The 72,089-nt window shown below is 38.6% G+C and overlaps 1 pseudogene; it reads right to left on the bottom strand.

Moving 5' to 3' along the window:
* Positions 1-22,302: 22,302 nt before the first annotated feature.
* Positions 22,303-69,885, bottom strand: LOC103290387 (disintegrin and metalloproteinase domain-containing protein 20-like; annotated as a pseudogene).
* Between the last annotated feature and the right edge of the window lie 2,204 nt (positions 69,886-72,089).

Below are 72,089 nucleotides of genomic sequence, written 5' to 3'. Positions count from 1 at the left end.
AAGGACACGTTATCTTCATGTATCTCTCAGGCTAATAGTGAAACCAAACAAAGAAACAATACCAATACAGTGTGATGTGCACCGTTATTACCTAATTTGTAATGATACTTAGTGGAGTAAAATGTTGGAAGATGATACAGAAGAGATGAAGAGAGAACAGGCAAGTACATTAAGTTGAGAGGAAGTATGAAAACAAAAAAGGGTTGATAATTTTCCCAGGAGAGAGGACACAAATTGAAAAGGCTCTAAGTGACAGTAATATGAAATATTGAAGAAGAGATTCAATAATGTCTATAGCAAAATAGGGCTATTTGAAGGTTGGTGGTTGGGTGTGAGATGAAGATTTTAAGTAACAAAAGGCATTATTTAGGTAGAGTTTAGTTCATGAAAAGCCATATAAAGCTAGAATACAAAGTTTGGGCTTGATCTGAAGTGAAAAAGAATACCACTGAAATATTTTTGGGAGAAATATCAGTACCTGCATTTAAGAAATATAATGAGGCTATCATAATGATAATAAACTCAGGAGATCAAAGCTGGAATCAGTGAAACCAATCAAGAGGTTGTTGGAGTCCTAACCGGTTTGGCTCAATGGATAGAGCATCGGCCTGAGAACTGAAGGGTCCCAGGTTCGATTTCAGTCAAGGGCATGTACTTTGGTTGTGGGCACATCCCCAGTAGGAGGTATGCAGGAGGCAGCTGATAGATGTTTCTCTCTCATTGATGTTTCTAACTCTCTATCCCTCTCCCTTCCTCTATGTAAAAAATCAATAAAATATATTTTTTAAAAAAGGTTGTTGGAGAAAAAAATAACAAACAAAAGGCAGTGGGTATTCATTAGGATGTAAAAAACTGGAAGATGTTAGAACCATCCTACCTTATAATAGAGAAACATGCAAATTGACCGCACCTCCGCTATGCCCATGATTGGGCCTGCGAGAGGCTGGGGGCGGGACTCTGGGTGGCCTTTCCAGCTGTTGAGAAGACCAAGATGGCGGCGCCCAATCCTCTTAGTTCCGGGGGTCCCGGACAGCGATCGCCACCCGGGGGGGCGTGGCCGGGCGGAGCCAGGAGCTCCCGGGGGATCCAGGCGGCCATCGCTACCCGGGGGGGCGTGGCCGGGCGGAGCCAGGCGCTCCCGGGGGATCCAGGAGGCCATCGCCACCCGGGGGGGTGTGGCTGGGCGGAGCCAGGCGCTCCCAGGGGATCCAGGCGGCGATCGCCACCCAGGGGGGCGTGGCCGGGCCCAGCCAGGCGCTCCCGGGGGATCCAGGGGCTATCATCATCCGGGGGGGCGTGGCCAGGCCCAGCCAGGTGCTCCGGGGGGCCCGGGCGGCGATCGCCACCCTGGGGGGCGTGGCCGGGCCAAGCCAAGCGCTCCCGGGGGATCCAGGCGGCGATCGCCACCCGGGGGGGCGTGGCCGGGCCCAGCCAGGCGCTCCCGGGGGATCCAGGGGCTATCACCACCCGGGGGGGCGTGGCCGGGCCCAGCCAGGCGCTCCAGGGGGCCCGGGCTGCGATCGCCACCCTGGGGGGCGTGGCCGGGCCAAGCCAGGCGCTCCCGGGGGATCCAGGCGGCGATCGCCACCCGGGGGGGCGTGGCCGGGCCCAGCCAGGCGCTCCCAGGGGATCCAGGCTGCGATCGCCACCCGGGGGGGCGTGGCAGGACTTGCCCAGCCCCTCCCAGGGTCCCTGGGAACATTGGAGGCATGTGGTTGCTGAGACCCAGACCAGGCCTCTGGCCACAGATTCATAGCTTTGTGGAGACCTAGGGCACGGATCTGCCTCATCTGCAGAGAGACAGAGGTTCTGCAGTGCCCCCAAGACGTGGGTGGGCCCAGCCAGGGATCAAGGGGCATGGAAGGACTCCTGGCAGAGGGGCAAGGACCCTCACCCCTGAGGCGGGGGTTGAGGGGTGGAGCCACCTCAGTGAAGGGGTGCTGCACTGCAGGGTACTGGACTGACTGATGTGATTCAGAGAAGCTCCCAGTGCTAATGGGCCTTGCTCAGGCGGCCTTCACACTTCAGAGGCAGTGACGACTGCTCCTGCCTTCACCCAAAAGCAAGCTCGCTACACCCTGCCCCATAGCAGAGCATGCCTAGGCAGTGATGGGAAGCCTTCCACCTGCTTCGGAGAAGGGGGGGCAGTAAAGAATGGGGGGAGAGGAAAGAATGTGGGGCATCCGCAATGAAGAGGTGCTTGAGAAAGAGGCTCGGAAGCCTGACTGGAAGGTTTGTTCTGTTTGCTGGGCTGCTGCCCCTTAGGAAGCGCAAAGAGCATGGCTCTGAGGGCTTCCTGTGTGCTCTGAGGGCTTCCTGAGTCAAGTTCCACAGCCAACTGGAATTGGCCTCAGTTTCCTGGTCTGTAAAATGGATGAAGCGTGTCCCAGTGCCTTCACTGAGCTTTGATGGCCAATTGAGATACTATATAAAGAAAATGAGGGAAGAAGTGAGAAAGAAAAGGAAGGACAAAAAAACACAAAAGAAAGATTGAAAGGAACCTGTAAACCCATTGTCACTTAAATAGGGAATATAGTGAGTAGTGTTGTAATGATGGTATGATGCCAGGTGGGTACTAGAAATATCGGGGAACACTTTGTAAAGTATATGATTGTCTAACCACTATTCTGTAACTAATATAAAACCTGAAACCAATACAAAATAATGTTGAATGTAAAGAAATGAAAATTGGAGTGAAATATTTATAAATTTCAAAGTTTAAATAAAAGCTGTAAAGGAAGGAAGGGGAGAATAAAAAGTGTTTTTCATTTTGCCACTTCATTAAAAAGACAGTTGTCTTTATGTGGTGCTTTTATACTTTTCTAAGTCATTATCTCATTTTAATTTCCGGGCTACTTAAATACAAGATAAGTATTCCCTCCACTATTCAAAGAAAGGAAATCTTGGTGTCTGGTCCTAATGATTCAATCGTCAAGCCCTTATTGTAAAGCAGGGTTAGTAAAATTTTCTGTGCAGGGTCATATCTATACTAATAAAAGCCTTGGGGGTGATCAGGCCAGCAGGGGAGGGTATTTTGGGGCAATCAGGCCTGCAGAGGAGCAGTTAGGGGTCAATCAGGCCAGCAAGGAAGCAGTTAGGGGGCAATCAGGCAGGTAGGTGAGCTGTTAGGAGCCAGCAGTCCCGGATTGTGAGAAGGATGTCCAACTGCAGGATTAGGCCCGATTCCACAGGAATCGGGCCTAATCGGGCCTAATCCTGCAGTTGGACATCCCCCGAGGGGTCCCATATTAGAGAGGGTGCAAGCTGGGCTGAGGGACACCCTCCTCAGTGCACGATTTTCGTGCACCGGGCCTCTAGTTTAGAGTAAAATTAAAATGCCTTTGTGACAATTTGACTGTCTGGGTTGGTTGAGCTGGTGGGAGAGAAGACAGAAACTTCCAATAAATGTACTCCATGGTTTCTGAGGTCCACTCTGTGAGAAAGATGTGGATGTGATTTCTAGTGGATTGATTTAGTAGGGAGAAATAACATGAAACCAAAGTATATTAAACACCTTAAGTGTACCTTCTTTACACACATCATATGGAGGACCATGACTTAGGCAGAATCAGACCTAATGGACTATAAAACAACACTCTTTCAGCATTCCAACCCTGGATTCTACCAAATACTGACTGGCTATGTTTCAATGTATGTGTCAGAAAAGGGTTTTCCTTCATATAGAAAAAAAAAAAATTATTAGCAAAAAATTATTAGGAAGTTCACCAAAAGAAGAAAAAATGTCAAGGAAATAAAAGAACAATTGACTACTGATAAGAACAAAAGGTGAGTTCTAAAATGTAGTTTTGAGTATTTAGGATAATTATGCAAATCATAAAGAGTTCACAAAAGCCGATTACATTTAACTGCAAAATAAATTAAAGAATGCTAAATAGGCCAGCATTATTAATCTATCATCTTTTCAACTTCAGGAAGTGACAAAGGTGAAAAGCCCAGGCTAAATCATTAAGTTCTAAATCTTAAAAGAGGAATTAATTAACAATATGAAGATTACTGTTGCTAAACTGACTACAATGAAAGCAGTAAGAGGCCATTTTTTCAAATTTATCCATTAATGCACTAAAACATAATACAAGATTGAGCATATAAAATCATTTTTTAAAATATATTTTTATTGATTTCAGAGGAAAGGAAGGGGGGATGCAGAAAGAAGACTCAGCAGATTTAGTTTCTTACTTTTCCTGGATATTTGTGTGCTTAGGCCTCTGATTTAAGCCCAAATATATGGACATGGGAACTTAGAAAACAAGTGTTGACACAAAGAATTAATGGAAGCAAATCATCTAGAAAGCACAGAAAAGTTGTATAAGACCTTCAGAGCAAACAGAAGAAATTGCCTAAAACAGCAGTCACCAACCAGTGGTCCGTGGACCACTGGTGGTCCGTGAGGTCTGAAAGGTTGGCAACTGCTGGCCTAAAATGTATACCTTTTGGTGGAATCAGCAAAATCAAACCCTGCTGGAGGTAATCCCAGAGAAATGGCATGCTTAAACTGCAAGATGCAGTAAGTACACCATAAATCATATTAAATTTTTTTTCCAGTTCAAATAGGTGGTGGAAAAACTAGAGGATGGTAAGATATAGTCAGTGTCCTCAGAAAGTTTGGAGATGAGATACTAGTATATATTTAGAGTAAGGTATTTAGATGTGCTTTTATGAGAAGACTAGAGGCCCGGTGCACAAAATCATGCATGGATAGGGTCCCTAGGCCTCGCTTGCAATCAGGGCTGATCAGGGCCTTCTGGCTGCCAGCCAGGAACCTCCTTCCAGCTGCCGGCTGAGGCCTCCCTTCCCTGGCTGCTGGCTGCTGGCCAGGGCCTTCCTTCGTTCTGCAGCACCCCCTGGTGGTCAGCGCATGTCATAGTGAGTGATCGAATTCCTGGTCTCCCGGTTGAACTCCCAAGGGGACACTTTGCATATTAGCCTTCCTTTATAAAGCTAATATACAAATTGTCCCCTCAACCAGGAGTTCCACTGGGAGTTCAACAAGGGGGTGGGATTTGCTGGCCAGCTGCCCATGGCTCCTCCCCCTGGCCTGCCCGGCCTGATCGGCCCACAGTGGGGCGGGCCTGCTGGACCCACCTGTGCATGAATTCATGCACTGGGCCTCTAGTTTATATATAAAGATGAGAAGCAACAATGGATGGGATTTGGAATCATTTAATTTAGTTTCTTCTTTATCCTTGACATATGCTTGCAGCTCCTCTGGAGAGGTTACTTACGAAGCTTTGCCTAAAGCTTGACTTCTCTTGGCAAAGAAGACCTCTTGCTTTCAGTTAGCAGCTGGCCCAGAGTTCTGCTTCTTACACATTGCTGACACATTTACTACATGATAGTGATGCAGATGAAATCAAGGTTAGGATCTGAAGTAATGTCCTGTTTTATCTATTAGTAATACTGACGTATGGATCTAGATACTATTTTGTATGTTTTTATAATCATCATGCATTTGGAAACACACAGAATGTACCAACATAATTGTAACGGTATGGCAAGATTTAGTTGATATTTTTTCACCTCAAGATTCATACACAAATGTATTGAAGTGAATTATCTACAGTGTCCTCAATTAGTTTTGCAAGGTCAATTACTTTCCCCATCAAAAATTACCCTTGATCAACTTATTCACTTTTTTTCAGTGTAACTGAGATTTCTGCTATGGCTTCAGTAAATTCTGTGCAAATAGTTTTCTAAATTCCAAAATTTCCCTATCACTCATGAAATGCAGTAAGCTGCAAATAGACTATCAAAGCTCACTTTTCTCTTCTTCTGGGAGAAATGAGAAGAGACAACTAATGAAACTGAATATACTAGTACAGTGGTCGGCAAACTGCGGCTCGCGAGCCACATGCGGCTCTTTGGCCCCTTGAGTGTGGCTCTTCCACAAAATACCACGTGCGGGCGCGCACATACAGTGCAATTGAAACTTTGTGGCCCATGCGCAGAAGTCTGTTTTCGGCTCTCAAAAGAAATTTCAATCGTTGTACTGTTGATATTTGGCTCTGTTGACTAATGAGTTTGCCAACCACTATACTAGTATATAGTAGCTTTGTCTACATTGTGAATATCAGCAACTAATTTTATATTACATTACATAATTTCCTCTCTGACTAAGTAGTTACATACAAAATTAGAGTTACTACCTAGTGACACCTTACTATATAGTCTTAACAGTGGCCATTTAATTTGGGTATAAAACTCTCATAATTCATACATAGGACAATATTATTTTACTGAGTTGCAAAGTGCAAAGATAATATTTTTCCACTTCAAGAAATTATTAAATGTAAGAACCTCTTATGTTTTTAATAAAATTAATGTGATGTTAAATTTGGAATGGGAATTTTTATCTATTTGAGAAAACTAATTAACTATATAGTTAATTATAAAATCACAGTAGTTTGATTAACTGCTGTTTGAGACTTTTAGTCATCTATTGGATTGATATCAAAAAAATTATCATGCCCTAACCGGTTTGGCTCAGGGGCTAGAGCATCAGCCTGTGGACTGAAGGGTTCCAGGTTCGATTCTGCATGTATCTTGGTTGCAGGCACATCCCCAGTAGCGTTTTGCAGGAGGCAGCTGACTGATGTTTCTCTCTTATCAATGTTTTTAACTCTCAATCCCTCTCCCTTCCTCTGTAAAAAGTCAATAAAATATGTTTTAAAAATTATCATCTTTGTCACCTTGGTATTTTATGGGGTTACTTGTCTTTATTGATTTTTGAGAATTCTTAATATATTTTAAATTAATTGTCAGGAATATTCATTGGAAATATTTTCTCCAAATGTTAGGCTTGACTTTTTATTTGATTCACCTTTTGATAAACAGATGTTCTTAATCTTAACATAGTCAAGTTGATCAAATTTCCTTTACACTGTATTTTTGTATGCCTTAAGAAATCCTTCCCTATAGCAAGATCAGAAAGGTAGTTTTTTAACTTCTCTTCAAAGTTTTACAGTTTACCTCTCATAATTAAATATGAAATTGATTTTAGGTATGTGACAGTCTGTGATGAGCTAGCATTTTTAATCATAGAATTAATAATCATGTCTCCATGATTCATTTAATGATTCCTCCTTTTCCCACTGATGTGAAATGTCCACTCTGATAGAAACTGTGTCCATTTATTGACTTCTACACTATTTTCTTTGATTGATTCATTTAGCCTGTTCTTTAGTAAATAAACTAATCTTTCAACTATCATCACTTTATAATTAGTCACTCTTTGCTTTATATGGTTTGAACAAGTCCATATAATCCTCAACTCTTTTCTTATCAATATTGTTCAGATAAAAGCAAGAGAAAGGAGTATAGAAGACAGTTATCAGAAAGTGTGATTTTTTTCCTACTGTAAACCCAACAGTAGAGAAAGCTCTAGAACCATGTTTCTAGAAACACCTTTCCTGGTCCACACTCCCTTTTAAAAGTACAGGTCCATCTATGCTGTTGCAAATGGTAAGAATTCCTTCTTTTTCACCACAGCATAGTATTCCATTGTGTAGATGTACCACAGTTTTTTTAATCCACTCATCTGCTGATGGGCACTTAGACTGTTTCCAAATCTTAGCTATGGTGAATTGTGCTGCTATGAATATAGGGGTGCATATATCCTTTCTGATTGGTGTTTCTACTTTATTGGGATATATTCCTAGAAGTGCAATCACTGAGTCAAATGGCAGTTCCATCTTTAATTTTTTGAGGAAACTCCATACTGTTCTCCACAGTGGCTGCACCAGTCTGCATTCTCACCAGCAGTGCACTAGGGTTCCTTTTTTTCCACATCCTCGCCAGCACTTGTTGTTTGTTGATTTGTTGATGATAGCCATCTGACAGGTGTGAGATGGTACTGCATTGTCGTTTTGATTTGCATCTCTCGGATGATTAGTGACTTTGAGCATTTTTTTTCATATGTCTCTTGCCTTCCTTCTGTCTTCTTTTGAAAAGTATCTATTTAGGTCCATTGTCCACTTTTTGATTGGGTTGTTTATCTTCCTTTTGTTAAGTTGTATGAGTTCCCTGTAAATGTTGGAGATTAAACCCTTATCAGTGATAACATTGGAAAATATGTTCTCCCATGCAGTGGGCTTTCTTGTTGTTTTGTTGATGGTTTCTTTTGCTGTACAGAAACTTTTTATTTTGATGTAGTCCAATTTGTTTATTATTCTCTTTCTTTTCCATTGCCCTAGGAGCTGTATCGGTGAAGAAATTGCTTCGGCATATGTCTGAGATTTTGCTGCCTATGGATTCCTCTAGAATTTTTATGGTTTCCCGTCTTATGTTTAAGTCCTTTATCCATTTTGAGTTCATTTTGTGTATGGTGCACGTTGGTGGTCTAGTATCACATGATCTCACTCATTTGTGGAATATAATGAACAACATAAACTGATGAACAAAAACAGATCCAGAGACAGAGAAGCATCGATCAGACCATCAAACCTAAGAGGGAAGGTAGGGGAGGGGAGGGATAAGGAGGAGAGATCAACTAAAGGACTTGTATGCATGCATATAAGCCTAACCAATGGACACAGACACCAGGGACGTGAGGGCATGAGTGGGGAGTGGGGGTAATGGGGGTTAGGACACATATGTAATACCTTAATCAATAAAGAAAAAAAAGAAAAAAAAAGTACAGGGAAACTTAGTGCTTATAATAAATGAGCAATGGAAAGGGACTGCAATCAACTCACATTAAATAAAAACATTCAAAAATCATTAATCAACTCTACCACACTTTCTGACTTATTGGCCAAAATAAATTCATAGTCGCAAGGAGTTTTATTCATTGATACTGTTGAATACACTAATGAAGAATGTGACATGTTCATTCCTGTTCAGAAAGTGTAAACACTGGAATGTTAGATGACCTTTGGAAGTTCCTGGCAGTTATATGATTTTACATTTACATTTTGTAGAAAAACATACAGAATAGATTTCAAACTGTTTTTGAAGTGGGTTGATAGCTAATTTTGTGGGTTGTTTTGAACAGTGCTCCAGGGGGCAGAATACATTAGCATTCATCTTAGAAAGGAGGTGGCAGCACCCCTATTTCTGTAATTCCAATGCAGGTAATCAGTTCATTTGGGGCAACAACAAGCTGAGGCCTGAAACAAACGTAACTGAACTGCCCAGCCTCATGCTGGGCAGCTGAAAAATTCCCTAACAGTGGCTTGTTGGTTTCTGCTCAGAGATTTTGCTCTGAAAAATGAATGTTTTGCTAATTCTAGTGTTGAGTGCTGTTACTAGTGCATAACCCATCTCAAGGCCAAATTCATAGATGGATCTGCTTAATAGATAAAAAAAAGGTGGAGGTATTTTATTTCCTTTATTCAACCATCCTCTCCATTTGTGAAGAAAGTTACCTGTGTCTATCAGTCATTTTTTGTTTATACAGTTTGGGAGCCTCACCTCACTGGGATCCAAAATTTTTCACCCACACTCATTTTATTCAGAAGCGACTATAGCTCTATTCTTCAGAGACCTGGACCCCAATCAGTTACTGTAAAAGCCTATTTGTATTGCTCCCTTACTCACTTACAGGCATTAACTAATCTGATGTATTCTTTTTAACCCAGGGGCAAACATTTTCAGCATGTGCAGTTTGATTAATATCAGATTCTGACTGAGCAATCTGTTGACTAGGGTACCACATATTCAGATCTCTCTTGTTCAAATTCAATAATGAAAATATTTATATTATTTTCAGTATGATTCTGGAAACTTTTATGTTTTTTTACCAGCTCAAAGAGCCATGCTCTTAAGTATGAAATGTGTAAATCCCCATTCTGATTATTAAGTTCACTGCAGATAGTGTAAAAGGGAAGATTTACCAAAAAATAAAAATAAAAAAAAATCAGGTGATAATTAGCCTATGAAAGATAATATATTAAATTATTTCACCATCTATTAAAAAACAAAAGTAATTTAAATGTGTTATTTCCAGCACTTAATTACTTTTGTAATAGAAATACCGCACACACACACAAAAAAAGTAGATGGGTGCTTATTTAGAGTTGTATTTATCCATTCTCTTAGATATTCACTATCATAAATGTAGGGAGCAAATCTCTATGCAATATATTTTTTTTAAAAATGTTAATGAAGTCAAGCAGATGAAATTTAACAGTTGTTAATAGTTAATAGTTTTTTTTTTAAGATTATCAATAGTCTCTCTTAACTTTCCAGTAAAATATCAATACATGGAATTTTAATTTATTGGTAATAACAAACAGAACCTTACTAGGGTAACAATAAGAGTACCTTTGTCTTTAGGAAGAACAAGTGATTAATGAAAGATGCATCTGAGGAGCATATGCTATAAAACTCTTAAAGTTCTTAACTTGAAAAAATTGAGTCTCTCATTTAAGAACTAGTGGCCAAGTGCATGAATCCATGCATATTGAAAGGAAATTAATTAGAAGAAATATTTTAATATCACTATTTGCCCTTTCTCTATAATAGAAGTGTCAACCAAATTCACTATCGACAATGACAGATCGAAACACACACGTGCGATTGGTGCCAGCAAGAGCTTTATACGTATTGTGCATGCAAGAATAATGGATCTGCTTTTTGAAAAATATAAAAACGAGATGGCGGTCTTAAGTCATTCTCAGTGGACATTTAGTAAGCATCAATAAGTGCTCCACTCTATTTAAATTCACAAGTACTATGGGCATATGCTATTTCAATGTATACAGTCCTACACTATGATGAAGTTAAAAGCATCAATAAATTGAGGAAGAGAAAAACAAATGAAAAGATCAGGTGGACGAAGGAGCAACGAAATTGAAAAATCTGCAGCCAAGACAATGAACATCTGTGTAATCAGGACTGTCTGTACTTTGCTTAACTTCAAACAAGAACTCTTGCTTCTTGCATGATTAATTTGAAGATTCAGCACCAATTTCTTGATCTTACTGCTGCAATGTAAAATATATAACTTTTAAATTCATTGACATAATATCATAGAAAAGAATCAGTAAAACAATATCTATATATATAAAAACCTAAGCAACTGGAAGGACCTGAATGAGTGGTCAACCAATCGCTATCATGCACACTGACCACCAGGGTCAGATGCTCAATGCAGGAGGTGCCCCCTGGTGGTCAGTGCACTCCCACAGCCAACCTCCCATGGCCAGCAAACCTCCCGGGGTCTCTCCCCTACCCCTCCCTCCATCCGGCAGGCCCTATACGGCAGCCGGCAGGCCCCAGCCAGCAGGCTCCAGGCCTCAGCCAGCCCAGCCCCACCCCAATCAGGACCTGATTGCTGACCAGGCCTAGCGACCCCACCCATGCACGGATTTCATGCACCTGGCCTCTAGTTAAATAAATAAAAATGCTTACACAGAAATAAAATCATAGTGTCCTTTGAACTTTCAGGTATCTTGGAATCCAAATACATTGCTAAAGAATGTTTGTTATAAATAAAGTTATTGATTGTTATGCTGAGATCATAAATTGAGTAAAAATTATGTATGCATGTGTGAATTACCCAGTACTGACTCTTTTCCTCAGATATTCATATGCCTTTTGCTCACATTGCTATTATATTAACAATGCTTATGATATTTCATGAATTAAATGAGCTTTCAAAGAGCCTGATATATAATATACCACTCATAGTTTGGCTATAGATTTTAAATAGTTGGGATTTCTCATTAAAACCCAAAACTCCTCAATAAAAAAAAAAATGCTTCAATACATTTGATTAACATGTATATACATACATATATGTCTGTGTGCATATATACATTAAAACACATTTACTAGTATTTATATCCATCCAATATAAAATGGATCTAAATTACTGATTAAGCTGTCAAATTGCTTAATATGTCATTTCTGGACAATATAAATCTTTTATTTTAAAAATATTATTTTATAATCTATGAGTGATTTTTATTGTAGATATGGCATCTGTTCTACTTAGACCAAAGGCAAACCTAATAAGTACTATGGGTAATAACTTCCTTCTGCTAAAAATTGCAGGACAATTGCACCTCCAAATTAGGGCTGCATTTGCTAGTAAACTCCATGTTGTATACTCGGCTGCTTAGATGTCAGATTTGGGTTAAAATTCCCATGAACATTATGTAATTGAATTTTAGTCAAAGTGGTTGATAGAATACCATAAAGGACTAAGGCAATCACATACTTAAACTTTATAAAGTATTTATTAATAAAAAAAATATTTGCATAGATGAATGAGTTTACAAATATCTTGATTCTTTATGTTAAGAAATGTAGTGTCTCACCTCAGTTTTAAATATACAAGCCTTTTTGAGTATACCACCTGTCCAAGGTCAGGTAGGCAAAAGTACAGGTATGATTTTTAAGTCACAGAACTTCCCATTATTGGCAAATAACTCAGTAGAAAGTATGTAAAAACCACCTGAAGTTAATATCTAACTGGACAAAGTTTAGAAAAGAAGGAAGAGTGCTTCAGTTTATAGAAATTTTCACATATCTGAGACCAGACTTCCCAAAGGTTCTGAAATAAAATAAAATGATTAGGTGGGAATACACACCACCTTTGAGACTCTCCTCACCAACTAAAAGCCATAAGTGAATCAATTTTCAAGCTCCTACTTGAAATGTGTGCCTAAGTTCCAAGACATAAATATATACATATATGTCTGTAAGTCTATATGTATATATGTGTATATATTTACACATTGATACAAATAAAAATAAACCTCAAAATAACTTTCATGTTTGCACTAAATGCTCTTGTTTAGAAACTTCAACTCCTACCCGGTATCTATCTCTTTACCCACAACTAGAATATCAAATAACTCTACCAATTAATACATGTCTTACAGTTTTAAGAACTGGAACTCTAAAAAATATACTTTACTAATTATGGAAAATATATCTAATGTTTACATTAACATCACAGAAATAGCTACAATACATGTTTCTCCTTTCCTTCTGAGAGCTCAAAAGAAGAACCTTTGATATCCATGTTCCCATCAACAGTCTCTTCAAGGCAACCTAGACTTTTTCTATCATAAACTTCAATATTTTCTGTCTCTCCTCATTACCCAATTCCAAAACACTTATGTATTAAAATATTTGATTGTAGGAAGCGGTTATAGGGTTAAGCCTCAGACTGACCTACTGGCAAAGTCACAAATAAGTCCCAAGCTTGGAAGGGCACAGTCCTCTAAGCATAATTAAGCATGATCCTGTAACTGATCCCTAGATTTTTCCTGGGTAGCTAGTGGGCTGTGGGAGGGGCAGCAAGTGCTGCCAAAACAAGTGAAACTTGCAAGAACATTGTCAATTGCCTTGTTTGTCCCTGATGATAAATGAAGCCTCAGCTTTGCAGTCTGGATCTGTTCTATGGCCTCAGCCAGGCACAGAAAGATCCACCCAGGCTCCCAGCTTCATGAATTTATTTCTGTGTCTTGTTTTCTTTATTTCTATTATTTTCTCAATCCCTGGCCGCCTCCATTTAGAACCGGTTCGTTCATCTCTCTTTCCGCGCGGGACGCAGAAAAGGGAGATCCCCGCCATTTCTGGCCCCCGCCACATCAGGCCTCCACATTTGATACATACATAAGCACCCCACTTTTGAGCACTGAATTCTGTATTAGTTTTCTAGGGCTGCCAAAACAAAAGGATGGCCTAAAACAACAGAAATTTATTTTCTCATAGTTCTGTAGGATAAAAGTCTTAAATCCAGGTGTCAGGAAGACAATGTTCCCTTTGAAGACTCTAGAAAAGAATCCTTCCTTGCATCTTCCAACTTCAGGTAGTTCCAGATAATCTGTGGTAGAAGTCAGGTTCACTCAATTATTTCATATGTGGCACCATAATTGGCACATAGTAAAGATTCAATAAATATCTGATGAAAAAATGAATGGTGCTGTGAATAACGCAAATACAATTGAGATAAAGTAGCAAATGTCATAGATCAAAAGCTTTCAAAGTAGTGAATGAGGGGGCTATACCCATAGATAAATATGAAATAGAACATAATTAATACTCCACCATCTTAATGGTATTTGTACAATATTATGGGAGCACAGGAATAAGACAGATCACCTTCATTCATTTATATTTGTGTTTCTGTTTCCAATTAGATCTAAAACAGTTCTTTTGTAATGTGGTTGCTTGTATTATCTCATTATGTGGATACCTGCTTTCTGAAGAGAACATGGGGCAAAATGACTGTCATCTTACCTAATAATAGAGAAACATGTAAATTGACTGTACCTTCGCTATGCCCACAGCCAATCAGAGTGAGTATGCAAATTAACCCACCAAAATGGAGGTCAATTTGCATACGTGGCGGGGCAGGCACCGCCATGGCCAGTTCCTGGGGGTTCAGTCCATCTGGGCGAGGATGGCCGGCGCCAGACACCGCCCACAAGGTACCAGTCCATCGGGCCAGGGAGGGAGGGTGGGGTGGGCAGCACCAGACGCCACCTGAGGGGTCCGGGTCCATGGCAGGTGGTGGGAGGGGCAGTGGCCTGCCTAGCCACACCTGCAGGGCCCTGGGAACATCACAGCCCCCGGAAGGAATGGCTGGGCCTGCTTAGCCACTCCCGTAGGGCTCCGGGAACAACACAGCCCAGGGGAGGCATGGCTGGTGGCCTAACCACTCCCGTGGGGCTCCGGGAACAACACAGCCCAGGGGAGGCATGGCTGGCGGCCTAACCACTCCCGTGGGGCTCCGGGAACAACACAGCCCAAGGGAGGCATGGCTGGCGGCCTAGCCACTCCCGTGGGGCTCTGGGAACATCGCAGCCCAGGGGAGGCATGGCTGGTGGCCTAGCCACTCCCGTGAGGCTCCGGAACATCGCAGCCCAGGGGAGGCATGGCCGGCCAGTCTAGCCACTCCCGTGGGGCCCTGGGAAAATCACAGGCATGGGGTTGCTGAGACCCAGACCGGGCCTCTGGCTACAGATTCACAGCTTTGCGGAGACCAAGGGCAGGGATCTGCCTCATTGCAGAGAGAGAGAGGTTCTGCAGTGGCCCCAAGACGTGGGTGGGCCAGGCCAGGGATCAAGGGGCATGGAAGGAAGCCAAGGGGAAGGGGAAAGGACCAGCAGCTCTGAGGCGGGGGTTGAGGGGCGGTGCCACCTCAGTGAAGGGGTGCCACACTGCCGTGTACTGGACTGACTTGATTCAGAGAAGCTCCCAGTGCTAACTGGCCTCGCCCAGGCTGCCTTCGCATTTCAGAGGCGGTGACTCTTGCTCACGCCTTGACCCAAAAGCAAGCCCATGCTGCCCTGCCCCATGGCAGAGCATGCCTAGGCGGTGAGTGCTATGCCTTCCACCTGCTCCGGAGACTGGGGTGGGTGGAGTGGGGGGGGGCAGTAAAGAATGGGGGTAGGGGACCCAGGAGAGGAAAGAATATGGAGCATCTGCAATGAAAAGGTGCTTGAGAAAGAGGCTCAGATGCCTGACAGGAAGGTTTGTTCTGTTTGCATGGCTCTGAGGGTTCCCTGTGCACTGAGTCAAGTTCCACAGCCAATTGGAATTGGCCTCAGTGTCCTGGTCTGTAAAATGGATTAAGCATGTCCCAGTGCCTTCACTGAGCTTTGATGGCCAATTGAGATACTATATAAAGAAAATGAGGGAAGAAGTGAGAAAGAAAAGGAAGGACAAGCAACACAAAAGAAAGACTGAAAGGAACCTGTAAACCCATTGTCACTTAAATAGGGAATATAGTCAATAGTGTTGTAATGATGGTATGATGCCAGGTGGGTACTCGAAATATCGGGGAACACTTTGTAAAGTATATGATTGTCTAACCACTATTCTGTAACTAATATAAAACCTGAAACCAATACAAAATAATATTGAATGCAAAGAAATGACAATTGGAGTGAAATTTTTATAAATTTTAAAGTTTAAATAAAGGCTGTAAAGGAAGGAAGGGGGAGAGTAAAAAAATAGTGTTTTTCATTTTACCACTTTGTCTTTTCAGTACATGAAAAAGACAGTTGTCTTTATATGATGCTTTTATACTTTTCTAAGTCATTATCTCATTTTAATTTCAGGGCAACTTAAAGACAAGATAATTATTCCATCCACTATTCAAAGAAAGGAAATCTTGGTGTCTGGTCCCAATGATTCAATTGTCAAGCCCTTATTGTAAAGCAGGGTTAGTAAAATTTTCTGTGAAGGGTCATATATATACTAATAAAAGCCTTGTGGGTGATCAGGCCAGCAGGGGAGAGTAGTTGGGGACAATCAGGCCAGCAGAGGAGCAGTTAGGGGGCAATCAGGTAGGCAGGTGAGCAGTTAGAAGCCAGTGGTCCCGGATTGTGAGAGGGATGTCCAACCTGAAGTTGGACATTCCCCGAGGGGTCCCAGATTGGAGAGGGTGCAGGCTGGGCTGAGGGACACCCTCCCCAGTGCACAAATTTTGTGCACTGGGCCTCTAGTTATAATATATTTTTAGTACTGATATCAGGATTATCTCAGACATAGGACTGGCCTTTTCCAAAATAATTGTTTTTTTCATACTTATCCTACCATTAATGTTTACTTTATACTATGATAATATTATGTCTTTCTGGTATAATGGTCTGCATTATTCTTATTCCAAACTTTAATCTCTTCTACCTGAATACTACATAATCACACAAGAACTAATCTCACCATTTCCCCTAAAGCAGAGACACCATATAAATTTGATGTTCCTCTTAGGCCCATGCAACTTTAATGAACTAGATTTACTTTCTGTTAAACAATGAGTAGATATAAAAGTAATTAAAGAGACAGCTTTTGAACAATTAAGAGTATATACCTATATATGAACTCTTCAATGAAAGAAAATTAACTCCTGACTAATGTGGTTAATGTCTCTAATGTTCTCCAATTTGGATATGTCTTTGGTTCTTATGTGAGGTTACTTTTTTCTGGTCTTTACACAACTGAATTACCAGTTTGTGTTAAAATCCTAACATCTTCTAATCTCATATACTTTATGTATTTTAATATGAGGTTTAATGCTACAGAAATAGATATGTGTATTAGTATATATGAGTACACAACATTAAAAAATGGGAAATACATTAATTTAGATTAAATAGCATATAATACAATTTAATTTTATATGCATCTAAGCAGACTTATTTTCCTTAATGGGTGACATGCCTTTTTAAAGATGAATCATTCTTATAATATATCATTCATTTTTTAGAAATTTATACATGACTCTTAAAATATTCTCAAGCAAAATAAGTCTCTCAAAAATCTAAGGTAGAAAAATTAGCAAATGTTTTGTTTCTGGTTACTATAGAAAGAGGAAAACAAACCTTATTATATTTAATATAGTCATAGCAAAGCAACAAGCAGCAGCTGCAATTACAGGAAGTGCTTTTAAGCGCTTTGCTTAGAACTTTTTAAAATTTTTATCAAAGATGCTGGTCAATACTTTATAGCTTTTCTGAGTTTATGCATTCTGATCAAAATTCGGAATATAAAAGATTAAACTTCTCAACTAATTACATGCCTGAAGGCACATTAACAATGCAAGTGTCAATGTGCTGTTAAAAATTCATTTTGCATTTTTAACACAGTCCTGATAGCAAAACTTTGAAGGCAACAAAGTGGAAAGAGTTATATTCTTATTTTAAAAGATAGCCTAGGAACCTTGAGAAATTGGGACTTCATTATTTCATATTATGGAAAATATCAGAGGTAGTATGAAATCAAAATGAATTTTTACATACTTAAAAATTTCATGGATCATTGAACTTCAGCAAGAAGGACCTTAAGAATCTTTTGGTCCCACCTTTTCATTCCATTACTGAAGTTATTAAAGTACTGCATAGAAAAATATGAACATGTACAAGAGCAGACAGAGAGAGAAAGAGTGAGATCTAAGACTCAGAACTATTAAATCTTAACCACAGAGCTTTCCACAGTATCGTTGCCTTTTAACACTGCAGACCTATTTTTAATATGTTTGAAATAGATACTGCCTGTTACATGGGGTAAGTTGTGTCCCCTGAAATATTTAAAAGTTGAAGCTTTAACCCACAGTATTTCTAAATGTGACTGGGTTTAGAGATAGGGCATTGAAAGAAGTGACTAAACTAAATTGAGGCCTTTAGGTTGGGGTGTAATCAAACTCATTGGTGTTCTTATACGAAATTTAGACTCACAAAGAGATAGCAGGGGTATGCACACACAGGGGGAAGACCTAGTGAGGACATAGGAGAACACAGCCATCCCCAAGAATATCAGTACTATTCATGGAGAAGATAGATAGATGATAGGTAGATAGATGATAGGTAGATAGTTATAGATAGATGATAGATAGATAGATAGATAGATAGATAGATAGATAGATAGATAATAGGTAGATAGATGATAGGTAGATAGATAGATAGATAGATAGATAGATAGATAGATAGATAGATGATAGATAGATAGATATTGTTTCATTTTGCCTTGTGAAAATATATAAATCTTTTAGGATGAGGAATATACACTTGTGGTCTTCTAATGTATTGATCATCAGTGTGCACCAACATATAGACATGCATTATGAAAATGAATTGTTCTCTCTGAAAATTCATTTTACTCTATTGTGTGAATCAATATAGATACAAGTATTGTATCTTCTTGCTAATATATGGATTGTAGACATATTTAATTATGTGTTCTTTCTGTTTTGAAGTAAATATGTTAATATATTCACAAAATGTGTTATAATGTAGTTTCCTTTTATTTGACCATGAGAGTAAGCAAATTTTACATTAGGACACTAATAAGGCTTCTTTAGTAGATGCATCATTTATATATTATTGTCAAACAACTCCCACAGCTAACCGACTAAAAAACAAACTATCTCAAAAATCCCAATTCTGTGGATTGGGAATTTGGGCAGAAGTCAGCTGACATGGCTTGTCTCTTCTCCAGGCAATGTGGGGAAAGCTTACTCATGTGTTTGCTGTCCGAGATAACATTTACTATATCATACATAAAACACAATGAATCTATTACTTCCAAACTAAAATGACCTTATGAGAATCACCTGTGTATATGAAGATTTTTATAAAATCACTTTCCTTCTTCCTTTTAGCTATCTGCATTTAAAACATAAACTAGTTTTAAAACAAAACAACAATATATAAGTCATCCAGTAATAGTATATAGAAATTTTATAAATTAAATGTTAGTTTTCCATTAATAGATTTAATCAGTAGAGGTTTCTCAAAGGAACGTGAAATCCCAATTGTTGCCATTTGAAATACAACATTAATATGTTCAATAAGAATAAATAGTAAGCTTCATCCTTTACCTGAGAAGAAGGAATGGCTTGATGAGGAGGGAGGGTATGTGCCAGGATTCAGTTTTAATTGTGTGAGCCTTTGCTATAAGTGACCACAGTGAGGATCACACTTGACTCCTGCTAACTTCAGCCATGGTGGGCTCATTATATTTCTTTCATACATGGCTGTTGGCAGAAGCAGACATAACATTTTAACATGCATTGAGCCTGCTTCAAGCATTTTAATTGGCTTAAAATAGTTGGTAGCATCTTTTACTGTATTAATTTATTGCTTCAGCTTCACTCAACTGAAACCTTTGCCAGATGGTAGTGCAACCACTGCATACAGAACAGGAGATTGAACGTGTTTATATGATGCAAATGCCTCTTTTTTATTAAGAATTCATGAACTTTCTCTTAATGATTATATTGAGAAAGTACCTTGAAGGTTGAGATTCATGCCTTGTGAAAATTAGTAATCTAATTTTGCAAAAAGATAGTTTTGTTTGAAAGTGATAGAAAACATGGGTTTGGAGCAGATACTAACCATCATAAAGAAAAAATATCCCTTCGATGGTTTTCTTTTGTTCAAATTCAATGAAATTCAAAAGCAGTAACCTTAAAATTAAACACCCCTCATAGCATGGAATAAGAGAGCATAATGTTTGTTTTTGTCTTAACATTAAAGCATTACATGTTTATTCATTTAGTTCTGGAAAACACACCATGTAGTAGTTATATAATAACTAGAGGCCCAGTGCACGAAATTCATGCAAGGGGCTCGGCCCTTGCAGCCATGGCTTCATCCGGAAGGTTGTTTGGCTGTCTGGTCTAATTAGCATATTATGTCTTTATTATTATAGATAGTGTGATCCACTGTAGCATTAGCTTCAATCTTATATAATAAAAGGCAAATATGCAAATTGTCTCCTCTACCAGGAGTTTGACCAGAAGTTCGACCAGGGGGTGAGGCTGGCCGGCCAACTGCCCGTGGCCCCTCCCCCAGCCGGCCCTACCCCTAATGCCCCCCACCCCGATCAGGAGTGGGTCCAGCCGGACCCCACCCATGCACGAATTCGTGCATCGGGGCCTCTAGTTGTTCATATAAAAATAGTAAGTTCTTCTCAAGTAAAATTTGACACTCCAAAATCTATTTCTCTCTCTCTCTCTCTCTCTCTCTCTCTCTCTCTCTCTCTCTCTCTCTCTAACATGAAGGGCACAAGAATAGCATTGAAGCTATTTTCAATTTCAATCAATCAAAATTTTGTAGCTTTTAGAATCTATTGCTCAATGCTACACATAAGCAAATTAAATGCAAATTCTATTGGCAGTGCTTAAGGGAAGCAAACTGTGTACTCTTGAATACCTTTATTGCTGAAAACATATCTACCTATCATCACATGGGCAAAATATGGATTCAAAAATGATGTCTATACATATTTATAAGCTGTACCCAGATGGCCAGGGTCAAAACACTCCCAGCTGAAATGCTACCTAACCACTGCAAACATTTGTGTACTGTCTAACAATATGTGTCTTTATGATATGGTCCATTAACCGTACATCGGGCATCACTGCTGGGATCTCTGCCTAGAGGCAGAAAGTTATCTCAAGATATTTGCTTACAGGTATTTCACCTGCAAGCCTTGCCTTGTCAGGGAAAAAAATAGGACACATTCTAGTAACAGAAATTAACTTCCAGGGGTCCAAAGAAACAAGAGAAGTTAAAGTTTATAAAAATGAATCATTTTCATTTAAGAATAATAGTGTGTTATTACATATAAGTTACACTTAAACAAAAGCATAGATTTATTAATAGAGAGGGAACATGAGGAAGATAGAGAGAGAAAGAGGGCATTTATATATCTGAGAGAAGGTGTTTTGCAAATTCGTAATTGTCACAGGGTCATGATTTCAAACTAAACTTGATCTCTTTACTAGAGAGTTCACTTATTCTTGGTCAAGCATGACATGTTTTGAAGTAAAAAGCTTGTCAGACTTTGTCTTAATACTAAAAAAATCTTGTCATTCTTCTAATTAATATCACTTCTATGTTTTCAAATCCAAAGTGATTTATAAAGCAGAAAAAAAATGCACCCAATTAAACTATGCATTTTCCTTTTTCTTTCTGTTTCTGCTATCTGCCAATAATGCTATCCTCCAAGTCTCAAGATTCTGAAATTCTTCCATCAAAGTATTTGAAAATAATTTTAAAAGTGTATACATGTGTATACATTCTTTTGTTTTTCTACTAACACATATTGTTTTCAAGCTTCCCAATTTGTTTAGGTTTTGTAATATCCTGTTGGGCTACTAAGTGACAAAGAATTATGGCCCTATAATTCACAAAGTCTAGGTTTCACAAAATCAGTTTTGGGTGTGTGTGTGTGTGTGAAATCAAAAGCAGGATTTATTTTTCCTCCAAATCCAAAATACATGTTCCAACCAATGGATGAAGGGTAAATCAGGCCCCAATACTCTTGGTTAAATCAATTATAACTTTCTGCAAGGAAAAAAAAAAGTTTTGCTTTTTTTTTAAGGTTCCTAGGCATTTAGGAACAGATGAAAAATTCCATATATTGAATGGTCTGTGCTTTTTTCCTGTGTTCAGATGTTCCCTCCATGTTGCCTCTTCTGTGCAGATGAGGTCTTGGTAATAGTTGTGCAGCTGCACCAACAGTCCCACCTCCATGTCACTCAGTGGTTTTATAATCTAGTACATCTGTATGCTTTCAATTTATAATGCTACAAGAAGAGCTGAAAAGATCTGAATTAAATTCTTCAAACCTTGAGTGCCTACTATTTGCTGGGCTTAGATTGGGTACTGGGCAATGATTCTGCTGGTTCGGAAAAACATAAATGGTGTGACAGAGGCGAGTTTTACTCCCAAGTGGCAGGAGGGTGTTTGCTGGGAATGAAGGGAACCAGTTTCTCCTCTACTTCTACCACCTGGGGTAGCTATGGAACTCAGGCCCTGGGAACAGATGCTGTGTCTCTTCTGACAGGTCCTGCCATGGAAGAACCAAAACCAGTTTCTAAACAGCTGAGGAATTTGTTCCACAATCCACATAGTGATATGTCTCCAAGGAGCTCTGGGTCAAGGGGTCAAATGTATGAAATCTCTACTGGAGTTCTCATGAAGATCACTATGTTGTGCAGAAGAAGTACACAGAGAAAAATGGTCCTCCCCTTTCCGCCTGCACCTTGAAAATGCACCAGTGGCTCCCTCCAAGGTGGAATTAGGGAGCTGTTAGTTGTCACACATGACCCAACCATTGTGTTCATATAATGAACTTGACTGGAAAGGCTGGTAACTGCCACAGAGTAGAAGTTGGATTCCTAATTTTCAGGGTGGCCTTGAGGAAGAGGATTATAAGGGAGCCTATCTAGCTTATTAATGTGACTTTCTTTTTTTAAGAAAAGTTATCTTTATTGTTGAAACTGCTACAGATGTCCCCTTTGTTTATGTGTTCTTCCCCATTTGATCTCCTCTACCCATATCCACTCCTCCCAGGCCTTCACCACACTATTATCTGTGTCTAATGGTTATGCAAATAAGTTCCTCAGTTAATCACTCCTCTCCTACCCCCAGATCTCATCTTTCCTCTGAAATTAGTCAGTCTGTTCCATGCTTCTATGTCTCTGGATCTATTTTGTTTGTCAGTTTATTTTGTTCATTAGATTCCACAAATGAGTGAGATCTTGTGATACTTATCTTTCTCTGACTGGCTTATTTTGCTTAGAATAGTACTCTCCAGGTCCATCCATGTTGTTGCAAATGGCGAGTTCTTTCTTTTTTACAGCTGTGTAGTATTCCCTTGTGTAAAAGTATCACAGCCTTTATATCCACTCATCTGCTGATGGGCACTTGAGCTGCTTCCAAATCTTAGCTGTTAATATAACTCATCACTCTGATACCATCATCATCCACAAGGACTGAATGTGGAAATAAGAAGAAAACCACCAAACCAAATGCCAGGAGACAGAGCAGGGCAGGCAGGAGGACATACTGTTTAGTTGTATGAGGGCACAATCTCTGATCACTTGTAGGATCAAAGCCACCAACTCATTTACTTGTTCTACTGGAATGTAGCCTGTACTCTGGCACATGAGACAGGTGATGCTTTGCCGCCCCCACCAGGGCACATATGGGCACTGGGCAATGGCTTCTCCCTGTTTTGTTCATCCAGTATATCCTGTCATCTTTCTTTCACTTGTAGGGTGAGCAGAGGCCAAATACTGGGACACTATGCTCAGGATGTGCTATCTGTGTCATGTCCTGCCTCTTGGGTGCTCGGATCCTCCTGCACACAGTGCATAAGTGCTGAATGGCAAGTTGGCCGAGACTGTGTGTTTTCTTATAATCAATTCATTGAGCTATAATTTTTATAAAATAACGTGCACAGATTTGAAATTTATAGATCAACGTGTATTGACAAATATATGTCTTTATTTAAGTATCACCTTAATGAAGACACAGAAATTTTCCATTATCTGATTTTTTTTATATACACTGAGTCTATTTTTATCTGCTCCTCAACCCCAGGCAACTACTAATTTGATATTTTTCATTAAATTTTAGCTCTGCCTGTTCAAAATTTAATGTTACCTGGAAACATACAATGTACATTTTGTTGTGTCTCAGCTTCTTTTACTCAACCAAATTATATTCGTCATGCATTAGAAAAGCAGTAGTTTACTCCTTTTAATTGCTTGGTGGTATTCCATTGTATAAATTTATCCATTTACCTGAAGAGAAACAATTAGTCTTTCGACAATTTTTGGTTATATGATTAAAGCTTATGTGAACATTTCTGTACATGTATTTTCATTCCATTGGGGAAGATACTAAGAAATTAAATTATTGGGTCATTTCTAGGTGTTTACCTTTATGAGGAAATGTCAAGCTGTTTTTCAAATTTTTATTATTTTATACTCTTACATCCTCTGATACATTTGATATTAACCATCTCTTTAATTTTAGACATTCTTGGGAGGCTCTGAAATTGCATCTCATTTCAATTTTAATTTCCCTAGAGATTAATCATGTCAAGTGTCTCTTCATTGGCCATTTATTCCTTTTTTAAAAAGTCTTTAAGTAATTCGATGTGGTTATTGGATTATTTGCCATTTCGTTGATGATTTAAAGATATATATGCACCTATGTATCTATGTATATCTTGATATGTTATTCTGGATACAAGTTTTTATCACATATTTATAGGGCAGATATTGTACTGTTGTATCCTTCTACTGTATAGGGCTCTTCTTTCCTTTTTATTAACAGTGTCTTTTAAAGAACAGTTTTTAATTTTGATAAGGTCAGATGCATTATTTCTGTTTCTTTCATTGTTAGTGTTTTGTGTTCTACCTACTATATTCCTATTGTATATTTTTTCTTTCTTTATTAATTAAGGTATTACATATGTGTCCTTATCCTCCCATTGCTCCCCCACACCCGCCCATGCCCTCACCCTCCTGGTGTCTGTGTCCATTGGTTAGGATTATGCATGCATACAAGTCCTTTGGTTGATTTCTCCCCTTACCCCCACCCTCCCCTACCTTCCCTCTGAGGTTTGATGGTCTGATTGATGCTTCTCTGTCTTTGGATTAAAGGAACTCCTACCATTTGCAATAGCATGGATGATCCTGGAGAGCATTATGCTAAGCAAAATAAGTCAGAGAAAGACAAATATCACATGATCTCACCCATTATATTTTTTTTTTCTGGAACCTCTATAATTAATATGTGTTCCATCTAGACTTAATTTTTTTAATGATATAAGATCCTGGGCCAGATTTATTTATACTTGTTTACATTGAGTGGATATGCAGTTTGCTCATTACCATTTGATAAAGTCTAGCTTTTGCACATTAAATTAGCTTTGCACATTTGTTTAAAATATAACTATGCATGTATGAGTTTATTCTGGATACCATTCTGTCCCATTAGTATATCTGTCTGTCCTTTCACCATTAGTACACTGTGGCTTTATTGAAAGTCTTCAAATCCAGTAGCAAATCCTTCAACTGTATTCTTTTTCAAAAAATTTCAGCTATGTTTTAGAATGAAAATGTCAATTAAACACACACACACACACACACACACACACACACACACACACACACACTCAGCTGTTGAGGACTTTGAGTGGAAGATGGAAGGAAATAAACCTGTTCCTAGGGCAAACTAGCTCGAAAATCCAAAAAGGCTCAATTGCACATGCTCAGTCCATTTAAAATGTACATATATATCTCACAGATGTCACTCCTTTCATGATGCCTTTCAACGAAACTTGTCAAAAACAAATCATATGTCTGGAACATCTCTAGGTCAGACCTCTCTGTTGCTTATTGGTTGCTTTGAGCTCTCAGGCTCCTTTAGACTCTCCTCCCTCCTGTGTCCCACACATTCATTCTCATTTCATCTTTATGCCAAAAATTAATGACTCATTTCTGGACTTACAAAACCTCAGCCCCAATTTAGATCATGATCCTAATCCTATCTAATAAAAGAGTAATATGCTAATTAACCATCACTCTGCTACACCCACAAGCCATGCACACCAGCCAATCAAGAGCGAATATGCAAATAAACCCAACCAAAATAGCTACTGCCACAGAAAGCAGGAGGGAGGCTTGGGTTTCCCCAGCAATGGAGGAAGCCAAGCTTTCCGCCTGCCCTTGCCAGCCTAGGCCTCCACACAAGGCTACAAAGTTTCAATGATAGAAGATACAAAAATCCAAACAGAAATGACAGCAGCCATGGAGCTGGAAAGAGCAGGAGGCTAGGGTTGCCCCCGACAATGGAGGAAGCCAAGCTTTCCACACACCTTGGCCGGCCCAGGCATCCACTTCAGGCTACAAAGTTTCAATTATAAAAGATACATAAATCCCAACAGAAATGGCTGCCACCACAGAGCAAGCAGAAGGCTTGGTTCCTCTCCAGGCTACAAAGTTTCAATTGAGGAAGATAAATAAACCCCAGATACCAGGGCCTCCGCATGGGTCACCAGGGGGTGTAGCCGGCATGCAAACCACCATAGGCCACTCGCCCAGGAAGCCCCACTCCCCAAGGGAACCCCCACCCTGATCTGGGACAATCTTCAGGGCAAACCAGCCGGCCCCCACCCATGCACCAGGCCTCTATCCTATCTAATAAAAGAGTAATATGCAGATTGACCATCACTCCAACACACAAGATGGCTTCCCCCATGTGGTCAAAGATGGCTGCCCCCATGTGGACACAAGATGGCCAGCAGGGGAGGGCAGTTGGGAGGGACCAGGCCTGCAAGGGAGGGCAGTTGTGGGAGATCAGGCCAGCAGGGTAGGGCAGTTAGGGGTGACCAAGCTGGCAGAGGAGGGAAGTTGGGGGTGACCAGGCCTGCAGGGAAGGACAGTTGGGAGGGACCCAGGCCTGCAGGGGAGGGCAGTTAGGGGCAAACAGGCTGGCAGGGAGCAGTTAGGCATAAATCAGGCTGGGAGGGGAGTGGTTAGGGGTGATCAGGCTAGCAGGCAGAAGCGGTTAGGGGCAATCAGGAAGGCAGGCAGGCGAGCAGTTGGAAGCCAGCAGTATTGGATTGTGAGAGGGATGTCTGACTGCCCTGAAGGGGTCCCAGATTGGAGAGGGTGCAGGCTGGACTGAGGGACACCCCCGCCCCATGCACGAATTTCATGCACCGGGCCATACATATATATATATATATATATGTATACACACACACATACATACATATACATATATATGTATGTGTGTGTGTGTGTGTGTGTGTGTGTGTGTATATATATATATATATACACACAGATGTAGGAAAGAAATGTTCAATTCAGTTCTTAAACTCTGTTCTAGCTCCTTGATACTTTATAATGAAACATTTAAATATTTAATACTGGGCATCATAAAACCATTTCTATTTCTGTATCTGGCCAAAATATGTATCCTTAGTATTTTTATTGCAACTTTTTTTTAACCTAAATATCTTAGTCGGGGGATAGAGGGAGTCAGGAGAGACTATCATATAAGATATTTTTGAGATGTGTATGGCTTATTTTTAAAGCCCAAATGACTTGAGCATTTTCTTTTTACACTTTGTGCTAGGTCCACTTTTCATCTGCTCTACAAGTCTCAGCTACTGTCAGTGTTTCATATAAAGTATCAAATATTTATAAACAAAAATAACATGTTTTTCAAAAATTTCTGACAGCATCAATAACTGAGATAAATGGTATTTTCAGTCTTATCATTTTTTTCTTTTTCATCTATTTATTCTAAACTCCTCACAGAGACAACCAGATACTCAAGGATTTTAGCTACAACACTGCAACCAAATCTCACCAATAATCTGTCCCAATTTTATGGCTCACCTGTTGTTATTATTATTGTTGTTGTTGTTATTGTTGTTTTTGCCTGTGGCTATCCAATTGCTCCAGTACCACTTGTTTTAAAGACTTTCTTTTCTGAGTTGAATTGCTTTTGCAATGTTGCCAAAACTAAGTTGGGCAGAACACATGATTTTTAGTCCAGTAAAACTATTCTGTAGTCTACTAAAATGGTAGATATATGTCATTATACATTTATCAAAACCCATAGAATATACAATATCAACAGTGAACCTTAATGTAAACTATTTTAGAATGATTATTATGTGTCAATGTAGATTTATTGATTGTAACAAAACTGCTGCTCTCATGAAAGATGTAGAGAGTGTGAAGGTTGTGCATATGTGGGACCAGGGGGTGTATGGCAATTCTGTACTTTCTACTTAATTTTCCTGGGTACCTAATACTGCTCTAAAAATAGTCTATTAAAAAAATAAGGTGAGTATATTTGTGTGGCTTTATTTTACAGTTCTCTAGCTCTGTTCCGTTGATCTATATATTTATCTCCATGGCAAAATGCAATTATCTAAATTATGTTAGGTATAGAACAAATTTTAAAATCTTAAATCATGATTGATATATAACTAATACTTTAAACAGAATGTTTAATAGACATTATGTACATCAACCTGATAATTATTGGAGGTGATATACATAAACAGTGCATATATATTAAAAAAAACTAGTAATTTCTTGGCCTAATATTAGTCAATATTATCAGCATACTCTCATATTATACCATTTGACATTATCCACAAGTAATAAAATGTCCAGATTGTAAGTTTATCTTTTCATATCTTAATAAGAAAAATTATGTCAGTGGTCAACACAATCAAAGACAACATGGAAGTAAATGTCCAGATAGTTCATATGTTTTTACCAACCTTTGGGATTACATAAGTCTTAATAATATTTACCTCAAAAAAAAGAACCAAGTGATTTTATAATTATAAAAAATAATATAAATGTTCTTCAATTATATCTTGAATAACCAAATCTCATTGAAACATGATTTTTTGAATCATCATAAAACTCTATTTCCTCTATAAGAAAAAACTGCCAATCCAGATATTTACCCAATATTCTCCTGATTGCCAACTTCCCACGTTTTCTTTATTTTTATTGCTCTGAGTGTCCTGCCATTTTTACTCTACATCATCCAATATATATTTTTAATTTCCTTTGGTCAATTTTTGCAATATTACTGATCCATGCCATCGTTTATAAAATAAATATAGCTGAATTAATATGGGAAATATTTTTTAAAATATGTTTTTATTGATTTCAGAGAGAGGAAGGTATAGGGATGGAGAGGTAGAAACATCAATGAGAGGGGAACCATCGATTGGCTATCTCCTGCAGCCCCACTTCCAGGGATTGAGCCCACAACAATGCAGGCCAGAATGGAGTGGCAAGAAATATACAAGTGATGAGTAGCAAGTACCTACAACCAAGATTACTCTACCCAGCAAAGCTATCATTTAGAATTGAAGGTCAGATAAAGAGCTTCACAGATAAGAAAAAGCTAAATGAGTTCATCACTACCAAACCAGTATTTTATGAAATGCTGAAGGGTATTCTTTAAGAAGCTGAAGAAGAAGAATAAGAAAAAGTTAAAAAAAATATGAACAACAAAGTAACAACAAATACATATCTATCAACAGTTGAATCTAAAAGTCAAGTGAATAAAAAATCTGATGAACAGAATAAACTAGTGAATGGAATATAATCAGGGGCATGGAAATGGAACAGACTGAAGATTCTCAGAGGGAAGGGAGTATGGGGGGGGCTGTGGGAAGAGATTAGACAAAGATCTTATATGCATGTATGTATTACCTATGGACACAGACAATAGGGTGGCGAGGGCCTGGAATGGGTTGAGAACTGAGTGGAGGGGAGCTATGGGGGAAAAAAGAGGGACATCTGTAATAATCTCAACAATAAAGATTAATTTAAAAAAAGACACTTCTTTTGTGACTTTGTGAACTTTATTCATTTTTTCAAAATAAATTACTAGATAGCAAATTAATATTCATTAATTTATACAAGATAATATCATAAGAAATGTTTCAAATAATATTTTAAAGATTAAAACCATTTCTGTGGAACCTTTGCACAAGGTACTCCCTTTGATCCTCACTAAGTCGAAACTGCATCCATGATTGGTCTCAGTTTTTACATGACACCTTGCCAACTCTACTAGACATACTGACGTACAAGGCATAACAGCTTTTGTCCTCATCTTTACCAGCTGCTAATACTATGGTCACCAAGAGAATACCATTAATATTTTCCAGGCTTCTGGCTAGTTATGCTACTCTCTCTGGTCTTATCAATATGCTGAAATATGCTGTTTTTCCTTCCTCATATTGGGTTACTGTTAGGCACCTGGACACTAATTAATCACTAATTAATCATTTTTATAAGAATGACACTTCCTTACATCTCTACCTATAGCCATATCTGTTTACAAGAAAAAAAAAAGAGTATTTTTGGGGGCCATATAAATACACTTGGGAACAGATTCCACAAACATCTTTGTCTCTTTTCTATTTCTCTTCTTATAAACAATGTCTTCTTCCCTTGTATTCTATTGACATAAAGGCTGTTTATCCCAAGGAAACTGGGTTACGATGATAAAATATAAAATAATATCCTAGGCTGTAATGTGACACTGCTGTATTTTATTGTAGAATCTTTGTCAGAGTTGGGTTAGGAGCAACTATCAGAAAGATACACATTTTATTATCAAGATGATTTGAGAGGTTGACTGAAGCTTAGTCATTAGTAAATATCACAGGCTTCCCTGCTTATGTTCTCTAGTCTGACTCTAGCACATTACTTAAAATGGGATTACAAGAATAAAACCAAGATAGGCCCCTTAATTTATCCTCTTATTTTTACATCTAATCCTCTTGTTCTTTTTATGACAAAAAGCTCTTTCTAGGCTGAAGAAAATGCATGCATTTTATAATGTTCATAATGTGTTTTTTAAGCAGGACTTCAGTGACAAGCTGAACATTTCCAGGGGCTTTTAAAGAAAATTAAATGGTAACAGAACAAGACATTTCAAACCTGATTTTAAAGCTACTGCAATTGCAAGAAGGTAAGAAGCCTCTCCTAAGATCCCGACCCCCCCCCCCACATTCACTGTTATAAATTTATAACCAATATAACTCTTTAAAAGAAGAGGGGGAATTGAAATTATTATGCTCCTTAACTCTATCAAAATAATTGGGGGAAGTCCACTAGTCACCTACAAAAATCACTATATGTCTGTTTATTTTTGCTCCCTTGTGACTTTTAAACTTAGGCAATTTATGCCTCAAGGTATAAAATAATACTTTTGTTTTTGAGATGGTTTAGTTTCACCTGAAGTTAAGTTTCCCCAATGTGATGACACCATGAGCAGAATTTTCTTTTTCTTTGTGTCATTTCTCTCATACAAATGCACCTTTTATATATAGTGGAGAGCATGGACCCAACAGGAAGGAGACATTCAGAACTCAGAACTGGTTCAGGGAAAATGATTTACTGGTAGCTATATTTCTAAATGCATGTTTGTTAAAGGATAGCCAAGGAAAACAGCTTAGTAGAGGTAAAGGTAACATATTTCAGCTTAATTAGAATCAGAGGAAAAAAGTCCTACTTTTGTTTCCTGAACACATCTGTTATCCATCACATTATGCTAACTAGCATAATTAAATTGCCATATTAGCAGTTCTATGATAAAATAATTATTTACTGATATACTATATTAAAGAGGATATTATTTTATATAACTTTAATAAACCAATTCAATATTTAATTATATTTAGTTTCCTTTTTACAATAATGCTGACTTTCTAAATGGTTCAGAACAATAAATGTAAATGATATAATTAGCATTCTTCTAAATGGGTATTCTGATTGCCATATATACTTGTTGACTTAGCCACTTGCTTGTGCTTCCTTTTGATTACTTGAACTAACTGGTATGTCACCGTACTTTTAATTTTCATTTCCCTAATGAAATATGATGTGGAGCATCTTTTTTCATATGCTTATTTGCCACCTGTGTATCTTTTTTAGTGGGGTGTCTGTTAAGGTATTTGCCCCTATGTAATTGAATCCAATAATAGAATCCAATTAAAAAAAATTACTAGGAAGGCAAAGAAGCAGGCAAATATGCCTCCAATGAGGAAAAACAATCAATCATTTAAAATCAATCTAGAAACAACACCAAAGGTAAAATTAGCAAACAAGTACAGTAAAATTATTATTACAACGAATCCCATGTGCTGATAAATATAGAGCAAAGATTAAATGTACTAAGTAAAGATGAAGAAGACATAAAAAGCATCTCATATCAAACTTTTAGAAATGAAAATTACACTGTCTGCAATAACAATCAGACATTAATGGGAAAATAAAACCCAAAAACTTGTGGACTTAGAGACATAGCAATAGAAACTATGCAAAAATAAACAAAAAGGTGGCGGGCGGGGGAAGGCACCCTCCAAAAGAAATTCAACATAGCTTCAATAAACTGAAATTATATATATATTATATATATTATATTTTATTATATCTTTTAGTGAAATTTCTTTTTTATAGCTAGAAGCAGGTTAGTTACTTCATAAAATATACCTATGTTATATTTTTGTTAAGTACTGCCAAACATTTATTCCAAGTGATAAAGTCAAATTATGTTGTTGCCAACAATGCAGAGTCCTATGTGTTCCATATCCTTTACACAGTTTATAGGATTATTTTAAACTTTTCCAGAAAGAGAGAGAATTTTCTTGAGAGACATGGAGACACAGAGAGAGACAGAAAGTGAGAGAGAAAATATATGACACTAAATTATAATCTATGAATGACACAAAATCTGAAAAGCTTAGACAGATAAAAGAAAACACATTTTTTAGTTTATACCAACTATTTCAGTTATGGTGAGGAATACAGATTTCCTACAAAATAAGGCAATAATTCTACAAACCAATCTTAATGTTTCTTACACGCATTAATCTTTTTCCCACTATTTTTTTAGCATTCTTGAACCCAGCTTCATGCATTTGTTTTCTTCTAATTTTTTTTAGTTTGTCACAAGAACAATCAGATGGGAAATTATCTCTAATTTATTTTCTACCATTTTTATTCCCTATCATAATATTTCACTTATAGACAATAATGTTATTTTTAATGATGAAAAATTATTTTATACTATCAAAAATAGTGTCTTCCTTTAGCAGAATAAAATATTGTACACGGTAGAAAGCAGTTCTCAGTGTGACAAAAGGACATACACAGAAGAAAAGAAAATACTAAGAAAAGTAATTTTGAAAATAACTCTTTGAGGAAAATAGGAGTGGAAAGGTGCATAGATTGATCCAGATTATAGCTGAGTGTTGAAGAATCTGTATAAAAATCAAAAGCTGAATAAATCAAATTCTTGTCCCAAATACATTTAATGAAATGTTTAAGATGGTGTTGTTTAATTTCATTTAACCTCCTCACACTTTCCTCACACATTGTATAAGGAAAATAAATAAGCAATTACCAACTACTACTGCAGGCAAACAATTGAAAGTGAAGTAAGCATAACCTCGTCAATTCTTATCTTTGTTTAGCAAAATAATAACTATACACTGTCTATTTTTGTATCTATATTTGAACTTTGTAAAGAATAAAAAGGGCTTCATTATTTATCATTTCTAAGCAATACTCTTAAAATTACTGGGAATAACAGCGATGCAGTTCCCCACAATTCTAATAATTTTGAGGTTTGTAGATATTAAATTGGAAAGGAGATAAGAAAAATTAATTTTAAATAAACCTTTCTTAGTATGTAGGGTCATGATCTAATAAGAAATTTTTTGAAGCATCTGACTTAAAAGCAAGAGATATTTAAGAAAGAAAAATATATGTCTAGAGTTTATCATGTCTAGTGTTTTAGTTTTTAAAAACAAATATTTATCTATTTACCATCTAATTTTATTGCTTCCATAGTTTGCAAAATGATGTCTTTATTTATCCTCTTTCCATGAAAATATAATTATTTTCTATTGATAAATTAAAATCCATATTTCCATAAATATGTGTACAATATCAAGTTATAAAAAGAAACAAAAAAGAGATACTCTTAACTTCAAAAAAAAAAAAGTATGTCTTCCTATGCTGAAATTGGAATAATGGGCAAGTAAGGAAAATATTAGTTTTAAATAAATTGAGATTTATTTTGTGAAATGCATTAAGCTAAACAATTGCTATCTATTGGTGCCACACAATGCCAAAAATTATTTGCATTAAAATAAGTGTAATGATAGGCAACAAAATAATATTTTATTTTTTTAAGCATATTCTTTTGCACAGCTAGTGTAGCTCAGTGGTTGAGTGTCAATCTATGAACCTAGAGGTCATGGTTTGATTCTGGATCAGGGCACAAGCCCAGGTTTTGGGCTCAATCCCCAGTAGGGGATGTGCAGGAGGTAGTCAATCAATGATTCTCTATCATCATTGATGTTTCTATCTCTTTCTCCCTCTCCTTCCCTCTATGAAATCAATGAAAATATATTTAAAAAAACACTCTTTTAATGTTTAAATTGTTAATGTTCTCATTTTCTATCTTTGAAATTATAACATTTGCTGTTATTTACTTCTACGTAGTAAATAATAAGACATTAACAATTTGTTCAGAAACCCCATATTGGAATATTATTCTTAAGTACATAAGTCATCTATAAATTTTTAATTACTAATTGATTCTTATTATTAGAAAGAACTACAATAAATATGAGTATTACTGAAAATAGTAAAGTTATCAAGAAAATGAAACTATATAGATTCTTTTTAAGTAACGAACTTTTGAGTAGATTAGCAATTTATATATTAATTTAAACTTAAATGCTCTTTGATAATATTAAGCCCAATTAAAATGCTCTATGCTAATATTTCACAATATTTATATATTCATCTTTCAACAGCTATATATGTGTCCCATGAAGGCAGTGGCTAAACCAGTACAATACTTTCCAATTAAAAGAAAATCAATGAAATTATTTTAATGTATGAAGGTGTTAGTGAATAGATAACCAATTATTGTACTTTTAAAATTATACAATTCCCCATTATTACTTTATTTGGATTTATCTTTCCAATATCATTTGATAATGTTAATTACTCTATTGTCTCATGAGGGTTTCTTGACCCCATGCTTTGTCAAAACATGACTAGGTTTAGCCTTTGTCCTTCTACTGACATTTCTTTATAATAAGTCCCTCAGAGAATCTGTGCACTTTGACCAGACACCTATCAAGAGAGTATTACAGGGGGGAGACAAAATGGTGGCGGGATAGATGGACGTGTTCCAAGCATTGTCCCAGAGCAAATAGAATGAGTAGCTGAAACGAATAACATCCAACCTGAATTGGCAAAGGAGACTCAGCTGGTGAGACAATTTGCAGCTGAGAAGGGCAGAGGAGCCCTGGAGAAAGCCACTCCTGCCAGGGACCTGCTACCTTGGCTGTGGTCCCACAGTCACCAAGTCTCCAGCCACCCTGGGCGCAGGCTCCTGTGAGTTCTTAAGCACGCTCCCTCTGACTGGCCCAATGCTTTAGCCCAGGGCACTGCGACCACATGAGCACCAGACATGTGAGCAGCCCACTCCTGTCCAAGGAGCAGCAGCCTTGCGAGCAGCCCGCCCCAGGCCTGAGAGCAGCAGCCTCACATGGCCTGCTCCTGTCAAAGGAGCAGCAGCTGTGTGAGTGGCCCGCTTCCCCGTCCGAGGAGCAGCAGCTTCACGAGCAGCCTGCCCATGACTGAGGAGTGGCAGCCCCGTGCAACCTGCCCCCGTCCGAGGAGCAGCAGCTGTACGCAGCCAGCACCCTGCACCTGTCTGAGGAGCAGCAGCTGTGTGAGAAGCCTGCCCCCATCCTAGGAACAGCAGCTCCGCAAGCAGACCACCCCCCATTCGAGGAGCAGCAGCCGCCTGAGCAGCCTGCCCTGGACCAAGGAATAGCAGCCATCCAAGGAGCAGTAGGCCTGCATAGCCCACACTGGTCTGAGGAGCAGCAGCCACACGCAGCCTGCACCCGTCTGACGAGCAGCAGCTGGGTGAGTGGCCTGCCCCTGTCTGAGAAGCAGCAGCTGCATGTGCAGCTCACTACCACCCGAGGAGCAGCAGCCACGTGAGCAGACCACCCCCATCTGAGGAGCAGCAGCTGTGCGAGCAGTCTGCACCCATACGAGGAGCCTGCAAGCAACCTGCCCCTGTCCAAGGAGCAGCAGCCTCATGAGCAGCCCACCACATCTGAGGAACAGCAGCAGTGCACAGCTAGCCCCCATCCAAGGAGCCGCAGCCACGTGAGCAGCCCGCCCCCATCCAAGGAGAAGCAGCCGTGCGCAGTCTGCCTCCATCCGAGGAGCAGCATCCTCGTGATCAGCCCCGACCAGTCTGAGGAACAGCAGCTGTGCAAGCAGCCTCCCCCAACCAGCCAGAGGAGCCACCACTGCAGCGAACAGCACCCACCAGAGGAGCCACTGCCAAATGAGGAGCAGCCACTATCATGACCACCCAAGGAGCAACCGCAGCCCGAGGAGCCACTGCTACCCAAGGAGCAGCCACTGCACGACTCGACATCTAGATCAGTCGGTGAGATAAAAAAATTGGTAGACAAAGAAACCCTCAAAGGAAAGAAAAGGAGGAATCTCCAGAAAAGCAGCTAAGTAAAACAGAAACATGCAATATGTCAGAAAATGATTTCAGAATAAGGGTCATACAGGTCATTAACCAGACAAATGAAAAAAAATCAACAACTTATATAAGAATCAAGAAGAAATGAAGAGTGATATAGTTTCAATAAAAAACACCACAGAAAGTTTCAACAGTAGACTAGAAGAAGTAGAGGACCGAATTAGCGAATTAGAAGACAGGGAAGCAACACACATGCAAACTGAACTGCAAGTGGAGAAAAAAATTAAAAGACAGGAGAGCCTAAGGGAGCTATGGGACAACATGAAACAAAGCAACATATGAATAATAGATGTACCAGAACAACAGGAAGAGGAACAAGGGTTAGAAAACCTATTTGAAGAAATAATGTCAGAAAACTTCCCTGATATGGGGATGAAAAACATCACAAAAGCACAAGGAGTCCCAAATAAGATGAACCCGAAAAGACCCACACCAAGACACATCATAATTAAAATGGCATATGTTCAGGAGAAAGAGAGAATCTTAAAGGCTGCAAGAGAGAGACAGAGAGTTACCTAAAAGGGATCTCCCATTAGATTATCAAACGATTTCTCAACAGAAACACATCAGGCCAGAAAAGAATGAAAGGAAATTTACAAAGTGATGCAAAACAATGGACTGAATCCAAGAATACTCTATCCAGCAATGTTATCATTCAAAATTTAAGGGGAAATAAGGATTTTCACAGACAAAAGAAGGCTAAGGGAGTTTATCACTACCAAGACAGCAATGTAAGAAATGCTAAAGGGAATGGTGTAAAAAGAAGCAATAAAAAGATAAGAAGGAACACAGGCACAAAAAATAAAAATGACTACAAACAAGTACCTTCCAATAATAACTTTAAATGTAAATGGATTAAATGCTCCAATTAAAAGATATAGGGTAGCTGAATGGATAAGAAATCATGACTCATATATATGCTGTCTACAAGAGACCCAACTCAGAACAATGGACTCACACAGACTGAAAGTGAAGGAATGAAAAAATATCTTTCAGGCAAATGGAAATGTAAAAATAGCTGGGGTAGCAATACTTATATCTGACAAAATAGACCTCAAAGTGAAGCCATAACAAGAGATAAGGAAGGCCACTTCATAATTCTAAAGGGATTGATACAACAAGAGGATATAATCCTGATAAACATATATTCACCCAATGCAGGAGCACCCAAATACATAAAAAAAACTCCTGGAAGATATCAAGGGAGAGATTAACAACAGTACAATCATAGTAGGGGACATTAATACACCACTGACTTCACTGAATAAATCCTCTAGACAAAAAATCAGCAAAGAAACAGCAATCCTAAATGACTCACTAGATCAGATGGACTTAATTGACATATTCAGAATATTTCACCCTGAAGCCACGAAATATACATTCTTCTCAAGTGCACATGGGACATATTCAAAAATAGGCCACATATTGGGTCACAGGCAAAGTCTCCCCAAATTCAAGAAGACTGAAATCATATCAAGCATCTTCTCAGACCACAATGGCATAATATTAGAAAGAAACTACAATAAAAACAATCCAAAAAACTCAAACACTTGGAAGCTGAATAGAATGCTATTAAACAATGATTGGGTTACCAAAGAGACCAAAGAAGAAATTAAAAACATCATGGAAACTAATGACAATAAAAACACAACAATCCAAAAGTTATGGGACACAATGAAAGCAGTCCTGAGAGGGAAGTTTATAGCTCTACAGGCCTACCTCAAAAAACAAGAAAAAATGGTAATAAATCACCTAACTTTAAAGCTGTAACAGGGTCAGTTTTCCCCAGGGAACATGTTTGGCTGCTGTCTGTGGTGTGAGTGGGGAATTGATGCTATGGGCATATATAGTGAGTGGAGGCCATGGAGGGCACATACCATTCCACAATACACAGGAACATTCACCACGAACAAAGATTTATCCACCAAAATATAAATATTGTTGAAATAATTTCTTTAAAGAAGTAAAATGAAAGTGATGTAAATTTGAATACCTGAGAATTATCATCATACTATTGATAGAATGCTATATTCAACATTGCCTTATGAGATCTAAGTGGCAAACAGTCCCATGCATTATCAAAGTTTCTTCCCAATAGATTCTGCTGTTTATTTTTAATAATTCTGTCCTCATTTTGTCTTGTTTCCCCTCTCTTTGATCTTCTATGTAGTATGTCCTAGCCACTGCTTCCTCAGTATGTATTACCATGAAAAACCAAAACATCTCTATACTCTCCCTTCGCTTATGACGTTCTTTTTACTTCAGTCATTTTATAGGTGGAGGTTAATTTTATACCTTCAAAATTGGGTGTGCATGCATTAAACAACTACTTATTAGATATATTTTATGATCCAGAAGTTATCGACATTTTCATATTAACTGAAAAAGAAATAAGAAGCGATTGACATAAAGAAGTTGGCAACTTGGAAAGATTTCAGAGGGAATCAAGGATGAATAAGCCCTGAAGTTGAAGTTATAAAATGGAAATGCAAAGGAAGGCAGATATCAAGTGGGAAGGAAAGGAAAGCAAAGGAGGAGAGTGGCAAATGAGTGAGACACACTTGAGGAAGAGGAATAAATTAGCATGAATAAATAAATATATTTTGCAAAAGAATATGAAAAGATAAGTGTGGATATGCTGATGACAGCCATATTGAAAAAGATCTTCACTTTCGACCTAAGAACTCTGGGTTTTTATTTTTGTTTCCTAAAGTGGAGATGCAGAGATCTTTTAATATGGAGAAGTGTAATGGGAAAAGAAATTTTCTAGAATGGCTTACTGTTGCAATATGTAGAATGGGTTTTGCATGGGGGAAGGGGATAGGAACAAATTAGATACTGAAGAATGAATTTTAACAGGAATAGCAAATCTGGAGGTAAATAAGGGAAATCAAGGCATTAGATTTTAACTCCCTGGAGAAAATACAGATTAATCAAGGAAAAATCTCTAATGACTGAATATTGATGTATACTACACTTAGGAGGAGGAAAGAAGAATAGAGTAGTGAAGAATTATTCAAAGTGGTTACAGAAAAAAAGGGAAAAATACAGTGTAAAATCATTTAAGTAAATCTAAGATCATGCTATTTTAATTATTGTAATGCCATAGTGGTTCTGATTCATAATTGTTTATTTAGAAATCCATTTTCATGCTAATAAGCAAAATTAGTATATGAATTGTATATTAACTGTCTATATAATACTAAAATATAATGAATTGGGAAAATTTGTAACGTTTACTTTTGCATTACCAATTATTAGTGACAAAGAAATAATTTTGTCCCTAATTTTACTTCAACTGTTACAGAAAATCTTCATGCAGATGCCTTTGTGAATTAAAAGACTGGGAGGGCTTGGACATTTTAGGTTTTTTTGTTTTTGTTTTGTTTGTTTTGTTTTGTTTTGTTTTGTTTTTTGCTGTTACATATGTATTGGTTAATTTAGCCTAAGACAATTTCACATATTTACATAATTCATTTATTCCTTCAAAACTCTATTTCATCTAGATTACAAAATTAATATGTATGTAACTAATATGTATGACTTCAAACTGAGTCAAATTTATGCTCATTAATATATTGGCATTCATGAGCCAATCACAGCCTGCCAGTTCTTTTGTTAATGGAAGAGCCATAGATATAGAACATAACAGTTTCATTACAATAGCTGTCTCCTTTGTAATTCTTGTTACAGTCATTTTGCCAAAAGAGCCTATTCAAGTGACTTTATCTTTATGTATCTAGTGTTCCTTTTTCTTTCTCCTCTAATATTCTCACCTGACACTCAGTGGAACATTTTGATCCAAATAAATTCTTAAGATTTTCTTTAACTCAGAGAAGTTGCCCTAGTTTCTATGACAGCCCCCATTTCTCTTGTTTCAATGTTGTATGTTCTTAAATTTCTATTCATTCTCCCCTCAATTTTATCTTATGATTTACATGTTTATGTGTTTGCTCAATGGAACTAAGGGTGAGCAATGAGCACTTGCCAGAGATTGCCAGCATGTCTCTGGGCAGCTCCAGTCTGTAACCGTGATTTGCCTGAATGTGGTCTTTTCCTCAAACTGACTGTGTAAGGCATAGACTGGTAGAATGAGAATAGCTTTAATTGATAAATAAAAATTTATGTTACCATGGTAAAATAATTTAGACCTTTCCTCTACCCAGCGCCTAGAATATATCTTTCCTTCTCTAGATAGTACGATAAGATAGAACTGGCTGAGGTCTTATCTGGCTTTTCTATACCCAAAATACCCATGTTAGGCCTGCAGATGGTAGACACCAATGAACAGAGGAAACTACACCTAATGGTTAGGACTAAAAACAATAGCCACCTCCTCTGAGCACATCACTTAAGCCCTGGCTAGTTCTCGACCTACTACAATCACTCCAGAAAGTACTCTGTAGCTTCCTGAGAGTTTACTTTGCTGGTGGTATCTTTTTATTTTCTTCTTCTTTTTTATGTTCTTCAGGGAAAATCAACCATAAAACCCTCCAACACTTTACCCCTCTCCTCTCATTGTATATTTGCTCTATTTTGTTGAACTTGTTCCAACTGCTTTAAAACTTGCAAATTTGCTTACATTTTAAAATCTTTGTCGCACTTCTTTCTAGTAATGCTATAGATTGATTTATATCTCTTCATTTATCTCATTGATTATATTTGTGGGGAGGACAACATGTGTTAGTTCAAAACTCACCTCTTGCCATGGAAGTCAATGTTTTATCTTCAGTGATATTTTACTTAAAATGCTTACATTCAGAGACATCTCACTTTCTTAACATATCTAAGCTGTCTTCATTAGCACTCCAAGGAAACGGGATGGTATAGCCATTATCTGAGTTAGATGTAAGTGCCCAAGTATTCAAATGCCTAGAGAGCCTGGATGTTGCTGAAACAGTCTGAGTTTCTAATATCTGGCACTGAATCCACCTGTATACAGTTCTATTTTTCTAACCTGATTATTAATTGGGAAAATATGTTCACCAATTAAGTCAGCATCATTCTCTCAAGATTTGGGACACAAGTCACAGGAAGGAAATACACTCTTAGAAGAGCAGGATTTCCATGGGGTCACCCTCCACAAATCTTTATGGTAGTCTAAAATTTTACCTTGAGACATAAACATGTCGCTTTTGAGAATTTGGATTTTACATGTTGCTTTTGTAAAGCATCTGCTAGGAATTAAAACAAAAAGAAGTCATACACCAATTTTGTTTTTGTTTTTTTTTCATCAAGCAGCTATCCATTTAGTGGGAGGAGGGCTTAGAAAAATAAATAATTACTGTTTTTATCCTGAGTTCTAGCTTCAGCCGGCTAGTTACTAAATGATGCCCTTTGATAAGTAACTCAATTTCTCAAAGGCTCAGCTTCTTGTAAATGTAGTGACAGCCTATATTTCCTGTATAGAATAACCAGGAACACCAAAGGAAACAATTACATAAATCAGTTCTAAATACGTGAAGATATTGTGTATATCATCTAAGCAGTTTCTTCTTCTCACCTAGTCTTGCACTGGAGAGTGACAGCTCAGGGGGTAAGCAGCACCTGAGAGAATGCAAACTGTTACCTGGTGACTGGGAGTCAGAGATTCCGAAATAAGTTTTCATATTAATAACACAAGCCCATGAACATGGAAGCATATTTTGGTTTTCCATATTAATAGGCCTGGCATTCTGCCTGTGACAGGGCCTATGCTACTTACCAGTTTTCCCTTGCATTTTGTCTGATTTAGGAAAGCAAAGAGGATGACATTGAGGTAGTGATGGCTTGGATTTTACCTTTGCCTCAAAAGTAGCAAATGCAACTTGGGAGAGTATGGAAAAAAATACTGAAAAGTGCTAGTCTGCTTACTTCTCAAAAGACAAGTTCTTCTCCCAAAACCATCTGCCATGTAATCAGATTCTCTGGTCATCACAGACAGACTCAGTCAAATCGAAGTACAGATGGTCGTTTATTACCAAACAGCACAGGAGGCTTAGAATAGATGATACATTTGGTCATTTTTGCACATAAAGTCTCTGATTAAGTATGAAAAATGGGAACATTTGTTTATCTTGGAAAAACTGCTATTACTTGTCAGGCATGACCAATTAGTTATTTCTAAACTGTTATCCATATAATTAAGAAAAACAGCCATCTGTAAAGTCAGAAGTGTGTGTCTCTTTCTGATCCACATGTAAATGTAATTTGTGTAATCTGATTTACTTAAAAGAGAATGATCAGGCAGAATATAAGACAAATGAGAGAAATGGAAGTATTTTTTATAATTTCTTTCTCTGTTTATGCCTCCACTTATGTGACAGTATGTAGCTATTATGGCTAGAATAAGGAAAACACAAATGTATCACAGGAAGTCTTACCAGGGTATTTGCTTTTCAAATATAAGATATGATTGCTTTAAACAAATGTGAAAATGTCACATAAGGAAGTTTATATTACTTTTATCACACGTAAGCATTTTTTATACTTAAAACAGGGGGAAATAAAATGTAATCATCTTTAAAAATAACCTCACTGGAATTCAATTTTAATGCGGTGCATCTATATGTTAGGGGTATATGTATGTGCTTGATATTAATAAATATTACTTTATGATATGTTAAATATAACTTTAACATTTAGATAATTGATAAATATTAATAAAATACTAATTCATATTTCATTTTTATCAACCAGCATTCTTTATCTAAAGCAATTTTCCCACATTGTAGGATTCAAAATCAAACTGTGAGCAAATGAACCAATAATATAAAATTCTATTTTCTTTTATTTGTCATCATATGCAACACTTTCCTGAATTCCCAGATTGGAAGTGGAAGATGTCACACAAAAAAATTCATGCATCACTTACCAACTACTGATGTCCCCTACACCTATCATTCTTGCTATTTAATCATATACCCAGCTGTCATTTCTTCATTTCACCTAGGATTTTTTTAATGTTAAACAGTTGAAAAGGCTATAAACTCCATTTTAATTAAAATTACTAATGCATAAAGCAAAATATTTAGATTATATCTCTCATAGTCAATTGCTCTTTAATTATTTACTGTTCTGATTTTAAAGAGCCAGTAAAACATGAAATTCCATAGGAGGCTATTAGCAGAATAAATTGTTTATTTAATGACTTTCAGTTTCTTTTAATTAGTCCCAAATAAAGGAAATTCAAGTGCTTGGTAATATACCATTTATAGTGTATTTGTGAGTAGCAACTATTTCTGCTATATATGAATAATCAGTAGAAAATATTTCACATTAAAATTTTTAAACTTGTAACATAATCAGAAAATTTAGTCAGGTTACTTTCTGTATTTAAAGTCATACAATATATTTGAATTTTGCTTATTAAATAACAAGTTTTAAAAATTAAAGCCACTTTTACCCTTTAAAAGGAAAATACAGGGTGTCTCCAAAAACTGTGTGCACACTGAGTAATTATTAATTCCAATGGGTTAAGTCTGAAAAGAAAGAAAGACCAATTGAGCTATCAGCTGTTAAAGTGTGTATACATTTTTGGGGGACACCCTGTATTTAATAATGGAAATACTGATATGACAAAAAAGACCAAATTTTCATGTTCATGATAAAGGCAGGTGCAGTGGAAATAGATTGTTAGACCTTTGCCACAAACTGGACTTGGCTTTTGCAACACTTGTCACACGATTTCCACAGCTGACCTCAAGTCCATGAGACCGCATTCCATGTCTCCTGGCCAAGTCAAATCCCGGGACACGCAAGAAAAATGTTTGTCAACCAGAATGCCAAAGCTGTAAAATAACTACTTCTCAATACGAAAGTTATAATTAAAAGAAAAATTAAATGAAATAAATGAGTGTTTGAATAAAACAAATAGGTGAAGAGCAGGTTGTTATTATTGTTAATATTAGATTTAGTATAATATTTTAGATCTCAAAAGAAAATTGAAACAAAGAAACAAAATATCCATTCCCATGATGATGTCTAGATAAGCTTTCCTCAAACATTTGGTCTCAAGAGTTTTTTTTTTTTTTCCTCTTAAAAACTCTTAAGATTCCAAAGAGTTCTCTTTATGTGGTTAATATTTACTGTACTATAAATTAACACTGAGTAATTTAAAACCACTTATTTATTAATCTACTAGAGGCCTGGTACATGAAATTCGTGCATGGGGTGGGGATGTCCCGCAGCCCAGCCTGCACCCTCTCCAATCTGGGATATCCCTCTCACAATCCAGGACTACTGGCTCCCAACTGCTTGCCTGCCTGATTACCCCTAACAGTTTCTGCCTGCCAGCCTGATCACCCCTAACCACTCCCCTGCCAGCCTGATCGACGCCAAACTGCTCCCCTGCTGGCCCGGTCACCCCTAACTGCCCTCCCCTGCAGGCCTGGTGCTCCTAACTGCCCTCCCTTGCCAGCCTGGTTGCCCCTAACTGCCCTCCTCTGCCGGTCTGGTCACTCCCAACTGCCCTCCCTTGCAGTCCTGGTCCCCCGTAACTGCCCTCTCCTGCAGGCCTGGTCCCCCCCAACTGACCTCCCTTGCAGGCCTGGTCCCCCACAACTGCCCTCCCCTGCTGGCCTGGTCACTCCCAACTGCCCTCCCCTGCAGGCCTGGTCCCCTCCAACTGCCCTCCCCTGCAGGCCTGGGTCCCTCCCAACTGCCTTCCCCTGCTGGCCTGATCGCCCACAACTGCTCTCCATCTTGTGGCGGCCATCTTGTGTCCACATGGGGGAAGCCATCTTTGACCACATGGGGGTGGCCATCTTGTGTGTTGGAGTGGTGGTCATATTACCTCTTTATGGAGTTTGCATATTACCTCTTTATTATATAGGATTAAAAATATATCTATACTATTGAAAGTTAATAAAAAATAACTATAATGTTCTAGACAATAAAAATTAGAGTGATACGGATTTATCTTTTTGTAAATCTTCTTTAATGTCTGGCTTCAATGTCAGCTGAATTCTCATCTCCACTTTTGCATTCAAACCACTGTTATATCATGTATGATGTAGCATCTGAAAATAGTTGTAAGAGAATGAGATGGAAAAGGGCAAAAATATTATGGCATTATTATGAAAATAAAAGTATTGTCCTCACTGAGCTACAAAGGGTTTCAAGACCATAATTAAAGAACATATATATCACACAAGTGCTGTTAAACCAATGGAAAGTACCAAGACTTGATAACCCAAATTAGTCTGTATATGTTTTATTATTCATACCTGGTTTTCATATATGAGATAAAATCTATATCCATGCTTGTATATGTATCTATTAAATCCATTAGCCACTGAACCATTTACAACTGTTTAGACACAAATAAAAATATTTTAAGTTGAGCAATGATGGAAAAATAGAGAGAATGTATGATTTTTGTTGAAATTAAGAAAATATTAAGTCAAACACCGTAATAGTGATCTAAATTTAAAAACAGGGTATTATGTTTTGGGTTTGCAAATTGATACATGAGTTTAAATGATATCATCTGGATTATAAAGCGAGCCCTCTGGCTAACTGCCTTGACTTACTCGCTTGTTTTTTTTTTTGTTACACTATGCAGTCTTGTGACACAGTTTATACTGGCTTCTTGGTATAAACGTTGAAGATGAGTTTGTAAAACTCTCAGATGTAATCGGCTGTGCTAAAACAGCAACACAGTGCACTTAGAGTCATTCTACTCACAATGCTAAATTCTAATGAACCATAGGCATCACGTACAATGTTGATTCACATTATTTTCATTGCCTGCCAGCTTGCCAAAAAGCAAAGGAAATTTGCCATCATGATTTAAAAGGGATGAGTTAATTCTTCAGTGAGGAATGCAATGAGAAAATGGCATACATTATTGAATGATTAGAGTACAAATCTCACAGGTTAATCCTTATATTAATACTGTACAATAATGCCATGCTCATTATCAGAGTAATGATGTTTCATAAAGTAAAGAATTAGTGAATAAGTGGTGAAAAGAAGAAAGACAAATATGAATTGTTGAGTAGATCTGGAATAAGTTGAGGAGCAAGTGAGAACTGAACCAATGTCAGTAAAATTATGAAGCTTTTGTGTGTGTGTGTGTGTGTGTGTGTGTGTGTGTATGTGATGGCATCTGAGAGGGAGTAAAATGTGCTGAACTAGGGAAGACTAAGTTGGCGAGAGCTATTCTGGCCGGCCAAGACAAGCAAAGCCTCCTGAATGGAAGGTCCCTGTAACAGACAAGATCTTGCTATTTAATCTAATCCAAACTCATAGTCAGCACCAGTTAATTTTTAAATATTTCAATTTTTCCCCTGTTATCCAATCTTTAACTATTGAATATTTTCCCTTGGGATAAACATCACAGGTCGATACAGCAAAATACTGAAATGATAAGTGAATTTTTCCCAAATAATAACTAGGTAGACTAATCATTGCACTCATTCCATCAATAACATTCAAAAGTTAAGTTTTTGAATAGACAAAGTGACTGGATTGATTATCTTTAGAGGAAGCAGGGCCCTGGCCAGTGTGGCTCAGTTGGTTGGAGCATCATCCCATGCACATACACTAATTCAACCCTTAAGGTAAAGGTCAGTATTAATGGCGGGATAATTTTTGCTTGATTTCTCTATGCATAACTGTTAAACTTGTGAGGCAACTGGATGCTATCAAAATCTACATGCAGCATACAAGTTATTAACATTTAAGGATTCATCTCTTCTTTGACTATTACATCTATACTAATAAAAGAGTAATATGCTAATTAGACCGGGAGACCTTCCGGAGTCCATCTGGACAAAGCTGGGAAAGGTTTGCCAGCCTGCTAACGGCCCTCAGCCCTTTGCCTAGGCCGGCCATCCCCCCCCCAGCAGAGACCCCCCCCACCCTGATTGCCCCTAACCACTCTACCTGCCGGCCTGCAAACCCCAGTGGCCCCTTGCCTAGGCCAGCCCCGCACCCCAAGGGAACCCCCACCCTGATCCGGGACCCCCTTCAGGGCAGAGCAGCTGGCCCCCACCTGTGCAACAGGCCTCTATCTATACTAATAAAAGGGTAATATGCTAATTAGACGGGGAGACCTTCCAGACGTCCTTCCAGACAAAGCTATGGTGGCGGGACTGAGGCACAGGTGGTTAGGGGCGAGCAGGCCGGCGGGGGGGTGGGGCAGTTGGGGGCAAGCAGGCTGGCAAGGGGGGCAGTTGAGGGTGATCAGGCCAGCAGGGGTGGGGGGCAGTTGGGGGTGAGCAGGCTGGCAGGCAGAGTGGTTAGGGGTGATCAGACAGGCAGGTAGGTGAGTGGTTAGGAGCCAGCAGTCCCGGATTGCAAGAGGGATGTTTGACTGCCGGTTTAGGCCCAATCCCTGTGGATGATTAGAGTACAAATCCCACAGCGATCGGGCCTAAACCGGCAGTCGGACATCCCCCAAGGGGTCCCAGATTGGAGAAGGTGCAGGCCGGGCTGAGGGACATCCCCCCCCCCCTGTGAAAATCCCTGTGGAATTTTGTGCACTAGGCCACTAGTATTTTAATGAAGTACCACAAGAAAAATCACTTGCACAAAAGGAGCTATAAAAATTCCAAAAATGGTTACCTGGAAAACATATACTGATATAAAAGGCAAATATTAATATTGAATGTATTACTCTATACCAATTAAACTAGGAAAGCTGTTGGTCCATTTGTAGACACAATCAGTATATGAACAGATAATGGTGTATGTAACACCATTTTAAAATCCCCCAAAAGATTCCTATTTGTGATCCACACACATTAAAAGAAGCATTATAAATCTAACCATCCTATTCATAAATACTTCATGTTCTAGAACAATTTTTGGATAGAGTCTTGGGCTCATTAAATGTGGTTACCTTGCCCTAGCTGGTTTGGCTTGGTGGATAGAGCGTCAGCCTGTGGACTGAAGGGTCCCGGGTCCAATTCCGGTCAAGGGCACATGCCTGGGTTGCGGGTTTGATCCCCAGTTGGGGACATGCAGGAGGCAGCCAAGCAATGATTCTCTATCATCATTGATGTTTCTATCTATCTCTCTGCTTTCCTCCCTAAAATCAATAAAGATATATTAAAAAAAATAAATGTGGTTACCTTTGATGATATCAACATTTAGACTGATTCATACCTTAATATAAGTGAATTCCTAAACTATTTGCAAAGAGCAGTTTTACATTTGGATGCTGTGAAAATTTAAAGTGATAATAATCTTTATTTATCTCAGGGTTTTATAATGCTTTCCTTGGGTAAAACCTCCAGAAATAATAAATGCTCATCTCACCTAAATCTGAGGTACAGTAAACAGAAGAGAGAGTGGATATCACTTTCAAAGGATATTTAATTTTGTCTACATAAAGGGTAATCTTGTGTGACACATCCATATTATTCTATTAAAAGTCTAAGTTATGTTGATTAACAACATAGGCAAACTCCAAAGAAGGGCATGCATTTGAGAGGGAAATAAAAGTGAGGTATATATTTTATATTAACACTTATATATGTTAGTTTTTCTATTATGAAAAGCCATACAGCAATAATAATAAACCAAAAAAAGAGGGGATAAAGAAATAAAGTAAAAGAGAACACTTCATGTCATGGCAAACATGGGAATGAAGAAATTTGTTTGATATAGTCTATTGTTTTCCATGAATCTGACAGGAGAGTGGCATAAACAATTGTTTTCCATGCCTGTATTATGTCTTTAAATCAACCCTCATCAAATGGCATGATGTGAATATAGTGTGTTGCTTGGATGCAGGTTGTAGGGCATGTCATTATGAAATTGAAGTTATTATACCTGGAGAAGATTGATAATCATAAAGGTCTCTCATTGCTTCAAATTAGAATGCTGAAATTCTTCCATAACAAGCACCCAAGTTTCAATACTTAAGAGTAAAAAAATAAATATTAGTTTACTATTTTGCCATTTAATGCTAAAATAGCATTCTTTCCCTAGTGTATATTTTGGGCATTGCAAAATAGATAATTTTTTATATGATGTTTTAGTAGAATTAAACACTAGCTCCCCTTTAACCCAGAAATTTCACTTCCAGGTATTTTTCGAAGGGAAATGAAAATATGTATGTCTATAAAAACATTTGTACAAGAATGTCCATAGCAGCTTTATTCATGGTTTCAAAGGGAAGACAGATGCTAATCATCAGGAAAATGGACCCAATAAAATACTACTCAGAAATAAAAGGAACAAACTGTAAAGACAGATAACACATGGATAAATACACAATAGCATAGTTGTAGGTGAGAGTTCAGTGCCGTTTCCAAAGTATAAAATGTCAAGTTACCTATGTAAATTGAGATTATATTTATAGATTTCTCCCTTTGTCTAGGATTTTTATCAATTGAAGATATGGTTTAGGTAAAAAAAAAATAATTTAAAAAAACTGAGTAGGCTGCTAGTGTTCTTTATGACTAAAAAGTCCTTTATACAGCTAGAACAAATCCTAAACTGAATAGCAGAAAATGCCTGAACACATAAAAAATTTAAAAAATATGAATTTCAACCACAGACATACCCAGTATGCATCTATTTAAATACACTGGTATATAAATCTATTTTCTAAAGCTTGCCTCCACCTTATCACAATAACTGCAGGGAAGTCACTGTGAGGTCAATTCAAGTTTGAATAAGTAAATCCCAGCCCACCACGTTTAAGGACTCGGGGTTATAGTGTACTACATATTAAAAGCAGTTCATTAAGCAATGGCTTGGAGTTTTTTTTTGTTTTTGTTGGTTGGTTTTTTTTTTTTTTTTTTTGGTAGCTATTAGTATTACTAACTGTGAAGCAGCTGCTTGATTTAATTGGCAAACACTTGTTCTTTCCACTTACAAGCAAAATTAGCACCTACACTCTTGCCAATAAATTAGACATTGTACCTATTATGAAATGAGAACCACTAACTACTGATTGTAATTAGAGCAGATAACCTATCACACTTGCCAAAGGCCTCTATGGTGTTTACCCTCACCTTAGAAAGTACAAGGAACTGACATATCGTTGCTATAGCAAGTCCTTTCTAAATGTCACACTTCTTTAAGTAAACATGGGATGTAGTGAGTAATGCACCAAATAATCTCTTAGTTGTTGTATCTGTTTTATGGAGTCACACCCTGGGCAAGACTACAGATATGCAATATAATATAATGTAGTGGCAGTTTGCTATAGAATTGATTTTGTAAATGTATCAGGCATACTTTTATGCATGTGGTGCCTCAAAATGTAAAAACACAACTTTTATTTGTTAATGAAGTCATGTGCTATTTAACAATCAGGACATGGTCAGGACTTATCTAAACTGTTACCAATTTCATTAATCCTTCCCCGATTATCCCATTCCATAATTTTTCTGTTCCCAAAGCCAGAGTAACACATCACTGTTCATAGTTCTTAGTTTCTAATGAGTGACCTAATTTGGCATTTTGTCCTCTAATTGCTGAGGTATTAATCTTGTCTTCTCATACAGAATGGCAGGTTCTTAGAGAGCAAGCAATGCATATGTTTTCATTAAACAGTACAATTCTCTAAAATAACTGGTACAGTGCCCATTCATGAGTCAATAATTAACTGATAAGTCACTGGTTAATTATATAGCAAAACTACATAAATATTTCATTATTGTTAAATGAACAAAATCTGCACCTGTACACATAATGAATTCAATCACTATAAAGATCAAAGTCATTTCAGCAAAAAAAGTGTAATTTAGAATAGTGTATTTATAAAACTCATATCATTTTCTGAATCACTATGTTTATTTTCAATCACTAATTTAGTGACATTGATATAACCATCATTAGGGAATAGGAAAAGAATATCTCATGACTACTCTGTCTCTAGATATTTCCATCCTTCAGCTCATTGAACTTTGTGAATTAGAACTAACGTTAAAATATTAAATGCTCTAGAGGCCAATAGAGTATTATAACAAGGCATTAAAATAATCTAAGAAAATTTCTATTGAACAGAGTCACTGATTTCTTGATTATAAATATTATATTTAAGATACATTTTGATATGTACTTGAATACCAAATGAGATATTATTTTCTTCTAAGTTTTATTTATTACTTTATTAAACCAATTTCTATATAGATATTTGTAAATTTACATCATTAATTGAATTTGCTTATTCTTTCTATTTTTAATAAGATTTTATTTTAGTAGTTTTAAACGTTAGAAAAGTTTTGAAAATGTGCAAGAGCCCCCATATATCCCAAACCCAGTTTGCCTTATTTTACCATCTTACATAATATAGAATGTTTTAAAGTGGCATCTACATATTATACCACAAACTAGATTCTAATATAAGTTTCTGTGAAAGTGGTGGAGGTTTTTAAGCTATGAGTTTATCTTTATATGAATACGAGAGGCCCAGTGTACAAAATTCGTACAAGGGTAGGGTCCCCTAGTGTTTGCCAGATGCTGGCCAGGGCCTCCCTTCATTCCACGCTGCCCCCTGGTGGTCAGCGCACATAATAGCAAGCGATCAAACTCCTGGTCATTCAAATTCCTGAGGGGACACTTTGCATATTAGGCTTTTATATATATAGATATACTTGCACTATCATATACAAAATTGAGACTGTGACAAATCTACACTAATAAAAGAGAAAGATGCAAATTGACCATACCTCCGCTAGGCCCACCAGCCAATCAGGAGTGAGTATGCAAATTAACCCAACAAAGATGGTGGGTTAATTTGCATATGCAGGCATCCAGCGGCCAGGTTCCTGGGAACATCCTCGGAACCCAGGCTGCTCCAAGCCTGTAGGCCTGCACGTAGGCCCTGAGCTGCAGGGGTCCCAGCAGCCCCGGGCCACTCCTAGCCTACCAGCCTTGGCACAGATCGGCAGGGGGCAGGGCAGCAGAGGCTCGAGCAGGGCCTGAGTGAAGCCGGGGGCGTCCCTGCCCAAGCTGTGGCACAGGCTTGATCAGAGCCGGGGGGCCTTGCACAAGCCATGGCAGAGGCTTGAGCAGGGCCTGAGTGGAGTCAGGGGCCCCTGCCCAATCCATGGCAGAGGCTTGATTGAAGCCAGGGGGCCCTGAGTGGAGCTAGGGAGCCCTTCCCAAGCCACAGCAGAGGCTTGAGGGGGGTAGGGGTGTCAGCCTTGGCTTGCCAGCAGTCCTGCCTCTGCGTGTGAACTGCAGAAGAAACACCTTTTCTGACCACTCATTGGCTAAGCTCCCCGTATGCCACTGGTAATGTTCTTGGTAACTTGGGTAATAAGAATCCAAAAAGGTGATCTAGGGTTTTTCCACCACAATCCTAGAGGAAAAAAACAAAGGTCCGCTGCTACAGGATTAAGAAATGTCATATCCTGCCCTAGCGGGTTTGGCTCAGTGGATAGAGCCTTGGCCTGCTGACCGCAGGGTCCAGGTTCGATTCTGATCAAGGGCATGTACCTAGATTGCAGGTTCCTCCCTGGATGGGGCCCAGGTCAGGGCTCATGCAGGAGGCAACCAATCAAAGTGTCCCTCTCACATTGATGTTTCTCTCTGTCTTTTCCTCTCCCACACTCTCTAAAAATCAATTGAAACATATCCTCAGGTGAGGATAAAAAAAAAAAAAGAAAGAAAGAAAGAAAGAAAAAATGTCATATCCTATGAAAGACACATCTTGAAAATGCCTAAAGAAAGTTGTCATTTTTCATGGTGAAGGGTCTGGAGTCTGTGTTGATGAGAACACCTTGGTGCCTGTGGTGGCTGGCAGTGGCTGCAGCAGCGAGGTGATGGGGCTGGCACCTTCCCCTTATCAGCCTGGTCGCCTCCTGCAGAGGGAAGCCAGACTGGGACTTAGGCCTGCTCCAGCGGGCCTAAGCTATCAGTAGGACATTCCTGAGGGCTCCCAGTCTGTGAGAGGGGGCAGGCTGTTCTGAGGGACACTCGCCCCCCCCTAATGATTAATGATAAATTTAATGCACATTTAATAATGATAGAATTAAATACATGTATTCAAAATTATCTAAATCATATAGGCAATTATATGTTTGGGTGGTATTCTTGCCTTAACATTGTTTTTCAAGTTTTAAGTTGCTGTCTTAGTATATATTTTATGTTCAATTGTGATTGCACTATAATAATCTTTAAAGTGGAGAAGCTTTCCTGAGAGGAGTGGGGGTGGGAGCAGGGAGAAAGAGAGAAATGGAGGAAGAGACAAAGAGACACAGACTCTCTGTGGCTGACTCTGAATATGGAAGAAGAGGGCCGTGAGCCAAGGGATGCCGGAGGACTCTAGAGGCTGGAAAATACAAAGAAACGGACTCTCTCCTATAGTTCCCAGAAAGAAACACAGCATTGACAACACTAACTTTAGCTCACTGAGACACGTTAGACTTCTAATCTGTAAACAGCACAAAGATTGTGTCACCCTAAGCTTTTAAGTTTATAGTAATTTGTTACAGCAGCATTATAAAGTTAATATACTCATTTAATAGATTACCTCCGATCATCCAAAGTTGAAGTGGACAAGAAAGCGAAATAAAATTCAAGAAAAGATCCTATTTGACTGCTATTGTCCACCTGACTTGACATTAGAATGCAGTTGGGATTGATTTCATTGATTCATGAAAATTACCTCTCCAGCACAGGAGAGTTCATTCATTGTTCTGTTCATATGGGTGAATGCTTTTGACCTGCTTGGTCAAAATGAGTTTCCTTAGGTATGAAGTACTGCCCTTCCATCTTTTATCTCTTGAGTTTTCCTCATTGCTTCAGGCCACCTTGAACCTGATGTGAGGTTACTTGTAGGGCAGCTCTTAACCCTTTGCACTTGCTTGCTTTTTTCTCGATTCCTTTATTCTACTGCTAACCGTGTTGAGTGTCGAGTCACACTTGACATCCGAGTGCAAAGGGTTAATCATGTAGCACACAGCTATTTAGTAGGAGCAATCCCTACACCCTTGCTTATGAGAACGTATGGAGCTCACAGTAATTTGACGGGTTGCTCAAAAATCACTATTTGATCTCCTATTCAAGCATTATGTATCCACCATGCATCCTTCTTTACCTATCCTAGAGAATGGTCAGTTTGGATTATGAAGAAAATTCTTCCCTATTGTTTTGAGATTGATTCCACCTAGAAATGATTTGGTTCACAAATGAACAAACTTTTACCACTGTAGTAATTAAAAGCACTTAATTGTTTTTATATAATTAGAGATCAGAGGTAGGCAATGTCATATTTAACACAATGCAACACCATTCTTAACAACCTATTTATCTTGCGTGGCCAAAGGGCTCAGTGGCTGAGCACTGACCTATGAACCAGGAGTTCACAGTTCGATTCCCAGTTGGGTACTTGCCCGGGTTGCAGCTCGATCCTCAATGTGGTGTGTGCACAAGGCAGCCAGTCAATGATTCTCTCATCACTTATGTTTATATATCTCTCTTCTTTTCCCTTCCTCTCTAAAATGAATAAAAAATAAAAATTTTGAAAAGAACCTAGTTTTCTTCATTATTTCACTCTGCTGTATATGTGGCTGTTCTTTTAACATCTGAATTGCCTATCTCAGGGATAAGCAAAATATCTTCAGAAAACAAGCCAGGGAAATAGGTGGAGACTTGGAATCTGGAATATTTTTATGCATCTGCCTCTATTACACAGAAACTGAGTATGCACCAGAAACCACTTTTTGACTCATGACACTTCTTGGGACTCATTGACAATAAACTATGCTGTATGACTGACCACTTTATCAAACAATGAATAGATATTTTAAACTTTTGTTTTATGTTGTTATCTCCCTTTTTTTCATAAAAGGGGGCACAATAAAGAAACCTTTTTTTATTATTGTAGTACAATTTATATAACATAAAATCAGTCATTTTAAAATGTACAATTCATTGGTATTTAGTACATCCACATGTTGTATATTTTAAACTTTTAATTGATCAATCATTTATCCAGTGGACATAAAAGACATACTACGTGATATAACTGTAATAATTGGCTTGATGCCCAGCCTGTGTGGCTCAGTGGTTTAGTGTTGACCTATGAACCAGGAGGTCATAATTCAATTCCCTTTCAGGGTACATGCTAGGGTTGCAAGCTTCAAGTCTACTCCTAAAGATCTGTATCCAAAATAGCAGGTTTTTTCCCATTCTCCTACCCTCTCCCCAATTAAAACAGAAAAATGAATTTATGGCCCACTCATCAATACATACAAAATTTGTACAAAAATATATTTTATAAAAATGATTTTAATCTATAGATTTACTACCTGGGAGATGTCTTAAGATGTGAATACCATCTTTTGGATTGTGATGTGTTTGTTTGTTTGTTTGTTTGTTTGTTACAAATAAGTCTGATCTTTAAACTTAAAAAAAAACACACACAACTTTTCATTGAGAGTGAGCTAAAGATAATGCCTGCATGGTAGTTAATTTTATAGTGAATATTAAATAATAAAAACATACAGAAAGTATTTTTCATGAGTTATTAATGCTCATCAAGTTATTTAAAAAGTATAACTTATGTTTTGAAATATAGTGACATATGAATTAGACAGACTACGCATTTCATAAAGAAGAATTCCCAAATAAGATCAGGAAAAATAAATTACATGTTCCTATTTTTAAGATACTATAAAAAGCTAAGACTGAAAATTCATTACTCATGGATTTTTACATATTAAAACACTGTCATTATTATTTTGTGATGAATAGACTAATAGTTATACCATCAAGGACACACAGAAAATGCCTTTTCTCCAAATTAGTTTTTATCAAGTTGACTATAGCTCCAAGACATACATTAGTTTAGGAGGAAATGATTTATATGGATTCTAATAATATTCTCACTGTCCTGGATACCAATCAATAGTCTTTTTCTTATATTATTCATTTGACTTTATCATTTATGCTGACATACAGACAAAGATCACTGTACAAGTGTATAAAGAGATAGTCTTTTCCATGTAGAAGTGATGCTTATTTATTTTTATTGAATTTATTTGGGTGGCAATCTATATATACAAAAGACTAATATGCAAAGTGTCCCCTCGAGAGTTCAACTGGGAGACCTGGGAGATGAGGAGTTGAATCGCTCACTATGATGTGTGCTGACCACCAGGGGGTGGCGCGGAACACAGCGGGTGACCAGTGGCAGCGATAAGCTGAGGGAGCAAGGGAAGGAGGAGGTGGGGAATCTGATCAGCCCTGATCACTGGCCAGGCCTAGGGACCCTACCCGTGCATGAATTTCGTGCACTGGGCCTCTAGTAGTTAATAAAACTACACAGGTTTCATGTGTACAACTCTATAACACATCATCTACATACTGCATCATATGCTCACCACTCAAAGTCAAGTTTCTTTCCTCCACTATTTATCCTCTGTTGTCCTCTTTGACCTCCCTCTTCCCCCTTTCCCTCTGGCAATCACCACTGTATCCGTTTTTGTGTGTGTTGTTGTTGTTGTTGTTGTTTTGCTTAATCCTTTAACTTTTTTCACCCAGCACCCCCAACCTCCCTTCCCTATAACAGTTCTCAGTCTGTTCTCAGTATCCTCAGTATCTATGAGTCTGATTCTATTTTGTTTGTTAGTTTATTTTGTTCATTAGATTCCACATGTAAGTGAAATCACATGCTATTTGTCTTTCTCTGACAGGCTTATTTCAGTTCGCATAATACTCTCCAGGTCTAACCATGCTTGTTGCAAAAGGTAAGTTTTCATTCTTTTTTAAGGACCAAGCAGTATTCCATTGTGTAATTATACCACAGCTTTTTTTTAATCAACCCATATACTGATGGGTACTTGGATGCTTCCAAATCTTGGCTATTGTTAATAATGCTGCAATGGCCGAGGCCGGTTTGGCTCAGTGGATAGAGCGTCGGCCTGCAGACTGAAAGGTCCCAGGTTCGATTCTGGTCAAGGGCATGTACCTTGGTTGCGGGCACATCCCCAGTGGGGGGTGTGCAAGAGGCAGCTGATCGATGTTTCTCTCTCATCGATGTTTCTAACTCTCTATCCCTCTCTCTTCCTCTCTGTAAAAAATCAATAAAGTATATATATATATGTAAATAAAAAAAGGAAACAGTTTAAAAAAAAATAATGCTGCAATGAACATAGGGGTGCATATATTCCTTCCAATTAGTATTTCTGGTTTCTTGGGATATATTCCAAGGAGTGAAATTGCAATTGATAGGTCATAAGGCAGTTACATTTTTAATTTTTTGAAGAAACTCCATTCTGTTTTCCACTGTGTGAACCAATCTACGTTCCCAGCAGCAGTGCATGAGGTTCACTTTTCTACACGTCCTTGCCAGCAAATGCTGTTTATTGATTTATTGATAATAGCCATTCTTATAAGTGTGAGGTGATATCTCATTGTGGTATCTATTTGCATTTCTCTGATGATTAGTGATGTTGAGCATCTTTTCATATGCTTATTTGACCATTTGTATGTCCTCTTTGAAGAAGTGTGTATTTAGATTTTTTGCCTATGTTCTAAATGGATTTTGTTTGTTTGTTTGTTTATTTATGTTGAGTTGTCTGAATTCTTTATAAATGTTGGGTAATAACCTCTTATCAGGTGTATCATTGGCAAATATATTCTCTCATTCAGTGGGTTGTCTTCTCATGCTGTTGATGGTTTCCTTTGCTGTGCAAAAACTTTTTAGTTGATATACACTTATTTGTTTATATTTTCTTTTGTTTCCCTTGCCCAAGGATCCTACCTAATAAAAAAGTAATATGCAAATTAACCATCACTCTGCTACACCCACCAGCCACGCCCACCAGCCAATCAGAGCGAGTATGCATATTAACCCAACCAAGATGGCTGCAACCACAGAGAGCAGGAGGGAAGCTTGGGTTTCCCAGGCAATGGAGGAAGCCAAGCTTTCCACCTGCCCTTGCCAGCCTAAGCCTCAACTCAAGGCTACAAAGTTTCAATTATAGAAGGTAAACAAATCCAAACAGAAATGGTGGCAGCCACAGAGCTGGAAAGAGCAGGAGACTAGGGTCGCCCCCGGCAATGGAGGAAGCAAAGCTTTCTGCACACCCTGGCCAGCCCAGGCCTCCACTCCAGGCTACAAAGTTTCAATGACAGAAGGTAAATAAATTCCAACAGAAATGGCTGCTGGCCATGAAGCAAGCAGGAGGCTTGGCTCCGCTCCAGGATACAAAGTTTCAATTGTAGAAGGAAAATAAATTCCAGATACCAGGGCCTCCACTTGAGTCGCCAGGGGGCATGGCTGGCCTGCAAACCACCACAGGCCCCTCGCCCAGGCTGCCCCACATCCCAAGGGAACTCCCACCCTGATCTGGGACACCCTTAGGGGAAACCAGCTGGCCCCCATCCGTGCAACAGGCCTCTATCCTATCTAATAAAAGAGTAATATGCAGATTGACCATCACTCCAACACACAATATGGCTGCCCCATGTGGTCAAAGATCCTGCCCCTATGTGGACACAAGATGGCCAGCAGGGGAGGGCAGTTGGGAGGGACCAGGCCTGCAAGGGAGGGCAGTTGAGAGATACTAGGCCTGCAAGGGAGGGCAGTTGGAGGCGATCAACCCTTCAGTGGAGGGCAGTTAGAGGTGACCAGGCCGGCAGAGGAGGGAAGTTGGGGGCAAACAGGCTGGCAGGGGGGCAGTTAGACATCAATCAGGCTGGCATGGGAGTGCTTAGGGGTGATTAGGCTGGCAGGCAGAATCAGTTAGGGGCAATCAGGAAGGCAGGCAGGCGAGCAGTTGGGAGCCTGCAGTCCTGGATTGTGAGAGAGATGTCTGACTGCCGTTTACACCCGATCCCAGGCCTAAAAGGCAGTCGGACATCCCTGGAGGGGTCCCAGATTGGAGAGGGTGCAGGCTGGGCTGGAGGACAACCCCCCTCCATGCTAGAATTTCATGCACCGGGCCTCTAGTGTGTGTGTGTGTGTGTGTGTGTGTGTGTGTGTGTGTGTGTGTGTGTGTATGTGTGTGTGCGTGCGTGCGTGTGTGTGTGTGTGTGTGTGTGTATATATATATATATATATATATATATATATATATATGTATTAATGTACCACAGATGTAGGAAAGAAATGTTCAATTCAGTTCTTAAGCTGTTCTAGCTCCTTGATACTTTATAATGCAACATTTAAATATTTCGTACAGATTGGAAAGGGTGCAGGCTGGCCTGAGGGACACTCCCCTGCCCCCGTGCACAAATTTCATGCACAGGGTCTCTAGTATATAGATATATAAAATACTATTGAAAGAAATGTCAGAGATAATTATCACAACATTATTGACTATATTCATTATGCTGTAAGAATTGTTACTTTATGAAACAGGCAATAAAATATGAGGAAGCTCCATTTAAGTTAGCGATGTAGAAAGAACCTTAGTGGTCACAGCTCTGAAAGGCAGGCAGGAGAAATGGCTGAGAACATGAGCTCCATCTGAAGAAAAAATTTAGTTTCAGTCTGGCTTGCTTCCTCCTAGCCATGTGATCAAGTGGCAAGTTATTTACCTGCCCCCCCAAAAAAAAATCAATCTCTTTAACTGTAAAACAGGTATCAAAATGCACATTGTGCTGGTGCCATTTTTGTAGACTCAATTGTTAAATAGTCAGGGATTTGGAGACAGTGGTTAAGCCCCTGGTGGGTTGAAATCGACCATGTTGGTGGTTTATACATCCTGAAATTTGGAGAATGATAAAAGTAGGGTTCCCCATTCCCTTTTTCAGAGAGCTGGTTTATGAGCAGGAAGAAAAGAACACATGCCATTTGAGGTTGTGGTTATTTCCCATAATGTACCAGGTACATGGTGAGCACATAATCTATCAGTACTGCTAGATTCTTCTGAAGGGCAGTGAAAGGGCTGTCCAGGGTGGAGTGAACTTTTACATGATGTGGATGCAAGTTGATGTGTGCATTTGAGTTTGGCAATATTGACAGGTAAGAACCTTCATAAATCTTGACTTAAGAGTTTTATGTTTTGGAGTTTGTCCTAAGAAAATATTAAGAATTTCAGGAATTTACCATGTAATTTATCATAGCCTAAAACTGTTCATTAAAAAAAAAAAATACACCCTAGCCAGTTTGGCTCAATGGATAGAGCTTTGGCCTGCTGGCTGAAGGGTAATGGGTTTGATTCTGTTCAAGGGCACATACCCAGGTTTCAGGCTTGATCCCTAGTAGGGGGTATACAGGAGGCAGCTGATCAATGGTTCTCTCTCATCATTGATGTTTATATCTCTCCCTATCCCTTCCTCTCTGAAATCAATAAAAATGTATTTAGAAAATATAATTTAAAAAATTACACATACATAAATATCCAATAAATTATAAGCTCCTTGAAAGCAAGGACTATATCAAATCTCCACTATATGTCTAGCAATTAAATGATGAATATTCAATAAATAGTTTTTGAATGAAAAAAGGAGAAAATAATAAATAAATAAATATTATACCTGTCACATATATTTATTAATAATTACATTTTAAATCATAGTTAAATAAGAAATATTTGATTAAGTTATTTAAAAATCATTTCTTTTTCCTATGTGTTTATTGATATGAAATAATATTCAGATCTATAATAATAAAAGGGTAATATGTTAATTAGACTGGATGTCCTTCCAGACATCATTCTGGATGTCCTTTTGGATAAATCTGGGGCTGGAAGGAAGCCAGCCCAGGTCCCAGGTGCTGGAGGGAAGCCAGTGCCAGCAGCCGGGGGAAGGAAGGTCTACTCTTACATGAATTTTGTGCATTGGGCCTCTAGTTGAATTATAAAAGTATATTTTACCAAACGTACTTCAAATAAGATGTAAGGCATAGTTAGGTCTGCTAGGATGATACTGATCATATTAGACCATAGAAAGATTCAAGCACATGCAGAGATTATAGGATGCATTTGTAATTTGATATTACAAAGAGAAATAATGTTTTGAAAGCTCAAATAATGATTTATCTATGGCCACACTTCAGTGTAAACAGCAGATAGTTTAGACAAAACAATCTTTTGTCTGATTGAATATTGTGCTTATTATATATAGACTAGTGTCCCAGTGCACAAAATTTGTGCACATTAAAAGGGAATTAATTAAAGAAAATATTTTAATATTGCTATTTGCCCTTTCTCTATAATAGAAGTGTCAGAGATGAAAGAACATTAGTAAAATGTATATGAAAATCTCCCTCCTGTCAGAGTCTGGGGCACGCCACAGGACCCAGAGTCAAGTTCCGGTCCACCACCCACACACACTTCGAAAACACAGGAGACCCAGATCCTGCTGGCCCAACCCCAATTGGGAGAGACCCAGACCCTGCCGGCCCTACCCCTGTCAAGCCCCTCCAGGTGGGAGGCATAGCCCCAGGTCCCCCAGTTCAGCGCCGGGGCAGTGGGCATGGCCTGAAGTCCCCCGCCCCGGGCAGGCACCATGCAGCCTCAGGTCCCTGCTGTTCAGTCATCACGTGATGGTGTCCCACCTAATTTGCATATTCCTCTATTATTAGTATAGATTATTCTATATATAATCTTGCATAAAATATTAATTCCTGGCTTAATTATTTCTCTCCTAGTTTTCTTCAAAATGATTTCCAAAAATGTAAAAGTGCAGCATCTCAGTAGAGTTAATTGGCTGGCTGACTTAGCCACTTCCTGTTAATATCATGCTATTGTGAAAACAATATTTAAAAGACCATAGCTAAATAAAGGCATGATTAACTATCTGGAAATTCTACAAACACAACAAAATTGACTTATCTAAGTAAAAATGCTCCTTTGTTTTTAGCATTATAAAAATTTGACAGTGGAAGTTTCTGTCAGTCTAAATAAACTGAAATCTTCATGTTCCAGATTAAATGTGAACATAATCTCTGGCATAGGGGGCCATTTATTTTATGTCCTAGCTCCTGTTCTTTTTCTTTTTTTTTTTTAAAAAAAATATATGTTTTATTGACTTTTTACAAAGAGGAAGGGAGAGGGATAGAGAGAAACATCAATGAAAGAGAAACATCAATCAGCTTCCTCCTGCACACTCCCTACTGGGGATGTGCCCACAACCAAGGTACATGTCCTTGACCGGAATCGAACCTGGGACCCTTCAGTCCACAGGCCGACACTCTATCCACTGAGCCAAACTAGTCAGGGCTCCTTTTCTTTTTCTTATCTCCTTTCCCAATAGGGGACCTATTAGAGAAATTCTATCAGGATATACTGATTCCACAGGTGAGACCCTATAGTGCTCAAACCTAACATATAACACTAACAGTCAGCAGGAGGGAGCATGAATGCTACATGGGAGAGGCAGTGACGGAAAGAGAGCACAGTAGTGGAGGAGCTCCTTAGGGAGCCCGTCAGCCTGCCTTCCCATGGAGACCTGGACCAAGGAAGCAGTAGTCTCAGTTCCCTGAAGAGCATCCTCTGAGGTCACAAACATTACCACTGCTCTAGATATCTTTGTACAATATTTTGTCTACTCTTCTGTTGAGTCTCTGAAACTTTGGGATCTGTTCAACACACTCTGTTTAAATTAAAAACAAGATATGATGAGTGAAAATATTAAAATGAAGTAATGTTCATAGCAATTGTTTGTTTATCTATGTTTGGTCATATATAATCCCCAAGAACCCCATTCTTTAGTATTTAAATATGAAAACTAATTAGTATAAACTCAGGCAGGAATTTCCCATGTCAAATCTCTGGCTGTATCTGTTATGATATTGCATAAAAAATGATGAACTGCTAATTAGTTAAGAAAAACGATAGATGTTTTCAAGTATCTCAGTCTAATGAGACCGTCTGTCTTAAAAAACTTTGTCACTAAGAGAGAAAACTTAGTGGACAACCATTTACTTAGGCCTAAAAGATAAGCAAGCAATTGGGAGCTAAGTAATCTTGTACTTTAAACAATCCTTACAGTGACAAAAAAAAAATATTATAATCTATGAAATACTGGAACTAAATTACGGTTGGCATCTGCAATGTTCTGACTAAATGGGTATGTCTTAGGGCATTATAATGTCTGGAAAATATTAGTGGCAGGTAAAAGACGAGGGAGAATTTTTAACCTTTTGCACTCGGATGTCGAGTGTGACTCGACACGGTTAGCATTAGAATAAAGGAATCGAGAAAAAAGCAAGCAAGTGCAAAGGGTTAAAACAGAGAAATGTATTAGAAAATGTGTATAAGTATTTAAGACAAATTAATGGGTATATCCTATCTAATAATAGAGTAATATGCAAATTGACCACACCTTCGCTACGCCTAAGCCACACCCACCAGCCAAGCCACACCCACCAGCCTATCAGGAGCAAGTATGCAAATACACCCAACCAAGATGGCTACAGCCACCAAGAGCGGGAGGGAGGCTTGGGTTTCCTCGGTACCTAAAGAAGCCATCCTGTTGCCGGCCTAAGCCTCCACTCAAGGCTACAAAGTTTCAATTATAGAAGGTGAATTAACTCCAAAAGAAATCACTGCTGGCCACGGATTGAGCAGCAGGCTTGGCTTTGCTCCAGGCTACAAAGTTTCAATTGTAGAAGGTAAATAAATTCCAGATACCAGGGCCTCCTCTTGGGTCGCCAGGGGGCGTGGCCGGCCTGCAAACCACCACAGACCCCTCACTCATGCCGCCCCATGCCCCAAGGGAACCCCCACCCTTCAGGGCAAACCAGTCAGCCCCCACCCATGCACCAGGCCTCTATCCTATCTAATAAAAGAGTAATATGCAGATTGACAATCACTGCAACACACAATATAGCTGCCCCCATGTGGTCAAAGATACTGCCCCTATGTGGACACAAGATGGCCACCACAAGATGGCCAGCAAGGGAGGGCAGTTGGAAGGCACCAGGCCTGCAAGGGAGGGCAGTTGGAGGCAATCAACCCTGCAGGGGAGGGCAGTTAGGGGTGACCAGGCCGGCTGAGGAGGGATGTTGTGGGCAAACAGGCTGGCTGGGAAGCAGTTAGGCATCAATTAGGCTGGCAGCGGAGTCGTTAGGGGGTGATCAGGCTGGCAGGCAAAAGCGGTTAGGGACAATTAGGAAGGCAGGCAGGTGATCAGTTGGGAGCCAGCAGTACTGGATTGTGAGAGGGATGTCCAACTGCCCGTTTAGGCCCGATCCCAGATCAGGCCTAAGCAGGCAGTCAGACATCCCTGGAGGGGTCCCAGATTGGAGAGGGTGCAGGCTGGGCTGAGGGACACGCTCCCCCTCCGTACACGAATTTCGTGCACCGGGTCTCTAATATATATATAGTGGAAGATGAGGGTGGATTTTCTAAGCCATCCTTGTATAAAGGACAAGGCTTCATGGAATCCCTGTTAGTATTTAAAGAGTCATTTGCATCTTAGTGATCATTCCTTATCTCTTGATCACATCTCATTTTTTGAATGTTTCAGTAATTTAGGTAAGACCTATTCTATGAATGAAGTCACACAATTTTTTGAGATAGCTCAGGCCCTAAAAACAAGCTTGCTCATCTCCCAGGCACTATGAATTTTTAACAACACTACACAGTATTTTCCATTGTATGTCCTTCCCTGGGAATGGAATGGTTCTCCTGCCCCCATTTCAATAAGCATGGCTATTGCCTCTTCAGGCATCAAGGCATGGAGGGCTGCTAGCTCATCCCCAAATGAGAAAGTACAGAAGAGGCTGTGCTCATCTCCAGACTTGGTGTAAGGTTACTGCTCAGCAATCTATAAACCACTGAGCAGATGCTATTTCTACTGAGCAAAATTCAGAGGGAGAAAGGCCAAATCATGTGCTGCTTCCTAGTTTCCCATGATGCTGTTGTGAAATATTTGCCTACTGTCCTGAGGGGGCACAGTGTTTATACAAATAATGCCCCTCTTCTATTTAGAAGTGACTGTGTTCACTATAATTTTTTAAAGGCCTAATGGAAAAAAAACCACAAAACCAAAACAAAACAACAAAAACAACAAAACCTGTCACTCAGTGGTCTTGGACATATTAGGATAAATATTTGTGTTGTTACTGTATACTTAAAATCCATGATATAGCTTATAGAACTGATATTCTAGTTTACTAAAAAATATTTATCATGTGAATTACCAACTTTCAAAAATTATTTGAAACTTCTTATGAAATGCTTATCACTATTTTTTAATGAACCCAAGTTTATGGATTTTGCAGTGTACTGACAACACCCTTATCAATATTATACATTGTTAAGATATAACTTCTGTCTCTTTTATTATCTACCAGAGGCTTGGTGCATGAAATTCATGCACAGGGGGATCCCCTCAGCCCAGCCTGCACCCTCTCCAATCTGGGACCCTTCAGCAGTTGGACATCCCTCTCACAATCTGGGACCGCTGGCTCCTAACCGTTCACCTGCCTGCCTGCCTGATTGCCTCTAACTATCCTTCTCCACCCCCCCGCCCCGGCCAGCCTGATCACCCCTAACCACCTCTGCCTGCCAGCCTGATTGCCCGTAACTGCCCCCTCGCTGGCCTGGTTGCCGCCAACTGTCCCCCCCCCCCCACGCCAGCCTGGTTGTCCCTCACTGGCCCCCCCTGCCGGCCTGGTCACCCCATGCAGTCTGCTGTTAGGTCATTTGGTCATTCCTCACTAACCCCCCTGCCAGGCTTGTCACCCCACTCAGCCTGCTGTTCAGTCATTACTGTGAGGGTGTCCTGACCAATTTGCATATTACTCTTTTATTAGTATAGATTTATTTGGGTTGTGGATTTACTGTAGATATTTTTTAAATAAACTCTGTATTTCTGCATTCACTCAGTTTACATTTACTGCCTTATTTTCAAATTATAGTTTTATTACTCTGGAGAACAAATGATCTTTTTAAGGTTATTCTCCTGAATTGAGGGTACATTTCAAATAAAAAGGTGCACAGGAAATGCTGTCCCTGGTAAGATCACCAACAGTTCTCTTCAAATACTTTCAGTAAATACAGTTTTCAAATTTTATCTTTTAATAATATGGCATTGAATATTAATAAAAATGAGAGTTCACAGAAGCTACCCCCAAATCATTAGCATTCATGAGACAAAAATAAAATTAAGATAACTGGAAAAAATATGATAGAAGTGAGTACTTTAACTTCTGATGTTTTCAGAAAAAAAGCTTTTATTTTTATTTTCAAGTGTTTGATAGCAACAATTTAAAAAAAAAACTTGCCTTAGATCTCAGTATAAATATTCACATGATTGTTCTAACTGATCAACACAAAGTACTAAACAAATTATTTGAGTTGTACTTGATCCTTTAAACTGCATGAGTACCAGGTCCATAAATATCTTATTTACTTTCTTCTCCCTGACATTAGCCCAGGTCCTAGTGATTTTTAAACCTTTCATTTAATATGTTTAAAAATATATCCAGTGGTAAAACAGATAAAATATCCATCTAGTCCAACTAAATATATATTTTGGCATGAACCATATACTTGAATAAAAGTGAGGTGGTTATGGGGACCCATGCCTTTGGGATAAGTCCCCTGGATCTAGGACTCCAACCTTTAAGGAGGTTAGCCACTTTGGTACTGGCACCTGGGGGATTTGGTGGAGAACTTAAAGATCTGGCCCTGAGATTAACATACTTGGTAGCTGTGCCCTTATCTTTTATCTCTGGGTGCTGTTGGGTCTGGGAATTAGCAAATAGGTATAATATATGCACAGAAAGTTACTCTTAATGCTGAGGGAGAGCTATTAATGAGGCGACACTGTCAACCAATTTTTAAAAAATTGACTTTGGGTGGTGGACACATGGTCCTATATACAGATTTTGTAATTTAATAATCCACACATGAAATTTCTATGTTCATGTTGACTAATGTCACCCCAATAAAATTTAATTTAAAAAATCTCCAGATTTCTAATCTCCCTCCAGTACTATTGGAAGAATAGACTAGGACTGGTAAAGAAGAAATATGATTTGTAAGTTTTCATTCTTTGTGTGACAAAGCAGAGTACAAAGTGGAAGGATATTTTAACCGAGAGACAACAAAGTACACACACACACACACACACACACACACACACACACACACACACCATTCATGAACTGTGGCTTTACTCAGGAAACCCAAAGAGACTAATTTCATGAAAAATAAACACTGAAATTGCTTGAAGTAATGAAAAGTAGAAATATGCTAGGAATTAGCATAATTTGCTAAATAAATGTTTATTGGCTAATGTTTATGATCTCAAATAATGAAACATTTCAGGGATTTTCTGTCCATGGTTTATGACACATGCTATAACAATTTCTATTGCCAGTAGACTAAAACTGGAAGAGCATTAGGGTATCAGACTCTAAACTTTTAGTACATTTGTCTTCTAAGATTATGTAACATTTTCCTTTTCTTCTGCAGGTACAGGTAGGACACTCTGCTCTACTTGGACAGGTAAAGGTGGAACCTTTTGCTCTTCTTTCTTTTCTGTGTTTTGTGTTTTGTGTTTTGTTTTGTTTTTGTCTCACACAAAGGAACATTAATAAATGTAATAATAATATCAAAAGAGGAATCAACCAAAATAGTAGCAGGTAATTCTTCTTTTGTGCTTTTCTGGCTCTCTTCTCCTAAGAGACAAGCTACTATCAATAGTGACTCCACTTCCTTTTTTCAAGCAGTAGGGAGGTTCCTATTCTTAATTGCAATGACAGTTATTTCTGTTGTCATAGACCCTGTTCATATTGCAGGTGTCAGATGAACAATTATTTAGAAGTGACACAGAGACACACTTCCTTTCAATGCAGACGTGTCCCACACCACACTCTGTACCAACTTTCACATCACCAATGTCAGGTATATTCATTCCCAAATGATGGACTGTACCCCAGCAGGTGACACCATTGAATTGGGTCCAATGCACAGTAGAATGCTCTCACAGATGGGAAATTCCTGTCACACTCTCACACTGAATCCTCCCACACAAAATATCAGAGGTGCTGCAAATGTGCATAAAATGGAACCACAGTTCCCAAAAAGATCCCCTAGGACCATTACCCAGAAGTTTTGACTTCAGGTTAAAGACCTTAGTACATTATTAAAATGTTTCTTAAGTGTTTTTCCCTAGGGTGTTCATTTTTCTGTAGCAACTTCGATTTGCGTTCCTGGCCTCCTTGCCCAAAACGTTCTAACGTTGTTCATCATGGACAATGCATTTCTTTTCATAGCAGAACCCTCCAACACTGGCCTTTCATGGCTATTCAGTGTGCATATACACATCTTCTGGACAATCATAGGATGTCCCATCACACCACTCTGGGAGATCACATGCATTTTCCTCTTTTCTACAAATGCTGCCTGTTGGTACAATGGCCAGTGTTTGCAACAAAGCCCCAAAGCACAAACAGCCTCAGGTTTAAGAGTGCAGTTTGACTGACAAAACAGATCTTTCCTCCACAAATCACCACAGTCACACCCTTCCTCTTGTTCTACAACATGGTTCCCACAGCCTGTTGGAGTGATGATTACCTTTTTACTTACTAAAGAGAATGAACATCCTAGCCTTCAACTTATGCTCCACATGTGAGAAAAACTGCAGTTGCTGAATTTAGTTCCATTCTTTTGGTATGGATTCATTATGTACATAATATTCCCCATAAACATCCTGAACCATCATGTGGAATGCCAAAATAATGACAATAGTATGTGCCAAATTCCTTGACAAATGCTGTGAGCCGGGGTCCATGAAACTACTAATCCCACAATTCAATTTATTGCTGCCTGCTTCCAGAGGAAAACCCGTGCCATAATCCCCATATAATTTGTTTTACAATAAGTTGTGCAGTATCATGGGGCACAGGGCATTAAAGCCCTCTCTTTTCCAGATGCAAATGATGACCTTAAAGAATTCAGGCTTGTTAACTCAAGGAGATTTCATTCAGCCCAGGTCTCAATTCCAACTTAAATCACATTAATGGTCATTTTCTTACACATATGCTCTACTGTATTGATAGGTGAGCTCATTTTGGACTGCACGGTAGTGACATTACTTTCCAAATAACATATCGCTCATTGTCTATTACCAATGCTAGTTGAAGTGTCCCATTGCAGGCTCCCCAGCTGCCGTCACACCCACTTTGCAGCAAAGTGGAACTATCCCTCTCTTGAAACTTCAATTGTAGCTATTTCTTCTTCTGATAATGCACATCTCGTGGGTGGAAATTATGTATCCTGCATATTAACTTTATATAAGATGTTCAAATGTGGTAGAAAGCCTCTTGGGGTCTATTTCATAAATAATGTCATTTATATGTAATGTTCCTTGAAAGCCCCCAAAACAGGTACTGAGGGTAATTGTGGTATCTGGGCACCCTTCCACATAACCCTGATGGTAGCTACCATTCTGGACAAAAGATTGATCACTGAGGAGAGCACCCTGGTCTGTGTAGGTGAATGCTGGGGGGTGTCTAGACAGGAAAATCTTGTTGACCTTCATATGAATGTGTCTCTGGCCCCAAAAAATGCATGCTGAAAGAAAGTCAGCCTCAGCGCTTCAAACTGATGCCAGTGCTCATTACCCTCATGGGAATCACCACTCTGGGGACCATGGCATTGGGAGTGCCCACCTTGGGACAATCCCGAAAGGAACAGACCATCCCCGCCCCCAGCCAGAGCAGCAGGTGAGTGTTCCTCACTGACAGCCATTATTGAGAACACTGATGAGAGTAAAAGAGGACAAGGCAGGAAATATCACTGTTCTGTGAGATCACACATTGTTTGTCTATCTGGTAATGTTTTCTGACTTATTTCACTTAGCATATTGTCTTCAAGGTCCATGTTGTCACAAATGGCAACATTTCATTCTTTTTTTTTTAATGGCTGAATAATATTCTTATATTCTAAAAATACATACACATTAAGAGAAATGTATTTGAAACAGAGTAGTCTATTAATAATTTCCATATATATTAAATTTTACATAACTTCAATGCCCAAATATAGGATATTTTCACAAATCATGGTATCCTACCTAATAATAGACAAATATGCAAATTGACCGCACCTTCACTACGCCCAAGCCATGCCCACCAGCCAAGCCACGCCCACCAACCAATCAGGATGAGTATGCAAATTACCCCAACAAAGATGGTGGCTAATTTGCATATCAAGACAGCGTAGAAAGAAGCCAAGAGCTGCAGAAGGGAGCAAAGCTTCGGAGAAGCAAACAAGCGGGGGTGGGGGGAGGAGAAGGGAGGAGCGGAGGCGGGGCCGGGGGAGAAGGGAAAAGCAGGCGGGCTGGTGGAGAAGGCGGGCCGGGGGGACAAGGGAAGAGCGAAGGCGGGGCCGGGGGACAAGGGAAAAGCGGAGGCGGGGCTGGGGGAGAAGGGAAAAGCAGGAAACCCTATTGCAGGATTTTTCCTGCAATGGGAACGCTAGTATCTATATAATGCTATACATAAGCACTTGTTGCCAGAATTAAAAAATATATGCACCACATAAAAAAGGTATACAATTTTTATAGATATTAGTATGTATGTTAATCACATTACAGGCGGTCTTGCTCCAGCCACCTCTCTTTAACAAATGATCTAAAGTAGAAATTTGACAGGGACCATGGAAATGCAATAGAAATATAAGTAAAACTAACATTGTACAGATTCCAAAGTATTTGACTTAAAATGTTAAGATAATAACTTGATACAACTTGTTTGAAGATAATTAGTCAATAATAAATGTGAATGTACATACATATATATTCAGACACATGCTTAAAGAAACACATTAACAGAAGCTTATCACATGATGATTTTTATAGTAAAAATACTAAAATCAATTTAGGTATATGTATGTAGACAACAGGTAATATGTTTTATATGTTTTGTGCCAATACACAATGAGATCCAAAGTAACAGTTGAAATTATTGCGTTAAATATAATTCCCAACCTGCAGAGATGTTCACAATATATTATGACAAGATACAATTTTTAGTAATTATACTACAAATTATTCCTTTGGTGAAGCTGTGGAATAAATTCTATTCTTAAGACTCCAAGGTTGTTCTGTGTTCCATTATGCTCTGATGCCTTCCAGTCATATTAACAAAAATTAGCATAAATATAACCCTTGTGCCTTAGATTCTCCTGATACAAAGAACCTCTGATTAATTTCAATTTGGGGCATGGGTGCCTGGAAATATAGATCGTCCTTAATTTAAGTGAAAACTCTCATCAATCTCTAGAGGAATAAAATAAACCAATGAGATTATTTGTTTATCCTGGAAAATAAATTCATAAGCAACTAGAAGGAAATGCTTATAACACAATTAAGACAGGAAAACAACACTGCTAAACATTATACCTATAATGGAATACGTATTGTGATAGTCTTAAATAATCAGATATATGGGAAATATTAGAGAAGGAAAGAGGGAAGGAAAAGTGAGTGAAGGGACGAAGGAGATGAGTGAATGAAGGAGCAGGCCTTAATTTTATTTTTCAGCGTCTTCAATATATGATTCTCACATACTTTTTCTAATGTATGCTCCACCCACACTATTTTTAAGCATGTCATAAATCAATAAACTGAACTGCTCTATTAGTTCTCTCAAGCTACTGTTTCCATGACTTTGTACTATGCCATCTGCAGATGTATTCTTTTCCAAAGATTTGTATGTCTAAATCTTACCTGATTTTGAAGAGCAACTCAATGACCATCCTTTTCACAAAGCCATCAATGAAATAATATCTGAACACACACAATCATATTTTACCGAAAATTTTTAATTTTTACATATGTGTGTCAATATGCAAATACATTAGTTAGATTCTTTGGAAAAATAACTAACTCAAGGGCTGGTTC

Source organism: Eptesicus fuscus, chromosome 6, assembly GCF_027574615.1.
Source record: "Eptesicus fuscus isolate TK198812 chromosome 6, DD_ASM_mEF_20220401, whole genome shotgun sequence".
NCBI lineage: Eukaryota > Metazoa > Chordata > Mammalia > Chiroptera > Vespertilionidae > Eptesicus > Eptesicus fuscus.
The sequence above is the reverse complement of the archived record's forward strand: the minus strand, read 5'-3'. Positions and strand labels throughout refer to the sequence as shown.